The sequence below is a fragment of the Apodemus sylvaticus genome, chromosome 20 (assembly GCF_947179515.1).
Source record: "Apodemus sylvaticus chromosome 20, mApoSyl1.1, whole genome shotgun sequence".
Taxonomy (NCBI): Eukaryota; Metazoa; Chordata; class Mammalia; order Rodentia; family Muridae; genus Apodemus; species Apodemus sylvaticus.
In genome coordinates, this window is record NC_067491.1 from 4,198,807 (window position 1) to 4,263,811 (window position 65,005).

General features: G+C 50.8%; 5 protein-coding genes across 9 annotated transcripts; 3 read left to right on the forward strand and 2 right to left on the reverse strand.

Annotated features, from left to right (window-relative positions):
- The first annotated feature begins 5,590 nt into the window (after positions 1–5,590).
- Tmt1b (thiol methyltransferase 1B) lies at positions 5,591–8,709 on the forward strand. The gene is made up of 2 exons (XM_052165961.1): positions 5,591–6,286; positions 8,037–8,709. The coding sequence occupies exons 1-2, from the start codon at positions 5,789–5,791 to the stop codon at positions 8,271–8,273; spliced, it is 735 nt and encodes a 244-aa protein (XP_052021921.1). The 5' UTR covers positions 5,591–5,788; the 3' UTR covers positions 8,274–8,709.
- An 8-nt stretch (positions 8,710–8,717) lies between these two features.
- Positions 8,718–35,948, reverse strand: Itga7 (integrin subunit alpha 7). 3 transcript variants are annotated; one of them, XM_052165917.1, is made up of 26 exons: positions 35,570–35,948; positions 30,504–30,631; positions 30,325–30,404; positions 28,708–28,963; positions 28,093–28,224; positions 27,731–27,850; positions 26,662–26,869; positions 26,365–26,558; positions 26,004–26,092; positions 25,748–25,875; positions 25,531–25,626; positions 25,329–25,390; positions 25,046–25,215; positions 24,407–24,556; positions 21,651–21,766; positions 20,880–21,072; positions 18,787–18,867; positions 18,622–18,701; positions 18,449–18,523; positions 18,204–18,306; positions 17,537–17,713; positions 17,242–17,370; positions 13,552–13,665; positions 13,244–13,342; positions 13,036–13,161; positions 8,718–9,381 (listed from the first exon to the last, which is right to left on the reverse strand). In XM_052165917.1, exons 1-26 carry the CDS (start codon positions 35,773–35,775, stop codon positions 9,151–9,153), a joined length of 3,543 nt encoding a protein of 1,180 aa, XP_052021877.1. In that variant the 5' UTR covers positions 35,776–35,948; the 3' UTR covers positions 8,718–9,150. The 3 variants fall into 3 exon arrangements, with proteins under 3 accessions (XP_052021877.1, XP_052021875.1, XP_052021876.1); XM_052165915.1 differs by lacking the exon at positions 27,731–27,850 and having other exon boundaries at positions 35,570–35,947; XM_052165916.1 differs by lacking the exon at positions 28,093–28,224 and having other exon boundaries at positions 35,570–35,946.
- A 10,429-nt stretch (positions 35,949–46,377) lies between these two features.
- Bloc1s1 (biogenesis of lysosomal organelles complex 1 subunit 1) lies at positions 46,378–50,025 on the forward strand. The gene is made up of 4 exons (XM_052165965.1): positions 46,378–46,546; positions 47,213–47,285; positions 49,236–49,368; positions 49,832–50,025. The coding sequence occupies exons 1-4, from the start codon at positions 46,486–46,488 to the stop codon at positions 49,940–49,942; spliced, it is 378 nt and encodes a 125-aa protein (XP_052021925.1). The 5' UTR covers positions 46,378–46,485; the 3' UTR covers positions 49,943–50,025.
- Positions 50,026–50,160: 135 nt separating this feature from the next.
- Positions 50,161–56,709, forward strand: Rdh5 (retinol dehydrogenase 5). 3 transcript variants are annotated; one of them, XM_052165930.1, is made up of 5 exons: positions 50,161–50,785; positions 51,336–51,667; positions 51,795–52,053; positions 56,028–56,191; positions 56,379–56,709. In XM_052165930.1, the coding sequence occupies exons 2-5, from the start codon at positions 51,358–51,360 to the stop codon at positions 56,606–56,608; spliced, it is 963 nt and encodes a 320-aa protein (XP_052021890.1). In that variant the 5' UTR covers positions 50,161–50,785; positions 51,336–51,357; the 3' UTR covers positions 56,609–56,709. The 3 variants fall into 3 exon arrangements, with proteins under 3 accessions (XP_052021890.1, XP_052021893.1, XP_052021892.1); XM_052165933.1 differs by having other exon boundaries at positions 56,385–56,709; XM_052165932.1 differs by having other exon boundaries at positions 51,341–51,667.
- A 781-nt stretch (positions 56,710–57,490) lies between these two features.
- Cd63 (CD63 molecule) lies at positions 57,491–60,595 on the reverse strand. The gene is made up of 8 exons (XM_052165962.1): positions 60,492–60,595; positions 59,997–60,073; positions 58,810–58,998; positions 58,580–58,654; positions 58,392–58,487; positions 58,045–58,185; positions 57,786–57,869; positions 57,491–57,660 (listed from the first exon to the last, which is right to left on the reverse strand). The coding sequence occupies exons 2-8, from the start codon at positions 60,060–60,062 to the stop codon at positions 57,595–57,597; spliced, it is 717 nt and encodes a 238-aa protein (XP_052021922.1). The 5' UTR covers positions 60,063–60,073; positions 60,492–60,595; the 3' UTR covers positions 57,491–57,594.
- Between the last annotated feature and the right edge of the window lie 4,410 nt (positions 60,596–65,005).

Consider the following 65,005-nt stretch of genomic DNA (forward strand, 5'->3'; position numbering starts at 1 on the left):
GTCATTTTGTCTCCGGTTTTGTTACTTAGATAGAGTTTGTCTGTGTAGCCCTGGCTATCCTTGATCTCAAATTTGTAGACCACACTGGCCTTAAACTCAGAGATCCACCTGCCCCTGCCTCCTGAGTGCTGGGATTAAAGGTGTGTGCTACCACTGCCTGGCTCTAGAAATCCTGTATCATTCCTAATGTTAAGATATATACCCTGTTCCTAGCAGGATACCAATCCTAATGTCACTGAATTCAGGTTGAGCTGCTTGATTGAGTATTGTAAGTCTCTGAGGGGCTTGCAGGCCATAGGTGCCAGCTCCAAACTCTGATCCACACTGTATCCTTCTCTCTGACAAAAGGGAAAAGGGACCTACAGCATGTCCTAACACATGCAATACATCCTGTCGAAACTCTTATCTGGTTACTTCAATTATTTTTGCTGGAAATAATAAAATACCATCTTAGAACTCAAAAGAGCAAAAGGCAGGAGTCGCGCACTACACACAAATATATTTAACATGAGAAACACACAAGGTGCTGGGAAGCCACGAGCTCTTCAGTCACCCTTCCTCAGGCTCCTGTGAGTGACCTCACAACCGGAGGAAACACCCATCCCTTTGAAATGTGCAAGTATTGCCTTGGGTTATGAGAACACTATTTGCTCTGGGTGTTTACTATCCTGACCTTTATCCCAATCCTAAGCCTTGCCCCATTCTGGATGGTCACTGATCCCTGACCCTCAGAGTTGATGGCCCAACCCCAGCCCCAGCCCCAGTCCCAGCCCCAAGTCCACACCTTGTAAAATTCCTGGCCTGACCTATGCTCACTGACCAGGCCCTTCCTAGCATACCATCTAGAAATCTGCCGATCCTAGCCTGCCTACTCTTGGCTAGACTTTATGTGAACCCCAAAGCTAAAGGAATGAGAGTATGAAGAACTGAAGATGTTTCCATCTGAGCAGTGACAGGCGGTGTAGATGCCAACAAGCGAGTGCCTGGCTTTATGAGGAGCAGCAAGAAGCACAGGTTTTGTGTTAGGTTTTGTGTTGAAGACAGTGGGAATCCATTAGAGAGTAGATAGTGACCAGGCAATTACAGAGGGCCAGCCAAGGGTGGGTGACAGTGGTGATGAAAGAGAGCACTACCAAATCAAGAAACAGAACTGTCAGGGTGTCTTAATCAGGGTTTGCATTCCTGCACAAATATCAGGACCAGCAAGCAAGTCAGGGAGGAAAGGGTTTATTCTCCTTACACTTCCACGCTACTGTTCATTACCAAAGAAGTCAGGACTGGAACTCAAGCAGGTCAGGGAGCAGGAGCTGATGCAGAGGCCATGGAGGAATGTTTCTTACTGGCTTGCTTCCCCTGGCTTGCTCAGCTTGCTTTCTTTTTTTTTTTTTAAGATTTTATTTATTGCTATATCTAAATACACTGTAACTGTCTTCAGACACTCCAGAAGAGGGAGTCAGATCTCATTATGGATGGTTGTGAGCCACCATATGGTTGCTGAACTCAGGACCTTTGGAAGAGCAGTCAGTGCTCTTAACCGCTAAGCCGTCTCTCCAGTTCTCAGCTTGCTTTCTTATAGAACCCAGGACCACCAGCCCAGGGATGGCACCACCCACAAGGGGCCTTTCCCCATTGATGACTAATTGAGAAAATGCCCCACAGCTGGATCTCATGGAGCCATTTCCTCAACTGAAGCTCCTTTCTCTGTGATAATTCCAGCTTGTGTCAAGTTGACACACAAAACCAGCCAGTACACCGGGTTTAGGGAGAGCTCATACCTGTGGAAAGAGTCCTGGTGGAGCCTTACTGAGTATCGGGCTATAAGTGTGTACTGTACTTACTGTACACAGTTTACACAGGACTGAGAGTAAAACACAGAACATGTAACATGAAATAAATAAATCCTTTTTTGTTTTGTTTTTTAAGATTTATTTATTTATTTAATATATATTAGTACACTGTAGCTGTCTTCAGACACACCAGAAGAGGGTATCAGATTACATTGCAAATGGTTGTGAGCCACCATGTGCTTGCTGGGAATTGAACTCAGGACCTTTAGAAGAGCACTCAGTGCTCGTAACTGCTGAGCCATCTCTCCAGCCCTTCCCCCCCTCCTCCCCTCCCGAGACAGGGTTTCTCTGTGTAGCCCTGGCTGTCCTGGAACTCACTCTGTAGACCAGGCTGGCCTCGAACTCAGAAATCCGCCTGCCTCTGCCTCCCAGAGTGCTGGGTAAATAAATCTTTAAAAAAAAAAATTCAATTTTAAAAACGTAATAAAGAAAAGGTGCGCTAATCCTCAAGAGACTTGAGGACACAGGGAAGGGGGAAGACTGGGGGGAAGGAGCACCCTCTCAGAGGCAAGGGGGAGGAGGAATGGGATGAAGACCTGTGGAAGGGGATACCAAGGGAGGGGGACAATGACTGGAATGCAAATAAATTAAATAATAATAAAAGAACGAAACTAACTGGTAACCATTTTTAAAAAGGTAACAAAGAGTGAAGTTTGAGAGGAAAAAAGAGACATGTCTGTAAAACACATGATGTTCAGGATGCGGTTGTGAAGCTGCTGTTCAGGCCTGACGTGGCCACTGGATTTTTAGTGGAGGCACGGGTGGGGCAGACCTAAGCAGGAAGATTCTTTCTCTTGACTTTGCTATTATTCTAAGACTGTCTTTTAAAACAACCTGTGTAGCCCAGCACGGTGGTACACACCTTTAATTCCAGCACTTGTTGGCAGGGACAAGTGACTCTCTGAGGTCAAAGCCAGCCTGGTCTAGCAAGAGGGGGGTGCAGGACAGTCAGGGCTACATCGAGAAACCCTGAATTTGGAGAGCGAGAGAGAATTTAGTAAGGTGACCACATTAAAGAGAGCTATACAAAACCCAAAAGCGATGATAAAGGAAGGAACAAAACAACGGACTTTTATAATAAGTAATGATAAGCCTGGCATGGTGGCGCGCCCCTCTAAGCCAAGCACTCGGGAGGTGGAGGCAGGTCAATCTCTAAATTCAAGGCCAGCCTTGGCTATGGAGCAAGTTCCAGGACAGGCAGGGCTACACAGAGAAATGAGGCCTGCATAGGCCTATACCAGGTCCTCGGCATAAATGCTGGGGCAGTTAGCTTGGCAGTTAGGACTCCTAACTGTTCAGTGTGAGCACCTTCCCTTATCATATTTTTTTTGTCATGTTAGGTTGTTGTCTCTTGAAGGCCTGCTCTTTTCTAGTGGGAGACGGAGGGGGTGTCCAGGGAAGAGGGGAGATCAAGGGGCACTGGAAGGAGTGGAGGGGGGGAAGTGGTCAGGAGGGTGTGTATGAGAAAAGAATCTATTTTCAGTGAAAGAGATAGATAGATAGATAGATAGATAGATAGATAGATAGATAGATCAATGATAGATTTAAAATTGTTATCGGGATGGGGGACACATGTCACCTAGTTCCTTGGGCTCTAGAAGCAGGGCCTCCACTTGCCGAGTGAACGCTCTGACCACAGAGCTCCAGCCACATCCAATACTTATATGAAGATATCTTCAAACCACTTTCTTTGGAACTGAGGATATAACTCAGTGGCAGAGCAGTTGCCTAGCAAAAGATTTAACTGCACCCTAGCCCAGCACAACAACAAGAAAGAAAGAGGGGGAGAGAGAAGAAAAGAAGAAAAGAAAAGAAAAAAACAAAAGAGCCGCTGCTGTTGCTATGCAGCCCTCAAGACTATCCATGAGAGAAAAAAAAAGGGGACGGAGAAAAAAAAGATTTTCCATAAGGACTTGTTTAGTGTGACACTAAGGAAGGGCTTCAGGCATAAGGGGAAAAAAATTAATCAATACTTTCAACTCCTTGGTCCTTCCCCTAGCTCCTCCATTGGGGACCCTGTGCCCAGTCCATTGGTTGGCTATGAGCACCCACTCCTGTATTTGTCAGGCACTGGCAGAGCGGATGGCCTTGTTGGACATCAGTGAGAGGAGAGGCCCTTGGTCCTGTGAAGGCTCAGTGTTCGGAAATACCAGGACAGGGAAGCTGGCGTGGGTGGGTTGGTGAGCAGGGGGAGGGGAGATGGGACAGGGGGTTTTCAGAGGGGAACAAGGAAAGGAGATAACATTTGAGATGTAAATAAAGAAAACATCTAATTAAAAAGAGAAATCAGTACTGTAACAACCTAGGGCTCTGTACTAGGATGCTGTGAGACCCCTTGCCTCAGTGCCAGCCCTGACCTGGTCCTGAAACTTTACCATACTGAGTTGTCATCAGGTTCCCAAGGACTCTTGGGGCATCTTCTTGCTTCTTACCCCAACTCTCCATAGATCATACAAATGCAGGAGCAGGGCAGGGCATTGGAAGTCAGGTAAGGACCTCACACTTCTTCTTTCTCCTTGTTTGACACATGAGAACATTCTCAACAAGTCACAGAGCTCATAGCCAAGCCAAGACTAATATCAGGTCTCCAGACCCTTTCACTCTGCTCCCTGCCTGCCCTTTTTGCCTCTTTCCTTCCTTGTCTCCTCTTTTTCTTCTATTTGTGGAGCCTGGAGGCCTTGAATTTGAAATGAGTATTCAGCTCACAAAAGTGTCTTCTTAGAGCCAGTGAGGTGGTTGAGCTAGCTAAAGTGCTTTCTATGCAAGTCTACAGACCTGGGCTTGACTCCCAGAACCTACATAAGTACAAGGAAAGAACCAACTCCACAAAGTTGTCCTCTGACCTCCACATGATCACCTTGACACATATGCATACACACATGCATATGTACATGCACACACGCACACATGCACACACATTCATAACATTAAAATCAGAGTCTGTTGAGATGAATCAACAGGTAAAGGCGTTTGTTGACAAACCCAACAACCTAAGTTCAATTTTCAGTACTCACGTAGTGGATGGACAGAACCCACTCCCACAGTTGTCATTCAACCTCCACAACTGCACCATAGCACATATACACACAAGAGCATACATGCAACACACACATATAAACATGCACACATTTTTTTTTTTTTTGGTTTTGTCTGGATTTGTTTTTTTTCGAGACGGGGTTTCTCTGTGTAGCCCTGGCTGTCCTGGAGCTCACTCTGTAGATCAGGCTGGCCTCGAACTCAGAAATCCGCCTGCCTCTGCCTGCCAGAGTGCTGAGATTACCTGTGCCACCACCACCTGGCTGAAACATTGTAAATATAATATTTAACATTTTTTAAGTGCCTTCTTTCAGTTCAGGGCCTTGAGCACAGCAGACCAGCCCTCTGTTGCTAAGGCCTGTTTCCAGCCCCAGAGCCTTTCTTCTGACCAGTAACCTCCCTCCTTCTCATAACCATCAGGCCTAACGCTGTACATTCTATTTGGCCGTCATTTAGGACAAAGGCATTTTGCGGATTTATAACAGACCAGAGGGTGTTTCTAACTTGCACAACCTGAGCAGGTCTGAGAACAGCGAGTGAGTCAGCTTGGCTCCCAGCCTTTGGCCCTCACGGGGCTGTGATCTGAAACACGCCCCCGCACCTGGCCCCCTTCCTGCCCCCTCTGAGGCAAGCCAACATACCCAACCATCTTCTACAACACAGTAACATGGGCGCTGCCTTGATCCTTCACCGACATAAAACTTGTTGAGGAACCGGTACCACTGTGTGACCCATGCTTCTGGAGGAATCCCATACGGTACACATTCTCCGCCCACTAAAAGAATTACCAGGCTGGAAGCAAAGAGCAAAGTTCCGTCAGAGGAGGAGGGGAGACTTACATCTGCCAGCCTGGGCAGAGGCAAAACTCCAGTGTTCCATGAGACACACCATCAGAAGCCGGTATCATGGAGGTCCTGGTTCCATTTCTGCAGCTGCTGGTGCTGCTCCTGACTCTCCCTCTGCATCTACTGGCTCTGCTGGGCTGCTGGCAGCCTATATGCAAAACCTACTTCCCCTACCTGATGGCCATGCTGACAGCCAAGTCCTACAAAAAGATTGAAAGCAAGAAACGGGAACTGTTCAGCCAGATAAAAGATCTTAAGGGGACATCCAGCAGCGTATCCCTGCTGGAGCTGGGCTGCGGCACCGGTGCTAACTTCCAGTTCTACCCGCCCGGCTGCAAGGTCACCTGCGTGGACCCAAACCCCAACTTTGAGAAGTTCCTGACAAAGAGCATGGCTGAGAACAGGCACCTCCAATACGAGCGCTTCATTGTGGCTTACGGGGAGAACATGAAACAACTGGCCGACGGCTCCATGGATGTGGTGGTCTGCACCCTGGTGCTGTGCTCTGTGCAAAGCCCCAAAAAAGTCCTGCAGGAAGTCCAGAGAGTCCTGAGGCCGGTGAGTGGACTAGGGTGTAGGCCTGGAGCAGGTAAGCACAGCGTAGGCAACTCCAGAGGAAGCTGATGTAGCCACCATCTGACATCTGAATACACCGCAGAATGGCCTATTAGCACCTGCTGACAGATGGGAGATCTGACTATGAAGGGACACAATAGGTTGCTATGGAAACACAGGGGCCTGAGGAGAGCTAGGGAAGACACCAAAGGCAGTGAAGTTTAAATTGATGTCTTGAGAGTTATCATGGTGTGGAGGAAGTGGGGGGGAGGAGGATATAGGTGTTCTAGTGAAGGATGTGGTGTAGAAAATAAAACTCTTCAAATAGGAGTATTAGGGGGAGTCTCGTCTTTGAGAGTTTGAGCGGGGGTGTGGAAAGAGGAATTTAGGATAATTTCTGAAGTTTCTGGCTTGCACAACTGAACAGGGTGTGGACAAATCATCCACTTGCTGGAATGGAAAACCTGTTCTAGACGTGCTGGGTCTCAGGATCAGCTAAGATGGCCATGCAGAGGAACCACAGGGGTCATTAGAAGTTCAGGTCTGGAAGTCAGGGCAAGATGTGGTCTAGAGAATGAGCTCTTGACCCGGTGATTTTTCAATGGTAATTCAGTATGACAGTGGACAAATTCCCTAGGAAGAGGGCACTGGGGGAAGGGTTTGAAGAAGTCCTGTTGTAGTCAGAAGCCCTGGGATGTCTAGGTTATGCTGGACACCAGAACTTCAGGAGAGGCTGGGATCACATCTCTATCTAGCAGGCATATCTAACCCATGGCCCCAGGTAGACTATGAAAGGGACCCAACACAAATTTGTAAATTTATTTAAAATACAGTAAGACATTTTTTTGTGACTTTTTGTAACTTAACTACAAAATAGCTGGGTGAGCACCTTTAATCCCAGCACTTAGGAGGCAGAGGCAGACAGATCTCTAAGTTCAAGGCCAGCCTGGTCCTCAGAGTGAGTTCCAGGACAGCTAGAGCTACACAGAGAAACCCTGTCCAATAAATAAATAAAACAAGCTTAATCACAGATTTCTTGAACATGAACAGGTAGACAAGAAGTATCATGTCACAACAGAAGGTTGTGCACCCCTGGAACTCCTCTCAGTCGCTCCTGATCCCTACTGGATAGTCTTCCTAGTAACTCTATACAGACCTTTCACCTGTCATGGCCACCCAGTTACCAGAAGCTCCTTATATGCACTGTGAGGAGGACAGGAGCCAGTAATGTCTGGAACCGTTCGTTTCATAAACTCTTAGAGCAGAAGCTCCTCAGAGAGATCTGACAAGTTAGGTCTGAGAGAAGGAAGAGAATTGGAACAAAAAGAGCAAGATGGAGCAGATAAATGACCTTAACTCCTTCCTTCCTTTCTCCTCCCTCCCTCCCCCTCCCTCCCTTCTCCCTCCCTCCTCCCTCCCTCCTCCCTCCTCTCTCCTCCCTCCCTCCCTTCTCCCTCTCTCCTCCCTCCCTCCCTCCTCCCTCCTCTCTCCTCCCTCCCTCCCTTCTCCCTCTCTCCTCCCTCCCTCCCTCCTCCCCCCTCCCTACTCCCTCTCTTCTCCCTCCTTCCCTCCCTCCTCTCTCCTTCCTCCCTCCCTCCTCTCTCCTTCCTTCCTCCCCCCTCACTTCTCCCTCTCTTCTCCCTCCTTCCCTCCCTCCTCTCTCCTTCCTCCCTCCTTCCCTCCCTCCTCTCTCCTTCCTCCCTCCCTCCCTCCTCCCTCCCTCCCTCCCTCCTCCCTCCCTCCCCCCTCCCAGGGAGGCCTGCTGTTCTTCTGGGAGCATGTGGCTGAGCCTCAGGGAAGCCAGGCCTTGCTGTGGCAGCGAGTTCTTGAGCCTACCTGGAAACACATTGGAGATGGCTGCCGCCTCACCAGAGAGACCTGGAAAGACATCGAGGGGGCACAGTTCTCCGACGTCCAGCTGGAATGGCAGCCCCCTCCCTACAAGTGGTTACCTGTTGGGCCCCACATCATGGGAAAAGCTGTGAAATAACTTTCCCCAAGAAGGCCATCTGATCTCCCCATCTACAGCTGGAAGCCACCCCAGTACTTCTAGGGAGAGATCAGGTAAAACATGAGACCCTCAGCAGCGCTGCCACCGCCAGGTGATCATTAATCGGCTTCCTGGCTCTCCACAGCGGCTTCCTTCCTGCTTTCTCCAGAGGCAGAAACTACAGTGCAAAGCCCTGGACTTTACCCACTCCCCTCTAAGATCCCGTTCTCCCTCTCTCTTGCCCCTGTGGCGTTCTCCCTGGCGTCCTTCTGAGACTACACCATGTGCCCTTGGAACGTGTATCCCCTGCCAGGCTGCCGCAGCCTCCCTCCCCACTACCCACTCTGTCCCAGCTTCGGAGGCAGAACAGAGAGCACAGAAACCTCAGGATGAGAAAGCAGCACTCAATAAAGCAGCCAGAGTTTTTATTGTCAAACATTTTTTTAATAAATAGACAAAACCACTGGGCTGGTACAGCGCACCAAGGCCAGAGGGCAGGGAGGACTCAGGACGGAAGGGCCCTGAGACAGTGACACAATCTCTTCCCTGACCCTCGGGCTAAGGCACTTTGGGGAAGACAGGTTTTACAGGGCGGGTAAGAGGCAGCTCAGGACCCCTTCTCCCCATCCTGCATCAGGACATGCCTGCCCCTCCAGCCATGGCCTCTTATCTCACAGCATTGTACAGGGAAGATGGAGGGGTGGTTCTCACGGTGGGAGAGATCTGTGCCCCTGAGAAAGCAGAGCCTGCCGTGCTTCAGCGTGGTGCCAGCAGCCTGCTCCACTAGCTCCACCCAAGGAAGTTCTTGGGAAAATCCCATTCCCATTCATGGGAAAGGGTGGAAGGAACCCACAGGCTGGGCCTGGGACAGGAGAAGTCAGGCAGTGACCGGCACGGGATGTCCATCGGGACCCAGCTCAGGGTGCCAGTCGGCAGCTAGGATGGGGTGCGCGTCAGAGCCTTCCCACTGGGCGTTGCCCCAGTTACTCCTCTGGATGGTGCCCGTCTTCTCTTCCTTGAACTGCTGCCGGTCCTCCCGAAGGATCTTCACTGCATGGTACTGGGGGACAGTGGCCTCGGGGTGCTTCGCCCGCTTGAAGAATCCCAGCTATAAGGACACCAAGCCAGACCATGAGGAGACTGCAGAACTGAGGCCCCTGGGATCCCCTCACCATCCCTGGGCTAGAAAGAACCAGCCGAAGCAGACGTGAAGTAGGCTGGTCAGCTTCGGGCACGGTGGGCAGCCCCCAACTTGCTACCATCACTACCAGGGTCCAAGGTTCTCATTCACAGCAAGAGGAAAGCCAGAAGGAAACCCAAGGAGCAGAACCAAAGAAATCTCCCTTGGTCCCTGGAAGAAAGGCTTGGAGCTAAATATCAGGACCTCCCAGGCCTTCCTCTCCTACTTAATCTTTAAAAACCTCAGTAGTGTCTCCCAGAATACAAGATCCAAGGGATAAATAGCCTTCTAGACCTCCTGCCCCTCCAACCTCATATGTATATACCTGTGTGCTTATATGCATTCCTTTCAGGCCAGGACCCTGCATCCATGAATACAGTAGCTTAACCCCTCACCTACCAAGGTGGTGTTAGACCCCTTGCACACTAAAGCTCAGGATAGCCAAGACTCCTGCATGCTCAGAGTGCACAGGTCTCCTTGCACAATCATCTCCGCACACTCATTCCCACAGAAAAGACATGCACGGAGCCACCCCACATGCCCACATGCTCACACGCCTAGCCTACCCACTGACTGTGCATGCTGAGCTATGTATGCTCACACTTAAATCCTTACCTTTCTAATTACTCCTTACCTCAGACACTAGGACCCGCATCTCCCTTGTACACACTTTTCTCTCTATTCTGCACATTCCTGACACGCACAGCCCTGCACATTCATGACCCACACACCCCTGGGATCTGTACATAGACTCACACACATAAGCACACAGATATACACATACGTTTGCATACACACATGCACACAGAACAGTTACCCCACAGTCCCTGGACCCCCAGCCTCCATAGCCGAGGGCTGCACAGCCAGATGGGCCCGGTGATAGTTGGTTGGAAACGATGAACTTGGACTGTTCCGCCGGAAAAAGCCACACTGGGATGTTGAAGGATAAGGGGAAAGAGGCAGAGGATGGGAAGACTGAGGAGGAAGTAGACCTTTATATCTGTTCTGTGGGAGCAGTGCATGGGAGGCCAATCCTGAAGGCATTAATCATCCCTAAGACTGGGTAAGTTCTCAACAGCATGGGTGCCACTCCAGAACCTGGCTCACTGGTGGCGCACACTTGTCAAATAGCAGGTGGGCAAGGCAGTCCACAGAGCCCCGAGGGTGTGCTGGCTTATGCACCAGCCCCACATGTGGCATGTGGCTCAGGGATGAGCCCTGGTGGAGCATGAGGTCCCCTGCACCAACCGGTGCAGTGCGCGCTTTTATGTTGAGCCAACAGGATTCTCTCACAGCTCTGTTCAAACAAGAATGGTTCCGTGTGCAGCCTGGTGTGCAGCTACCACTCAGCTCCCAGCAGTTCCCTGAGCTGGTGCCTTGATCACAGCTTCCTCCCCGGCCTTTGCTGCCACAGTGTGGATAAATCAGACCCCGCTTCCCTACTCCAGTGGCTTTATCCACCGTGGTTCTTCTGGAAGTCTCACACCCCACTCCCATCTGCCCACATCCTGATCCTACCACTTCGCCCTCTTCTAAGGCCCAGCTCTAGGGGAATACCCTCTAAAGTGTTCCTACCTCCAAGTTCCCATTGTCTCAACTCAACACCTTCCGCCTTGCCCTCAACTACAAGGCTCCCCAACTCCCACTGGACTACACAATCCTTGAGGATGAGGTCTGTACCAGAGACATCTCCAAAACATCCAGGGCAGATGGAGTTCCTGGTGTATTCAGGGTAAGTGCTCAATAGAGTTGCTAGAGATTGCAGGGGATCTTGCAAGAGGAACAGCAAAACAGCTTTAGAACTCACAGAATGCAGCCCACTGGTTAGCACAATGGCCATGAGTGTGCCTCGGAGAGGAAGAGCCCCAAGAACTATGTGTGCTGAAGACTTTAGGCTGTTTTGGACTTTTGCCCTGCTTGTTGCCCTCCTGGTCATGATCTATGAGTTGTACAAAAACTCTATGAGGATCTACAGCTTCTTCCTGGGCAGTATCATTGGCATTTACAATAATAATAATTGATCTTTTCAAAGTATTGCTGCTGGAGCAGATTAATGACTCAACCACAACTCTTAGAAAGAATTTAGAAATGTAGATTAGTGAAGTTAGGCTAAGATGCTTTAAGATGTTTTTGTTAGTAGCTTTGATATAGAAAATCTTGGGGAACAATTTAAAGTTCAGAAAGTCATACTCTTAGTAATTGAGTGAGGAACTTTTTTTTTTTTTTTGAAGTCAAAGGGTCAGAACAGTGGCAGCCAGGCTAGTACTAGCTAATGTGCCTTTCTTGCTAAAGATGGACTGGTGGTCAAGGTGATAATTAATTTCTTTTTTTTCTTTTTAAGATTTATTTATTTTATGTATGTGAGTACACTAGCTATCTTCAGACACACCAAAAGAGGGCATCAGAACCCATTACAGATGGTTGTGAGCTACCATGTGGTTGCTGGGAATTGAACTCAGGACCTCTAGAAGAGCAGTCAGTGCTCTTAACCACTGAGCCATCTCTCCAGCCCGATAATTAATTTCTTATATTCATTTTTGTTTCCTGATATGATTTAATAAAAAATTGTTGGTGAGCAGGTGTGCACCCTGAGGATTTGAAGTAGTAATGGCTGATTGTTTTTTGTATAAAAAGTTTAGATTTGTAATTCTTTTTTTTTTTTTTTTTTTTTTTTTTTTTTTTTTTTTTTTGGTTTTTTTCGAGACAGGGTTTCTCTGTATAGCCCTGGCTGTCCTAGAACTCGATTTGTGATTCTTTTAAGATTTTTTTATAAGCTTACATTTGAAGATAAATAATAATATAATTGATCCTTTTTTGTGACCACAAATTGTAGCCTCCCTGTAAGAGAGCTGGCTAATAAAACATTTTACTTGCTTAGCCTCTGTTGCTCTAATACGAGTTACTTAAACATGAACATGCATAGGGTCCTTGGGCATAATTTGCTTTTTTACTTCTAATATGTAAAACATTTAATCATGGAAGAGTATTGGGAACATTTTTTTTTACATATAACTGATTATAATTATTCACTTAAAGAAAAAAATAGAATGTAACCCCAGGGTAATTTGTATATTGTTTGAAAGATTTTGCTGGGATATATAAGCTATAGGGGAAAAAATAGTTGTTGGAGCTTGTTGGAGCCTTGCTTCAGCCACCAAGTGTGTGTGTGTGGTATGTATGCATGCATGTATGTATGTATGTATGTATATGTGTATGCATGTATGCATGTATATATCTATCTTTGTGTGTGTGTCTGTGTGCGTGTATGTGTGTATATGTATATAATTATGTATATGTGTGTGCACGTGTGTTATGTATGTATGTATGTGTGTATATATGTGTATGTGTCTGTATGTGTGTGTGCGTGTGTTTTCTCATAGCCTCAGAGAATTGTTTTACTCCCTCAGAGGAAAGTGTACTGAGTGACTAATCACTGACTCCACACCCTCCTCAACAGTGAACCTGACCTGTCCAAGCTGGCCTTTGGCAAATGCCACCCACACAGGGCTGAGTGCACGTGTGGCTGAGAGGCTATCCACCGTACTCTACGTTCACACTGGTTCCTCCCTCTCCGAGCCTCACCTTCCACAGCAGCAGGACCAGCAGGGCCAGCACCAGCAGCCCAGCCAGCACTGCCAGGAGGACGACCCACCAGGGAACTCCTTCTGCAACCACGGCCATCGGGTCCAAGTACACCATCACTGGGATCTGAGAAACAAGACGCTCAGAAGCTGCAGTGAGTGGGAAGGAGTCCCCACCGGCCACCACGGCCACCAGCCTGGCAGCTGACCACCGTAGACGCATCTCTGAGCAACAAGTTTTTGACGGAGGATTTCACTGTGATGTTGGCACGGACGATCACTTCCAGGGATTTCACAGCCATGTACTCCTAAGGGGACAGGGAAAACTCCTTCTCAGTGACCGTGTGTGTTCCCTCAACCCTTCCCAGCCACTGAGATTACAAACAGGACGGGGCCAAGGCTGAGGGCAAACTCAGCTTTACAGAGTGCTGCGCTTGGACAGGAGAGGGGAAGGAGAAGCAGACTCCAGTGGGGCCTTGTCAGAAGACACCCAGCCGGGACCCCAGTGCTGCCTCACCTCCAGAAAGGTGCTGTTCCAGAGGCGGCCCCAGACATGAAGCACGGCTGCGCGGTCAAAGCTGTAGAGTGGGCAGCTGAATACCACACACTTGGCTGTGCCCTGGGCGCAGTCCTAGGAACAAGGATAGGCAGGACCCTGAGCCAACAGGCCCGTGAGTCTGCATCTCTCCCATGCTCTCTCATCTGACCTCAGTCTCCAGGAAGTCTTTCCTAGTCAACCATCTGGCCCAAAATAATGCCTACTTCAACTCTAGACTATTTGGCTTTGAAACACATTGGAGCAGGGGGAGGGTCTTTCACTTCCTAGCAACAGGCATAGCAGCTCCCTGAGGTCATACCTACTCAACCTATTGTCTTAGTTATTAAGCACCCAGTAACTTCCAAGCACTTACCTCAGTTAAACTCCAAATTTCAAGACAGGGTCTCACTAGCCCAAGCTAGCCCCAGACTTATTCTTCTACCTTGCCCTCTACGTGCTGAGACTGCTCTGATGTAGACCACTGTGCAAAGCACCAGTGTTTCTCGGAAAAAAAAAGAAACTGAAGCTTAAGAAGGGCCACCACCAGTCTACTTCAGAGCTGGTAAAGCTATTCAGTGGTGCCAGGCATGGTGGTGTACACCTTTAATCCCAGCACCGAAGAAGCAGAGGCAGATGGATGTCTGTGAGTTTGAAGCCAGCCTGGTCTCTAAAGGACATTCCAGAACAACTAAGACTACATAATGAGACTCTGTCTCAAAAAACAAAAACAAAAACAAAAAATGGGAGAGGGGAAGAAAAACAGGAGGGGAGGGCAAGGGAGGAGAGGAGAGGGCAAGGGAGGGAAGGGGAGGGCAAAGGAGAGGAAGGGAGGGCAAAGGAGAGGAGGGGAGGGCAAAGGAGAGGAGGGGAGGGCAAAGGAGAGGAGGGGAGGGCAAAGGAGAGGAGGGGAAGGCAAAGGAGAGGAGGGGAGGGCAAAGGAGAGGAGGGGAGGGAGAGGAAGGGAGAAGAAGAGGAGGGAGGGGAGGGGAGGGGAGGAGAGAAGGCGCCAATCTAGTAGTGGAACAGATGTGAAGTCAGACTCATATTTGGCAAAGCCCACTCTAAACTTAAACTTATTGAGGGAGAGCTTGCGATGAGTTACTGGGGCCAGGGCACTCTTCTTCTTCCTTCCAAGCCTGACTTCAACCTACTTGCCTAAAAGTTACCTTTAGTTGCCATTCACAATACACACATACACACACACATATACACACATATACACATAAATACACATACATACATACATACACATATACACATACATGAACATGCACATACACACCCATACAAATACACACATGCATACATACACACACATACACATATACATGCACACACATACATGCACATACACATATGCATACACATGCATACATACATACGCACATACATACACATACACACATACACACACACACACACACACACATGCACACACAAGAGAATGGCTTGAGAGTGTTTGGAGTCTTCTTTTACGAACATGTTCTACGTGGGGAGAGTGCATGCTGCTGCACACATATGACAGTCAGAGGACAACTTTCAGGGGCTGGGTCGCTCCTTCCACCCTGTGGGTTCCAGGAATGGAACCCAAATCTTTCATCTAGGCAGCAAGCACCCTGACTCACTGAGCCATCCCCCAGCCCCTTTTTGAAATTTCTTGGTCTTCCCTTATTTTCCTACTTTGAGTAATTCAAAGCTCTTTAGTCAGCTTGTTGAAGGGCAAGGCCACCTCCTGCCTTTATTTTATATAAAAAGAATCCAAGGGATGGAGATGGCGAGGCGGCTCAGCAGTTAGAGCACTGGCTACACTTGCAGAGGGCCTGTGTTCAGTTCCCAGACGCCACATAGCAGATCACAACCGTCCATGACTCCAGTTCTAGGGGATCTGAAGCCTCCTTCCAACCTCCCATAGGCATGAGGTACACACATGATGCGTGTACATGTATGCAGGCAAAACACTCATGAACATAAGATTAATCTTCTAAAAATATTTTTAAAGAATCTGAGGGGCTGGAGAGATGGCTCAGTGGTTAAGAGCACTGACTGCTCTTCCAAAGGTCCTGAGTTCAAATCCCAGCAACCACATGGTGGCTTACAACCATCTGTAATGAGATCTGACGCCCTCTTCTGGAGTGTCTGAAGACAGCTATAGTGTATTTACATATAATAATAAATAAATCTTTTTTTAAAAAAGAATCTGAGATAATACATGAGGTAAAATGAGCCAGGAACAGGTAGAAAAATGTCACACACTTGCCCATGTGGCTTCTGAAAGAAGGCACTGTGTGCGTGTGGGTCACATACATATATATGCAGGCAAAACACTGATACACATAAAAACAGAATTACTTTTAAAAAACAGAAAAGTAAATAGTAAATAAAGCCAGGCACAGAGGCACAGGGACACATGCCTAACATTCTAGCGTCTGAGAGGAAATCAAAGGGTACAGATTGGAGGGGTGCCTGGGCTACATAACAAGACGTCCCTTCCCCTCTCAAGAGAATGAGGAACTGGGCTGTAGTTCGGCAGTTGAGTGCTTGTCTGGCATATACAAGGCCCTAGTTTGATTTCCAGTCCTTCTCAGTAAAGAGGGAACACATTGTATTTTATGGTATAATGTGCTACTTGGTTCTGAAATACAAATAAATACAAGTAATAGATAACTAGGTCTGGTGGCATGAGTTCATAATCCTAGTGCTGGGAAGGCTAAGGTAGGCTTACCATGAGTTTGAGATTCTGTTTCTAAGCTAGGCCGAGTGACACATGCTTTTAATCCCAGTGTCAGGAGGCAGAGACAAAGAAAGAGAGAGAGAACTCTTGTTTTTAAATAAAGAAATAAAAGCTTCAAAGTGCTTCTTAAGCGGGAGTCTTTCAGAGCTGCCGGCCCTGTGGAAAGGTGGACCTAGACCTCTACGAGGTCCACTTCCATATCTCATTCCACCTCCAGCTCTGGGGCCTCAACAGAGATTCCAGACGCACAGCCTCGGGTATCAAAGAGGCCTGGGTAGGCTTCTGCCCAGAGGAGGGCAGGATATGAGAGAGTACACCAACTGCTTACAGAGAACATCCAAGTATCCCCAGGGCTGTACTGCCCACCTGGTCATGCCTGGGTCACCTCCACCCACAGTGTCTCCAACTGGCATCTGTATCACAATCTTGCTGTCAACACCACCCTCGGAGGAACAAGCACAGAGCCTTCAACAAACCCAGCTAAATACCAAAACTGTGTGGGAAAACCGGAAGTGAAACTGTACAAAAAGGACAGCTTAATGAACCTCACGTGTGTGCCATAACCTTATTTATAACAGAATGCTGAGTCTGGTGACACACGCCTGTAATCCCAGCACTCAGAAAGTGCAGGCAAAAGAGTCTATCCCAACCCTTATAACATGTGATGCTTTCTACAAATGGGCAGGATCACTTGCTTGGCTACCCAGCTGGCCCTGGAGTGGGCACTGGGAGCTGCAGAGTCTGAGGTGTCAGGAACGGCCTCACGGGCACTCTCTCCCCTCCAGCTGGGATGCAGACTGTCTGGTTGACTTGTTCCTGGTGTTTGAGCACCTGGTCAGACTGACCTCCATGGAAACTCCCGGACACCCTGTGCACCTGTGACGGTCCCTCTACCGCACATGCACCCCACGGTGGCTGCTCTGCTCGCCCTGACTCACCAGAGTCACATTTCTCTTCTCGGCAGAGGACACTGGCCACCAGGATGTACTAGGCTCCACCTTCTCTGGAGGCTCCTGTGGCTCTGGCTGCCCCAGCTCTCGCCGCCTCCTGTCCCTGCTGTCCACATCCTGGACAGGGAAGAGGAAGGAGAAGAAAGGGTCCCTCCAAATGCTGCATCCGTGAGATGGCATCTCCGCACCACCACCCACACAGACACCGCTGCTGCATGCCTTTCCTCCCAATCCTGCCCCACCCCCACCCCAGGCTCCCACCCACCCTGCCTCCAAGCCTCACCAGGTAGAGGATGTTGGGTCTTGGGGAGCAGATCCCTCTCTTCTCAGGCCCCTGTCCGCCCTCCAGCTCCACCCGCATGGGGTACAGCAGCCACTTTCCATTGGCGATCTCGTGGGGCCACATGATGTTGAGGAAGGCAGAGCCCAGAGTGTTGAGCGACTGGCCTTGGTTGGAGACCTAGAGGCCAAAAGCCGCGTGAGGAAATGAAGCTCAGACACAGCACAGAGAGGGGAGCAAGGCTGAGGGGAGGAGCCCAGGAAACACAGCATCACCGAAGCCGCGCAATCTAGCTCAGGCGCCATTCCCTCCTCATACCAAACCTAGGCAGAGCTGAGCATGTGCGAGAGGGTCTAGGTCAAGCTAGGGTGAGGTATTAAGGAAAGGTATAAACTCTGCCCAAGCCCCCATTCCAGCTGGGCCCTGAGCAGAGGGACTTCCCTGTGTTCCCAGGGCCTCTCGGAACTGCAGGGGAGCTGGCCTGTCCAGAGAACTCCCTGAGACCCCTGCACCAGCACGTTCTGAGTGCTGTCTACCCTGTGCGGAAGCGCTGGAGCCCCAGGACCACCATGTGGGAAAGAGCCCATACCTCAAGACACATTTCAACAGCCTATTCTCTGTACCAAGAAGAAAGGAGGCTGAGGAGGGGGCCCCCCAAGCGGACGCTTACCGTGACCTCATACTTGACCTTGCTGCCCACATCCCTCTCAGACCGCATAGCACTTTCGCCCTTCACCGTGCCAGAGAAGAAGAGTTGCTGGGGAGTGGCCACCCTGGTGGTCGAGGAACAAGAAGAAGGGATAAAGAGGCCCGGAGTCCAGCCAAACGGAGTCAGGAAGGTCAGGACAGGTGAGGCAGAGCTCAAACCAGGGATCCGGAGGACTCGGCCGAGCGGCCCACACAAGCAACGCTTACCCCGAAATGGACAGCGGCAATTCGATGAAGACATGAGCGCGAACGAAGACCGGATGCAGCTCCTGCTCACTGATCCTGGCGTGTGGGCATAGACATGTGTGGGCAGTTGGCACAGTAACCACCATGAGGCACTCGAAGCCTTTCTAAGTGACCCGACCTGCCCCCAGGCTTACGTGGCTAACAGCAATTCCACCTCCAGCTCTGTGGTCTCGATAGTGATTCCAGAGGTGCTGAGGATGAGGTAAAAGGTGACCTGCCCGGTGCAGAACGACAGGGGAGTCAGGGGAGGGCTGGGTCATAAGCACGGGACACTCAAGGCACACACCAGACATGCCAACCTGAGCGCCTCTCTTCATAGGGTTCCCCAGCTCACACTCGACATGAGAGGCATTCTCATTGGACAGGCAGAGCGGCTTCTCCTGGATGGCGGAGGGAAGGATAGGTCAGTTTACGGAAGCTCGCAAGATCTCACCGCACGTGTATACACAGTAGGGTTTTACTCAGCCACGAAGAGGAGCAAAACTGTCATCTTCAGGAAAACAGGTGGAACTGGAGATCAGCAGGTTAAGAAGAACAAGTCAGACTCAGAAAGACAAACATCACATTTCCTCTCCTATAAGAAACTTAGCTTCAATACATACATGGTGTAAAAGTGGAAGGGGAACTGTATGCGGGTGGGGGAACCTGTATAGGGAGAAACAGGGTTCTAAACTGGGGGTGAGGGAGCACAGGAAAAAATAAATAATGCATATTTTTCTTTCATATGTGGAATCCAAATATATATAAACCTATATGTGAACTCTGAGTGTGTGTGTGTGTGTGTGTGTGTGTGTGTGTGTGTGTGTGTGTGTGTAGCCCTTGGGAGGCTGAGGCAGGAGGACTGCCATAAGTTCAAGGTCAGCTTGGGCTACATAGAAAGACCTTGTCTCAAATACACATAAGGACCAAGCGTGGTGCTTGGTGGTGCACGCCTTTAACTCTACCACTCTGAAGGCAGAAGCAGGTGGATCTCTGTCAGCTGAGGCCAGCCTGCTCTATATAGCAAGTTCCAGGCCAGCCAAGGCTACATAATATATGACCCTGTCTCAAACACACACACACACACCAGAGACTATATTGGAAGGAGGAAGCAGTCTAAAGAGGAAAGTGGAAACAAGATAACAAGATAGGTTAATACTGGATGCAGAAAGACAAATATGTTTTTTCTAAGAATATACCTAAGCATGGGGGGGGGAAATATGTAGGGGGAGGAGAAAAGAGTGTGGTGGTTTGAATAAGAATGTTTCCCACAGGCTGATAGATTTGAATGTTTTGTCATTAGGAGGTGTTGCTTTGTTGGAGTGGCTGTGACCTTGTTGAAGTAGGCATGGCCTTGTTGGAGTAGGCATGGCCTTGTTGGAGTGGGTGTGGCCTTGTTGGAGTGGGCATGGTCTTGTTGGAGTGGGTGTAACCTTGTTGGAGTAGGCATGGCCTTGTTGGAGTAGGCATGGCCTTGTTGGAGTGGGCATGGCCTTGTTGGAGTGGGCATGGCCTTGTTGAAGTAGGCATGGCCTTGTTGGAGTAGGCATGGCCTTGTTGGAGTGGGTGTGGCCTTGTTGGAGTGGGCATGGCCTTGTTGGAGTGGGTGTAACCTTGTTGGAGTAGGCATGGCCTTGTTGGAGTAGGCATGGCCTTGTTGGAGTAGGCATGGCCTTGTTGGAGTAGGCATGGCCTTGTTGAAGTAGGCATGGCCTTGTTGGAGTGGGCATGGTCTTGTTGGAGTGGGCGTGGCCTTGTTGGAGTGGGTGTGGCCTTGTTGGAGGGGTTGTGGCCTTGTTGGGATGGATGTGGCCTTGTTGGAGTAAGTGCACCACTGGGCTTTGGGGTTTCAAATGCTCAATCTAGGCCCAGTCTCTCTCCCTTCCTGCTGCCTGCCAAAATGTAGACTCTCCTCTACCTCTGCAGCACATCTGCCTGCGTGCTATCATGCTTCCCACTGTGACAATAATGGTCTAAACCACCAAGCCTGGAAGCCAGTCCCAATTAAGTGCTTTCCTATATAAGAGTTACCCATGGCGAGGGCCGGGTGTGTTAGCGCATGCCTTTAAACCCAGCGACTTGGAGGCAGAGGCAGATGGATCTCTGTGAGTTCAAGGCCCGTCTCATCTACAAATTGAGTTCTATTACAGCCAGGGCTGTTACACAGAGAAACCCTGTCTCTGGGGGCAGTGGGAGGAAGAGTTGCCATGGTGACAGTGTCTCTTCACGGCAATGGAACGATGGCTAAGAGAGAGTATTGGGAGTGATTAGGACCAGATAAGCACACTGAAATACAGGTTTGAAAACATCATAATAGGACTCATAACTAACAAAAAAATTCTCTGAAAAGAAATAACAAAAGCAAAAAAAAATTAAAGGACCCCACCCACCGTGCCCTGGCCCAGGCTCTTACCACAGAGTCCAGAGCGCGGACCCCTGAGTAGCGCAGAGAGGCTGGGAGGGTGACCAGGAGCTGGGCTTCGTGGGCGTCATCCCCATCCGCCTGAGGCCGCTCCAGGTCAGAGGGCAGGTTGGTGACCGTCAGCTCCAGGCCTATGAACGGCTGCCCGCTCAGTGCAAACAGGGCAGTCCTTCCATCCAGATCCCTGCAGGACGGGACACAACTCACTGTAGAGTCTGGGCCCCTCACCGCCTCTCCTCCCACTCCAGGGTCCCCCGAGCCACAAGCCAACTCTGTCCGTGCAGCTCCATCCTTCGTTCCTTATGCTAAGTCCACCACTTGCTGACCTTGTTTAAACAGCAAGATCTCCGGGCCTCTGCTCCCCATTCACAACATGGAGACAGCCATCCCTACCTCACAGAGGAGTGTGCAACAAAGTGTCCACTAAACATGCCGCATTGCCGGGCGGTGGTGGCACACGCCTGTAACCCCAGCACTCTGGGAGGCAGAGGCAGGCGGATTTCTGAGTTCGAGGCCAGCCTGGTCTACAGAGTGAGTTCCAGGACAGCCAGGGCTACACAGAGAAACTCTGTCTCAAAACAACAACAACAACAACAACAACAACAAAAAGAAGTGGCATTATACAGACTAGGACACTATCTCTAGAATAGGTCCAGACTAGGACACTATGGCCACACCCTGACCCTTAGTCTTCCCTGTCAGGGCCTCTGCCTGGCCACTCTCAGCCCTCCTCCTCAACAAAAGCCCCTCCACCCTTCTCACATGGGCAGAGCCTGGAACTCCGTGTCGCTGATCCGGGAACAGAACTGGGCCTGCTCCAGCTGGAGGTTGCTCTGACAGATCTTATCTTCCCCGCAGCCTTGCTTCAGGAAGTGGATCTAGGGGAGTGTTCGGGAGAAGATCATCGCTAAGGTTGAGGCAGGGGTCAACTATGTCACCAAGGCATATATATGGTGGCTTGGGGAAACATGGGATTAAACAACTCCAGAACTGCCACTTAGTAGCTGTGCGACACTGAGCTGGCCTCTTAACCTCTCTGATTGTAAAGAGAGTACTGCCATGCTGCTGTACCAATCAGCCGGCCCATAGGCAGACTGTACAAACTAAACGGCAGACACTGAAAACAGGGAAGGGCACCATCACTGGGCTGCCGAGAGAACCACGCAAGGAGCTGCACGCTGCCGCTTCCGGTGAAGAATTTAATGCAAGGTAGTTTAAGAGCTCTGATGTCCATCTCAGAAGACAGCAGCCCTCATTATCCTAAGACCTGAGTGACTACAGGGGGTAGAGGAGCAGGAGCACTGTGCCCTCACACTGGAGCACTGTGCCCTCACACTGGAGCACTGTCCTCTCACACTAGGAGCACTGTGCCCTCACACTGGAGCACTGTGCCCTCACACTGGAGCACTGTCCTCTCACACTAGGAGCACTGTGCCCTCACACTGGAGCACTGTGCCCTCACACTGGAGCACTGTCCTCTCACACTAGGAGCACTGTGCCCTCACACTGGAGCACTGTGCTCTCATACTAGGAGCACTGTCCTCTCACACTAGGAGCGCTGTCCTCTCACACTAGGAGCACTGTCTTCTCACACTAGGAGCACTGTCCTCTCACACTAGGAGCACTGTGCTCTCATACTAGGAGCACTGTCCTCTCACACTAGGAGCGCTGTCCTCTCACACTAGGAGCACTGTCTTCTCACACTAGGAGCACTGTGCTCTCATACTAGGAGCGCTGTCCTCTCACACTAGGAGCGCTGTCCTCTCACACTGGAGCACTGTACTCTCACACTGGAGCACTGTGCTCTCATACTAGGAGCACTGTCCTCTCACACTAGGAGCACTGTGCTCTCATACTAGGAGCACTGTCCTCTCACACTAGGAGCACTGTCCTCTCACACTAGGAGCACTGTCTTCTCACACTAGGAGCACTGTCCTCTCACACTAGGAGCACTGTGCTCTCATACTAGGAGCACTGTCCTCTCACACTAGGAGCGCTGTCCTCTCACACTGGAGCACTGTACTCTCACACTGGAGCACTGTGCTCTCATACTAGGAGCACTGTCCTCTCACACTAGGAGCACTGTGCTCTCATACTAGGAGCACTGTCCTCTCACACTAGGAGCACTGTCCTCTCACACTAGGAGCACTGTCTTCTCACACTAGGAGCACTGTCCTCTCACACTAGGAGCACTGTGCTCTCATACTAGGAGCACTGTCCTCTCACACTAGGAGCGCTGTCCTCTCACACTGGAGCACTGTACTCTCACACTGGAGCACTGTGCTCTCATACTAGGAGCGCTGTCCTCTCACACTAGGAGCGCTGTCCTCTCACACTGGAGCACTGTACTCTCACACTGGAGCACTGTGCTCTCATACTAGGAGCACTGTCATCTCACACTGGGGGCACTGTCCTCTCACACTGGAGCACTGTGTTCTCATACTAGGAGCACTGTCCTCTCACACTAGGAGCACTGTGCTCTCATACTAGGAGCACTGTCCTCTCACACTAGGAGCACTGTCCTCTCACACTAGGAGCACTGTCTTCTCACACTAGGAGCACTGTCCTCTCACACTAGGAGCACTGTGCTCTCATACTAGGAGCACTGTCCTCTCACACTAGGAGCGCTGTCCTCTCACACTGGAGCACTGTACTCTCACACTGGAGCACTGTGCTCTCATACTAGGAGCACTGTCATCTCACACTGGGGGCACTGTCCTCTCACACTGGAGCACTGTCCTCTCACACTAGGAGCACTGTCCTCTCACACTAGGAGCGCTGTCTTCTCACACTAGGAGCACTGTCCTCTCACACTAGGAGCACTGTCCTCTCACACTAGGAGCGCTGTCCTCTCACACTGGAGCACTGTCCTCTCACACTAGGAGCACTGTCTTCTCACACTAGGAGCACTGTCCTCTCACACTAGGAGCACTGTCCTCTCACACTAGGAGCGCTGTCCTCTCACACTGGAGCACTGTACTCTCACACTGGAGCACTGTGCTCTCATACTAGGAGCACTGTCCTCTCACACTAGGAGCACTGTGCTCTCACACTAGGAGCGCTGTCCTCTCACACTAGGAGCGCTGTCCTCTCACACTGGAGCACTGTACTCTCACACTGGAGCACTGTGCTCTCATACTAGGAGCACTGTCCTCTCACACTGGAGCACTGTGCTCTCATACTAGGAGCACTGTCATCTCACACTGGGGGCACTGTCCTCTCACACTGGAGCACTGTCCTCTCACACTAGGAGCACTGTCCTCTCACACTAGGAGTGCTATCCTCTCACACTGGAGCACTGTCCTCTCATACTGGAGCACTGTCCTCTCACACTAGGAGCACTGTCTTCTCACACTAGGAGCACGTGGTCATTTTGAGCCATTTTGTCTTTAAGGAATCATATCACCTATATATATTAGACTGTACTGCATGTAAAAGAGCTTTGCGAGCTGTGAGCGGGTGTCACAGTAGAGACATCAGGACCACTGTCCCTCCAGCCCCATGTCCTTCATGCTCACCTCAGTCCTCTGGGTGCTGGGCTGGTGAGCATTGAGGATGGGAGCCACAGGGGGTAGCCCCTGGCCAGGCGCTTGCCTCCGTAACCGAGGGGTTTGCAGACCATATGACAGGGTCACCACAATGGCCCGTAGCTTGTCTTTGACGTTTTCCTGGAAGGGAAAGATCGTTTCTCACTGGAACAACCCCCAAGTCCCAGCCCCGACGAAGGTCCCACACCAGTACACTAAGACTGAGCTTAAAGAAATCGAGGGATTTCTTTAAGCAGTGGTGGCGCACGCCTTTAATCCCAGCACTCTGGGAGGCAGAGACAGGCAGATTTCTGAGTTCAAGGCCAGCCTGGTCTACAGAGTGAGTTCCAGGACAGCCAGGGCTATACAGAGAAACCCTGTCTCAAAAAAACCAAATCCAAAAAAACCAAAAAACGAAAAAAATAAATAAATAAAATAAAAAGTTCCAGGATGCGCCATTAAATTAAAAAAAAAAAAAAAAAAAAAAAAAAAAAAAAAAAAAAGGTATTGAGGCCAAAAGTGGGTAGAAAGGAGCTCAAAAGGAAAGCTCTGGGTTCCCAGGGGCTGAAGAGATGCTTTCAGCGAGGCGTGGGTTCTGCAGAAGAGCAAAGACCGGAAGTCAGCGGCTACCTGCAGCTGGAACACAGTGTCTCCACAGACTCGGTCATGTTGGTGCTTCAACCACACGGTGCCTGAGGACTGATGCTTGAGGTCCTCCGGGCCTCGGCTCAGGAAAGTCACACGTGGAACCTGGCCCCGGAGCCTCCGGTCCGTGTCCCCATCTAACATATAATCCAGGACTGTGGCATGGAGGGAGAAGAGGGAAGGGAGTGGGCTGAAGACTGTGTTCCCACGGTGCCCGCCTCTCCACCCTGGAGGCCACGGGGGTGAGCAGTGGGTGGAGTCTACTCACCCACACTAGGGCTGTAGCTGCTGGGCACAGCAACATAGCTGAAACAGATCTTTACGGACACACTGTGGGGCAAAGGGAGGTTCCTGAGCAAACAAGACCCCAAACCCCACTTCTGCCACTGCCCAGATGCAAACTAGCAAAGAGAGGCAGGGAAAGCCACCATGGGCAGCCTCCTCGGCCCTCCCTTCCAATCTCTCCTCACCAGACCAGGCGTCCATCGGCACAGGTGGGCTGTTCCAGATCGATGGCTCTTGGATCGATGAAGATCTCTTGGGAGACATGTAGAACAGGTCTGGCCCTGGGCATAGAGAGTTCGTTGGGTGGGAAAGGAGAGACTGTGAGGCTAGGGACACTGCAGGGTCTGGTGTGAGACTGGAATGAGGTCACACCTGCGGGGTGGGGTTGACCTGGAGGCTCACCTGAACAGAGCAGCAGTGTCAGCCAGGGAGCCCACAAGCAGGTCTGGGTAGTGATTTCCATCCACATCCAGGCCACCCGACAGGGAGTAACCAAAGCTCTTGATGCCCACCGCCTCGCCCTCCAGCACCTGGAGACAGGCACTGACTGAGACCTGCCTCAGTCAGCTGAGTCCCATCTCTCCCAATCCTCTCTCCCCTGCCTCTGCACCTCTTACCGCACCCAGGACCATCTCCTCACAGCAATGGCGCCCCTCACCTGTGAAGGTTTGATGACCACCCCCAGGCCGCTCCCATGGTAGATAAAGACTTTCCCGTCTCCATCAAAGGGGGCTCCCACAGCAATGTCTGGGGACACAGAAAAGGGTTTATGGGCTGTATGATAGATAGACAGGGACAGGGTCCATCCCCAATTTCCCTTGTTCAGTCCTGTAGAATATGTTTCCAGTTTCATTGAGAAGATACACACATCATTTTAAAATCCTCTTAGCCACTCTCTCCAGATAATACTAGCTCAACTTGCCTGAGTTTAAAAAAAAAAATCTATCTCCTGATCTCTGAGGGATACTATTACATTCTCAGCCCCTCCCCACAGTGAGCTTTCCTAATCCCAGTCAAACCTGGGAAGCCATCTTGGTTGAGGTCCCCCAGTACAGCCAAACTGATCCCAAACATGGAGTCAGGGGAGCCACAGAGTCGGAGAGGAGAGATGTCTGCCCAGCGGCCATCCCGGTTCACGTACACATACACAGCACCTCCCAGCTCTTCTTGGCGTTCAAAGAAGTATGGGGCACCCACAATCAGGTCTGCCCAGCTGTGGAGGAAGGAGACAGTATGGAGCCCTCCAAACCAAGGGACCCAGGTCAGAGTGCAGAAGCCGCTCCCCGACCCAGGGTCGCACCCCTGTCCCCTCTCACCCATCATTGTTGAGATCAGTCACAGCCAGTGAATAGCCGAAGCCAGAGGTCAGGCGCTCCCCAGACAGCACAAACTCAGGTATCAGGCGGCTGGCGCTATCCTTGCGCAGAATGACCACAGCCCCTTTGTGGTTGGCACGGGGGGCCCCTGCCACAAAACTCAGCTCTTCTGGGCGCATGAGACCCTTCCCAGAATCGATGGAGAAACCTAGGTGAGGGAATCGCTTACTGTGAGTGATTCTCCAACACTCAAAAGCCGGGTGAGCCCCTGGAGCCACAAGGAAGAGCTGCCTCTCCCCAGTCTCCACCACTATGGCTAGACTATTCCTCCTCCCCAGCCAAGGACCTGGAAATCCTTGTAGCTGTCCTGGTCAGAGACACAGGAAATGACACAGGTGTCATGGAGCAGAAAGAAAGGCACTGACGGAAAAGTCTTGGTGACTTGGTGAGAGGGGCTGGGCATAGCAACCAGAGCCAACCATTCATGCCCAACCTGGGGAACTGAAGAAGAGGGAGACTCCTCCCATCTCACACACCCAGAAGGTCCACTGACATCCAATGCATCCCCTCCCCCATCTTTCCCACCCTGCCAAGGCAATCTTTACATATATAGGAGGAAGACCAGGGGTCAAAGAAGAGCTTGCTCCACCCAAATGTCTCCTGGACCTTGTCTCCTCCTTTTTGATAATGCAGAATAGGATATAAATGGCTATGAGGTGCTTACTCTAAAGGCTACAGCTTTCTCCAACCTAAGTCACCATCCACCCCTCAGAGGAACTTCCCGAGAGGTCAATACTGTCTTTCCAAGCAGGGTTGACCCTGGTCCTCTCACTCCACCTGGGTCTTCCTCCTTGGAAACCCTTTACTTACAGCCCCCAAGACTACCACCTTTGAGACCTATTCTTCTCAGGTTTGTTGATGGACCTAATTCTCTTCTGCAGTTTGTGCCCAATACATGTTTCCCTGGGCATGTGTTGGGGGAGGGCAGGGGAGGAAAGGATACTCCCTAAAGGGGAAGTGGGAAGGCCAGGGCCAAACCCCAGGGCCCAGGGCGCAGGAGCTTACAAACCTAAATAGCTATTCAAGGTCAAGTCTCCGGCTGGTCCTGTGAGCCGGTCAGCAGGGTCCAAAGTTTTATACACCAGCTGGTCAGGGTCTGAGCTATCAATGTTGGTCACAAAAAGCAACCCTGTGGGGGGCAGGTCGGGGAGAGACACCAGGGAAAGGGAGAGCAAGAGAAGACAACACAGGTACAGACAGACCCAGGTAGAAAGGGGACAAAGGAAAAGAAGAAAGCGAGAGAAACCAAGAAGCCAGTGACACAATGACAGAGACAGAGAGAGACAGAGACAGAAGGATAGGTGCATGGAGAGAGGGCAAGAGAAAGGAACAGAGGGTTAGCGTGATCCTGGACCAGGGAGAAGTCCCTACCAAGGTAGCTGTTGGCAGGGACCGGAATGAGGTGGGGGTTTTGATCCTTCTCGCCCCCCGCCTCGTAGGGCCCGTCATCCAGATGTGCCAGGTCCGACGAGCCCTGCGCACAGAGCTCCACCCTGGCCGTGCCTGCAAGGACAGTCCAGTTAGTATTCAAGGTGGGAGCAAGGTGCACCCCCCTTGGGCCAGACACTCTGCTAGACAGGCACATGGGCACCCCCCTGCAGCCCCACCTCCACCATCTCCCTAGCCCAAGCTTCTAGGGGTCCCCCAAACATCACACTCACCGAGTGTCAGCTCAGCCAGTGGCAGCGTGCAGAGACGGGGATGGCAGTGTTGAGGCGTGGGCTGCTATGTTGGAGCATGCAGGCCCCGGGCCAGCCGTGCGTGTGGGAGCTCATGCCAACATGTAGATAAACACATGGCCATGCGATGGAGAACAAGTACCCCCGTTCATTTACGTGCTAGCGTAATGGACGTGGAAGGCGTGACAGGCAATGCCCCAGGTCAACTTGTGGTCATGCTTGGTCCGAGGCTCCCAGCAATGGATCCCATCTCTGAGGTAAGAGGAGGTTTTGGTCTCCTCTCCACCCTCCCCAGTGAGTGACTCACCCTTCCAGTTGTAGGTTCCTGGAGCCCCAAAAATGAGGTAGTGGCTGTCGGGGGAGAAGGTGGCAGCTGTGCCCTGCTGGCAGAATCCAAACTGTTCATGGCCCTGGGGGCGTCCCTCACAGAACTTCCACTCCCCACCATCCAGCTCATCACGGATGGCCAGGTCCTGGCTTAGCACAAAGCAGCGACCAATCACATCCCGGGTCTCCAAAACCTGGTCCACTCTCTGTCGAGACTCATATCGGTGTGCACACGTCTGTGAGAGTAGAAGAACAGGTCATTTCCTGTTTACCAGGGACCTAGATGTTGCTAATATGCAGTCTTATGGCAGACACAACCATGCAAGTGTGTACGTATGCACATGTGCACGCACACAAACACACAAACACACAAACACACAAACACACACACACACACACACACACACACCCCCTGCCAATATCACTGACGCACCATCCCCACCCAGTGTGAAGTCTTTATCTTGTATCCTATCTGTAGCTCCTTAAAGGAAGATGGCTTTGTCCTACATTTCTCCTGGATACTCTCAAACACATAATTAACAGCACATAAAACGTGTGCTTCCCTGATCATGTAACAATTTTGCAACATGCTAAGTTTGGTGTATAAGTTTGGGGTGTGTGTGTGTGTGTGTTGATTCAGATATGTGCAGGTGTACATGTATGCCAGTGTATGTCAGTGTACAGATACATATGCCAGATGCTTGTGGAAATTAGGAGACAACCTTAGGTGTCATTCTTCAAAAGCTGTTCAGTCTCTCACTGGCACCAGGGCCCTGGCAAATGGGCTAGACTGGCCGGCCAGTAAGCCCCAGGGATCCTCCAGGCTCAGCCTCCCTAATATAGAGTTTACAAACACAACCTCCACATGTTGCTTTTTTATGTGGATTCTAGGAATCCAACTCAGATGCCCATGCTTGCAAAGCAAACACTTTGCTGAGTCCCCATTCTTTGTCCCCAGCCTTTGTAAGGCATCCCCTGTGAAAAGGACATACCCTAATACCTCTCCTCTGAGGACTACCAATTTTCAGAAGCACGGCTCAGACTACCATGCCTGCAGAAGTCCCTTTTCCTACCCTTCCTTTGGACTTGTGAACTGGAAACTAGACCATTTAGTTAACGTTAGTTATATTCAGCCTCATGGTGATAATTGTGTTTCTATGGATGTTAGAGACACAAAGAAAAAAGAAAGAGAGAAAGAGAGAGAAATCATGATTAAAAGGCATGAGGCCACACAACTTAAATCACAGCCCTCAGGAAGCAGAGGCAGGAAGATATCCAAGGCCAGAGGGAATTTCCATAGCTGTTTGGCAAGGCCCAGACCTCCACTGTATTCACCAGTCCTCTCTCAGAAACTAGCATAATGCCTGAAAATAAGAAAATGGTTGCAGTGCTATGATAAATGTATAGGTGATTAGATTAAGTCATAGATGAATATTTTTAAATAGATAAGGAACGGGACCATCTCTTTTGTGTATCACCCAGTGGTTCGGGAACCCTACCATGTGCCCAGTTAGTATTCTGAAGGTGCTCCTATGCAAATGAACACAAGGTGCACACGTCAACATCACTGTGCACTGCCGCAGGGAGGATTACTCACAACGATCTTGCCCCCGGGTCCCTGGCTCCGGACACTGACTCCCAGCCACTGGTTCTCCTTGCTCTCCTTCTGCACATTGGCTGAGGCAAGACACTGAGACTCAGGGAAGGACACAGGAGACAACATCCCGCCCTCCCCTCTTCACACACAGCCCCCACTCCACGCTCCCAAGGCCACACCTCCCCTGTCGATGTCTACTCTGTAGCAGTCTGTCTCCTCTAGGCTCAGGGGACAAGCAAAGAGGCCTCCGGTGCGATTTGCCTGCTGTCCAGGAAGAGCCAGCGCCTGGGGAGCGCCCACCAGCAGCCTGTAGGATGGAACAAGGGCTAGAGTCAGTCAGAGTGTTCCAGCTACCCTGGAGCCTTCCTGGCCCCAACTCCTCAGCACCAAGCAGAGTGTTCAATACTAAAGAAAAAATAAATAAATAAAAGTCATTTTCCTCAAGTTCTGGCAAGGACAGGTTAACAGACCTGAGCCTACAATCTAGTCACATGCCTACTTACACTTCATAAAGAGCCAACAGGAGCTGGAGAGATGGCTCAGCGGTTAAGAACACTCACTCCCCTTCCAGAGGTGCTGAGTTCAATTCCCAGCAACCACATGGTGGCTCACGACCATCTATCTGTAATGGGGTCCGATGCCCCCTTCTGGAGTGTCTGAAGACAGCTACAGTGTGCTCACATACATTAAATAAATAAATCTCTTTAAAAGGAGCCAACAGAATGGGTGGATACACACATAGGAACACGCATGCCAGCCAGAGGCGCCTGCCAGCATTGCCGGCCTGAGAACTGCCGTCCGTCCGCAGCACCTGTTCCCGACCGACTCCCCCACCCCCTACTTGGCCCCAGCCTCAGACTCTGCCCTCCTCCCTAACCCTGGTGCAGTTGAAACTCTGCCAGAATGGCAAGAATGCCTGGAACAAGAGCCACAGGCACACAGACTGTCACCACAGTGGCTGGGGGACAGGCGAGAGGCTAGACGTGCTGCCCCTTCGCCACGTGACCCAAACGCAAGCGCACTGGCGCAGAAGGGTTTCTCATAGCCTCTAACCTCCCCTGAGTTCCTCCCCACATCCAGAATCCCCTTTCCGTCCGACCTTCCCCTTCATCCACAGCTTTTTCTTCCCGTCTCCCTCCACCCCTACCCAGTCCTCTCCCTCTGCCTTTTTCTCAGCTACAACTTTCTTGGCAGAACAATTTTCCACGATTACAGCCAAAGCGTCTTCCCCAGAGGGGGACTGTGCTGGGAATGGAGGCTGCCTGGGTCCCCCAGGACTGGACCCCAAAGCCAGGAGTGACCGGGAAGTAAAATGAAGTAACTGATACCCAGATGGCTAACAGAGATCCTTCTCTTCAGGAAAAGGCTCAAGAATGGCAGGCAGCAGGACGAGCCTCAAGGCCTGTCTCCCACACTCTCCCATGTCCCGTCCTGGGGGTGAGGCCCACAACTGTCGGACAGTATTACCGACAGGCATCTGTGGGGCACTGCGCCAGACCGTGTAGGGCGAGGAGAAAGGTTCCCACAACTCCTGCTGTCTCCTAGCAGCTGTCATCCCGTATCAGAGGCACTGTCAAGAGGGGGTCAGGGGAGCACGCAGCGGGAAGCACGGTTCAGCAGTCGAGACCGCTGCTTCTGCAGAGGACCTGGATTCCATTCCCAGCGCCCACCCCAGGTAATGTAATGTCAGTTGCAAAAGAGTCAACACCTTCTTATGACCTCTGTGCACATCAGTTTATATGGGCACAAGGAACACACACAAACACATACATAAAAAATTAAAAATAGGTCTTTTAATAGGAGGGAAGAGGGACCGTAGATATAACCTAATAGCCAAGAGCAGTTGTAGGCCATATGTGGTGGTGCGCATGTTAATCCCAGCACTCTGTAGGCTGATGCAGGGGGATCTCCATGAGCTCAAGGCCAGCCTGTTCTACAAAGAATGGCCAGGGCTACACAGAAAAAACCTGTCTCAAAAAATAAATGATAGAGCTGGAGGGATGGTTTAGCAGTTAAGAGCACCTACTGCTCTTCCAGAGGTCCTGAGTTCAATTCCCAGCAACCACGTGGCTCACAACCATCTGTAATGGGTTCCGATGCCCTCTTCTAGTGTGTCTGAAGACAGCAATGGTGTACTCATATACGTAAAATAAATAAATCTCTAAAACAAATATTTTTTAAAAAAATAAATGAATGAATGATAGATGATAGATCAATAAAAATAAATAAATAAACAAAACACGTGTTGCTCCTGCAGAGGACTGGGTTTTGTTCCCAGCACCCGCACATTGGCTCACAGTACTTAAGTCCAGTTCCAGGGGATCTGACACCCTCTTCTGGTCTTCAGAGACACCATGCACACGCATGCAGTACACAAACATGCACCAGCAAAATATGCATAGGTATAAAGCAAAATAAAATCTTTGTAGAATGGAGGGAAGCGGAAGATAGATGGTGTACATTCATCATTCATTTCACAACCGTTACCAATGCCCCATTATGCATCAAGGTCTAGGTCAGGCACTGGTAAGATGAGGAAGGGGTGTTTATTCAGCACCTAGGTCAGGCCCTGGGCTAGGCGTGGAAGTGGAGGAATTACCCTTTAGCACTCGCCACTTGGATTCCTAGGGGAGGAGCCATGAGCATTCTCCCACAATCCTATAAGATAAGAACTCTTCTCTCCCAGAGGAGCGACCTCATTCACAGACTTTAAGCAGCCTGCCTCGTTTACAACCACATCTGCCTAATTACTTGGTCAGTCATTGCCTGGCCTGTTGCCAGAAGAGGAAGCAGAAAAGGAGAAAATGACACCCTAGGAAATATAGGTGATGTGCCCGGAGCAAACAAACCCAGCCCTCAAGGTCCGCAGTGTGCCAACCTGCAAATGCAGAGAACATCTTCTGTTACGGGGGTCTGGGGAGAGGGGAGGGTCTGCCTAATCGGTCTTTGTATACTTGTCCCCCCATAGGAAGTGCCAGTTTGCTGAGCCTTTTGTGGAGTCACAGAGACACCCAGGGCCTCCACTGCTTAGTGCCTGGATGCACAGTCAGAGAAGCAGAAGTGTATGTGTTCAAAGTTCACAACTCCTCTAAAGATCAAGTGAGAGAAGGAACAGAGATGCTCGCATGGGCAGAAGCTAAGGGACCGATCTTACTCCTGGAAGAAAGAGCCCAACCAGGTCCTCCTGGGATAAGAGCACCCCTTCACCTCTGCCCCAGCCACACTCCGCCTCATGGCTTCAGCCCAGGAGCCCAACAACCTCAGGCCTTCAGACAGAACAGTCACCAAAGCTTCAGTGACTGCAAGGGGCAGGGGTGGGCTGTGGGTGATGTTGGCTGCCGAGTACAGCGAGTAGTAGCACACTAATACTGCACTAATACTGCACTAATACTGTACTGATACTGTACTGATACTGTATGCTACCAGAGCTTCAGCCCCAGACCAGCCCCTCCCTGACCTAGTGCAGTCTGAGTGGCCCTCTGGGAAAACTTCACGTCCAGAAAGGCTGGCTCAGCCTGGGGTCCCTCCAGCCAAGCCTCTGGATCCAAGATGCTGTAAAGCTGTTCTCAGGCTCTGTGGATCCCAACACAAGGACTTCCAGAACAGCAAGCACTTTCACTCACTGAAGGCCTTGTGCTATCGAACAATACGATGGGATCGTGATATTGTTTGCTTCCGTTTTACAGTTGATAGGAACAGATGAGGCGGCAAACGCGGAGCAAAGAAGTTAGAACTGAAAACAAACGAGTCTTCCCATCAGTGCTCAAGAGGGCTACAGCTAGAGAGAGGGACCAAACAAGGTGGCAGCTTCTCAGTCAGCACAATGCCCCCTGCTGGAGCGAATGGGGCCAGACAGTCAGGTCCCTCTGAGAATACCCCTAGCTTGGCTCTGGGAGACAGAATCAGGGGCCACCTTTAGAGAAGGGGAAAATGACAAGAGACCATGCTATTAAAAATAACCTAGAATTTGCCTGGAAATAACTCAGAGAGTTCGGCATGTCCTAAAAAGGCCTCCAGGCCTGGAACTCTAACAGATGGGGGAAGGAGGGGGAGGGAGGGAGAGCTGAAGCCTGCTACTGGCCAGAGACATCGGTTTTCTATCTTTCCCAAAGGTTTAGACAGCAGACCCTCGTCCCAGATGACAGGAATAATGGAAGGAGAAAGATTAAAGCTACCCCCACCTCCTGTGAGTGAAGAGAAATAAGCTCTTGTCTCTGTCTCCTGCCCCCAGACCAAGGAAAAGACAGTCCCCAAGGACAGCATCGATCCCAGTAATGGACACTTAAATGTGACTTATGCATTGGCCATGGGTGGAAAAGCCCTTTGGCGGGAGGGGGTGGGAAGCGTTCTTCCTATTCTCACCTCCTGCCACATGTAGTAAGAACCAAGGGTATGAAAACACAACCAGCTGCAAAGGGTCCTGAAAAAGATGACAGTTATCCCCCAGTCTCTCTGCTTCCTGGTCTTTCCCTACTGCTGAGATTTCTGGGGTTGTAAAATTCCTGAGGAGGAAAGGAAGCAGCCTGGCATCTTTGCTGGATCTTGCCGCTGCCTCTGCCTCTGCTGCTGCTGCTGCTGTTGCTGCTGCTGCTGCTGCCGCTGCCGCCGCCGCCGCTGCCGCTGCTGCTTCTGGTGATGGTAGTGACAGCTGCCACCATGTCTTGCTACTGCTCAGACAGTCTTTATTTTTCTGCCACTGTCTGTGACCAAACCATCCCTGCAGACCGTCAGGCCTTCTCAGCTCCTCCCTAGTCTCCCTGCTGTGTTAAGCCTCATCACTCCTGGCCTCCCATGCCCTGCAGTCCTCACGCTATCACGGTGATGCTTTGACAGCAGCTATTTCTGTTTTCTCTCCTCCTTGCCTCCTGTGGCACGTTCATCCACTCTGCCCTTGACCACCCCCTCCACCTACGCAGAGGCAGAATGCTCACCCTCCCTTCCTGGAGCAGTTGACCCCTCTGAGGTGAGAGGAGAGCCAGAGTTGCAAGGCTGAAGCAAGAATGCAAACTGAGGGGAAAGGCAGAAGGAAGAAGCTTTTGGCAAGAATGTTGCTCTCTAACTCATCCCCCAAGGCAAGACCCTGGGTCTGGGGACCAGAACACGACCATGCAATGCTTCAAGTCAGAGTGTGGAATGCCTGTGGGCAGAGTACGGTTGAAAGCCTGAGAGATGGGTAGGTGAGGAACTGGGAGAAAGGTGGCCCGAGGCTTGAGCCTGGGGACTCTGGGCGGGTACGGTGACTCACCAGCTCTGGGGTCGGGGCTGTAATTGTCGGTGCAGGGCCACCGAAAAGCCGAACAGGCTGCCAGGTTCTCCCTCCTTGCGTATGGCACCAATCACATCCAGATTGAAGGCGATGGCCTGTGGTAAGAGCAGTCCGGCGAGCAAGGAACTAAGAAGGTAGCAAATTCCGGGGGGCCGGAGGAAATCGCACCTCGGAATTACGGCCATGGGACCCACGCTCCGTATTCTCCTTGCTAGTGCGAAGAAATCGTCGCGCGCGCGGAGGCCCAGGTCTCCCCCGGGGTATTCAGGTTTCCGAAATCTAGCCGATCTTTCCGGGTCTGCCAGTCTTTCACCTCAGCACCCCTCTTCAGTCCTCCCCTCCGCTGCCCCAGGACCAGCTAAGTACAAGTACTGCACGCTGTGGGAACACCGGCTTGCACTCGGGCGCCGCCTCCGGCTCCGCCTCCTCTCTGGGACCCCGCCCCAGGTCCCGCCCCCAGCCCGCCCCCTGTCCCCAGCAGCAGCTAGAGACTCAGGCGCAAGACCCTGGGTCGGGGAAAGCCCAGACCCGCGACTCCGGCCTAGAACCCGCCCCACCCATTGTCTTGCGCCCTTCCACCCCATCCTTGCACTGCGTACTCCTTCCTTCCCCCACCCTCACCCCCAAAAGTGGAGGTTGAGCCCAGAAATGCGGAGAGAGAGGACATTAGAAAAGAAGAATCACAGAGAATGGGGATGAGGCTGAGAAGGCAGATTTGCTGAAAAAACAGAGGACGGGACAGTTCCTGGGCCTCGGTCTGGAGTGGTCCTTTACTGACTTCGTCTCCCCTGGAGTCGCACAGCGCATCTCCTACGCTGCGAGAACCAAACCGTTCCCCATGTCCTACAGCCCACAGATAACGAAGGCAATGTTAGCAAGTCACAAACAACTTCAGCATTCAGAGGACGAGAAAAAAGTAAAGGCACAGAAAACACTCAGCAGGTGCAGAGACTGGAGCAGTGGAGAGAAGAACTTCAGCAGGGGACTGAAGAACAGGGGGAAGGTCAAGAGTTAGCTCAGAGTCTGCAGTGAAGGAGAAAAGAGAGTAAAATAAGAAATGCAAATTAAACTGTGGAGAGGGAAGCGAAGTTTAAAAGGGGGCAAAAATGAAAGACACTGGACCTAAGAGACAAAGACTTAGAAAGGGTGTATCCTGTTATCAGGTCCTTCCCGGGACTGGGCTTTTCCAACACAACAAAAAAAGGATGGCAAACTGGGTGTGGTAGGACACGCCTATATTCCCAGCACTCACTATGCAGAGCCAGGAAGATCTCATCTCGAGGCTAACTTGGTCTACAGGAAGAGTTCCAGGCCAGTCAGAGCTACAGGGTGTGACCCTGTCTCAAAACCTAAGAGGGGGAGGGGAGCCAGGCTTGGTGACCCACACCTGCAACCTCAGCAGGGAACGAAAAGGAAGTCAGCCCCGCCTACAACGCTACGTAGTGAATTTGTCTCTGGATAGATCAACAGAAGGGGCATGCAGAGTTTGGGGCTACTTCAGGCAGGAGTTGGGTGATCTCCAATAGCCAGACCCTATCCCCCCACCCCAAAAAAAGAGATTTCCACAGAGACCCAAAGGCCTACCCAACTTCTCTTCCCTTCTCCCACGCTGGTGTAGAAGCAAAGGGAGGGGACATTTTTTTCCATCTCTTTGCTATTTATAACTCTAATCAAGCAATGAGGCCAAGAGAGGAGCTGGGGAATAATTCGGCAAAGTAGTGGCCTTCCAGCCTCCCACTTTGCCTTCTGGCCTCTCTTTCTTACTAGGCATTGGTCTTGCATGCACCCCTCTCTGACAGTTTTGCCTGAAGTTCTGTTTTTACACACCCCTACCTTGAGCATGCCACTCTAGAGATTTTTCCCAGACTATTTCTCAGTGTCTCTTCTGTCAGTACCCTCCAAATCTCCCATATTCTTGTGAACCCTCTTCTTCTCTGTCTTAAAAGCTACCTCTCCCGTGTCTCCTTATCTCTTTTCTGTTAAGGATTATTCTCTGGCTCTTACCCTGATCATAGGACATCTTTGCTCCCAGGACAGATAAAATGCATATGAGAGTTTGGCCATTTTTGTAGTGCTCTGCAGGGCTGTAGCACGCCTCTAAACAGGTGCTATGAAAGAGATGCATATGTACGACAGGCAATAGGGTTCTGCCTTCAGTGTCCCCCAGTGTTCCCTCTCCAGTGTGTTTGTGTCTCAGAGCCCCAGAAAGGAGATCATGTGAAAACGCAGAAGGGCGCAACTGGGATGGAACCCAGGACTTAGGACTCCTCCCCAGGCCTCTGACTCAGGTCAAATGCCTTTAGAGCTCCAGCTGCCTTCCTTTCTGCACCTGCAGCTTGGCTAGCCTCTGTCTGCACCCTACCAGCTTCCCATAAATCCGAGGCTGAAATCAGATGCCAAGAATCTGCTTCTGACCTCCTCTGCCCAAATATTTGAGAAGTCACCTCACCCGCCACAGGAGGAAGAAGCAGAAAATAAGAGAGATTGGTCACCCAAAATTAGCCCTACTATAAATAGCGGGGCAAGGGAGAGAAGAACACACAAGACTACTAAACCAGCTTAGTAATGAAGACAAATATATTTCCGTACAGGATGATCCTGAGCAAAATGTTGCAGTGCTGAGCTACAATGTAGGTAAACAGACGTGAAGAAACTAGAGAAACCCGGAGGGTCGGGGAAGGCCCTCATTAAACACCAGGTCAGGAAACGTCTTCCACTCGAGTAGTCAAGTTTATAAATTAGTAAAATTAATAAGCCACGTTCAAAGCTGCACTCCTTCACTCCAAACCCTCATAGTGTGACTGGACTACGCAACCAAATCCAAGAAGAGCTCAGGACTAGGGCTGAGCTCAGGACTAGGGCGGAGCTCAGGACTAGGGTGGAGCTCAGGACTAGGGTGGAGCTCAGGATTAGGGCGGAGCTCAGGATTAGGGCGGAGATCAGTGGAAGAATGCCTTCCTGGCATACAAGAAGTCACGGATTACGATTCCCAACACACACAAGCAAAAATACTGTATTATAACATTGACAAAACACTCTCAAAATGATGAAACTATATAGTGTTTGCAGGGAGACAAAGACAGAGGGGTGAATCTAAGTATTAAGAAAAGGCTCGCTGGACAGTGGTGGCGCATGCCTGTAATCCCAGCACTCTGGGAGGCAGAGGCAGGCGGATTTCTGAGTTCGAGGCCAGCCTGGTCTACAGAGTGAGTTCCAGAACAGCCAGGGCTATACAGAGAAACCCTGTCTTGAAAAAAAAAAACAAATCCAAAAGGAAAGAAAGAAAGAAAAGAAAAGAAAAGAAAAGAAAAAAGAAAAGAAAAGAAAAGGCTCAAGACAGCCATTGAACTGAGCACTGGGTTCACCAATGCAGAAACTAGAGAAAGGACCCAAGGAGCTGAAGGGGTTTGCAGCACCATAAGAGGAACAACAATATGAGTCACCAAGTATTCCCAGAGCTCCCAGGGACAAAACCATCAACCAAAGAGACACATGAAGTTACCCATGGCTCCAGACACATCAGCAGCAGAGGATGGTCTTGTTAGACACCAAAGAGAGAGAGAGAGGCCCTTGGTCCTGGAAAGACTTGATGCCATAGTGTAGAGGATACCAGGACAGGGAAGCAGAAGAGGGTTGATGGAGGATGGGGAGATGGCTATGGGATTTTGGGGGAGGGGGGAGTCAGGAAAGGGGACATTTGAAATGTAAATAAAGAATATATCTAATAAAAAAAGAAGAAAAGAAAAAGCTCAAGGAAGCTTCTTCAGAACGGCAGGCTCTGTTGTGGTGGTTAAATATGTGCATGGGGCAAAACCACACTCTACTACAATCATGAACGAAGACACAGGGAAATGACGTTTTTCAAATGGACAGGGCTTGCGGATTGTTAGTGGTATTGTACCAGTGTTGCTTCCTGCTCCTGATATCACACTGCCATTACATACAACGCCACCATTCTAGGAAACAGAACAAAAGATCCCCGGGCCTTTGCACACTACTTTTGAAATTTTTTCTCTCAGTCTAAAACAATTTCAAAATATATTTTAATTGAGAAATGTCCATGCCCAGGAAAGAGAGTAGCCGTTCTCTCCTGTCCCTTTATTCCCTGAACACGGTCTTCACCTGCGTCTGGGACACTTTTTCCCTAGCACCCCAGAACACACCTTTTCCTGTTATCTCTAACCTCTAAGCAAGACCTTCCAGAAGACCCACTCCACAGGTCACTTCTCCCTCCAACCACTCTGGCAACAAAGACTTGGAGTGTGTGTCAAGGGTCACCCTTTCTCTCCCCAGCACACATCTTGAGGACTTTCTCACTCACTCCACCCTCCTCTCCAGCACTGGAGGCCTTTGCCAGCCTCTGAGTTCTGGCTGTGGCCAAAGCTCATGCTGTGGGAGTGGCTGGGAAAGAAAGAACATAAATGTGATTGAGTGAAGTCCACAGGGAAATGGCTTGACCATTCTAGTTTTTGAGGACCCAAGAGAAACTCTTGCATCTTGGAGAGAGGGCCCAGGGGTCATTTCCCACAGGGAGCCATTTAGACCCATCTTAAGGGGCCCTTTTCTTTGAGCCCTGGCTTTAGGCCAACATTTGGAATTTGGCCACGCTGCCAGCGGCCCCCTCTCTTGAAGCCCAGCCAGACTGCCCAGTATGTGAAGCGTGCAAGCATTCTCCACTCCCTCCTCTCGCCCTCCCTCGGTCCTCATCCAACCTCTAAACAGTGAGCAGTTCCCAGCACTAAGGTTTGGCCTACATACTCCGTTTGTTGACTAAAGCTCTGTGAGAGAAACCTCAAAGAAACAGGGAAGAGAAGTGTGGAACCGCATTCGCTCGTTCTAAGGGGAACAAGCCAGGTGTAAAATCATGGACAGAAAGGAGCTGAATGAGATGTCAGATTCATTTTGTTTTGTTTTGTTTACTTAGGGTGATGGGGGCAGTGATTGGTTTGTTGTTGTTGTTTCTGTTTGTTAGTTTGCTTGATTTGTTTTGCTTTGTTTTGGTTTTGGTTTTGGAGCCAGGACCACACATTGTAACCCAAGATGGCCTGGAACTCATTCTGTAGGCCATGCTGGCCTTGAACTTGTGGCAAGCATCCTGCCTTAGTCTCCAAAGAACTGGGATTACCAGTGTGAAACACACTACCAAATTCCAAACTTCAGGGTATTGATCCAGAGAGGTGGCCCAGGGTAATGTGTGCATGAAGAATCCTGTCACCCCAGCACTCAAGGAGAGACTGGGGGCCTCTGGGGCAAGCTGGCTAGCGAAACTAACCAAAATTGGCGAGCTTGGGGCTCAGCAAAAGACCCTTCCTCAGCACACAAAGTAGAGAACTACTGAGGAAAGCACTCACTGTCAACGTCCAGCCGCCATACATACATGCTCGTGAACTCTCACAAACACTCAGAGCCGAGCATGTACATGCACGTGCGAAGAGAGAGGGAAGAGGAGGGAAAGAGGGATGGAGTCGGGAGAGGGAAAGGGACAGGGGAGGGAAATTTTAAACAGAGGAGTCATCCCCTGCAGATGCATCTTGTGTCCACTGTTACCAAAGTCGGGTGAGGCTAATGAGCTTCAGTTACAGCAGAAACTGGAGTCACACAGTAAATAAGGACCTGGCCAAAACCAGTTAAAAGATAATCCTGTAGAGATGAGTTGGGGCTCTCAGGTGTAGGTACCCCATGTCTGCTGCCCAGCTCTAGGGCAGAGGATCAGCCAGTATGTGGGAAAGAAGGACAGAGACTGATGTCTGCAGAATCCCGGCAGTGTCTATTGTGAAAATGTCAGGAAGTTGTGCCAAGGCGGGTGAGGGGAATACAAGATGATCCTGACACTTTGTCTGAGTTACTCCTGAAATTCCCAGTATCGACCCCTCTCATTAACCCCCACCTTCCATATCACGCAATCCATGCCTCTGTTCCAGCAACCCCGCCAACCCAAACCCCTCTCTCTCAAGTTCCTAAGCTCTGGGAGTAAAGCAGCAGGCATCTTTCATTCTGCCTCTGTTTTGCTTGCTCACTGCAGTTAAAAGGAGAGCCAGCGTGAGAGGGGGCGGGGAGGCCTGGGCCACTCTGCCCTGTGCTGTTCTCACCCTTCCCGCTTCTGCTTCTATTGATCGCCCTTCTTTACAGCACCCTTTCCCAAAAGCGCCTTCTTTGCCAGAATTCCCGTTGGTGGCGCTGCTGCTGTTTCCATTAATTAATTAATTAATTAATTAATTAATTAATAACTTATTTATTTACATCCCGATCACAGCTTCCCTTCACTCTCCTCCCTTTCTCCTCAGAGAAGGCCTCCCATGGATATCAACCCACCTTAATATGTTAAGTTGCAGTAGGACCAGGTGCATCTTTTCAGATTGAGGCTAAACAATTAGGGGGAAAGAATCCAAAGGCACGCAAGGTAGTCAAAAACAGTCCCTATTCCTGCTGTTAGGGGACCCACATGAAGACCAAGCTACACATCTGTTACATATGTGTAGGGGGCCTAGGTGCGTCCCATGCATGTTCTCTGGTTGGTGATTCAGTCTCTATGAGCCCTTGTGGAGCCAGGTCAGTTGATCCTGTAGGTTTCTTGTGGTGTCCTCGACCTCTCGGCTCCTTCAGTCCTTCACCCCTCTTCCACAAGATTCCCTGAGCTCTGCCGACTGTCTGGCTGTGCGTCTCTGCATCTGCTTCCATCAGTTGCTGGGTAAAGCCTCTCTGATGACAGTTATGATAGGCTCTGTCTGTAAGTATATCAGGATATCATTAATAGTGTCAGGGGTGAGAATGGCTAAGATTGAAAACTCAAGTGACAGCTCATGCTGGAGAGAATGGGAAGCAAGAGGAACACTCAATCTTCCATTGCTGGTGGGAGTGCAAACTTGTACAACTATTCTGAAAATCAATTTGTCAGTTTCTCAGAAAGTTGGGAATAGTTGTACTGAAGACTCAGCTATATGACTCCTGGGCATAGACCCAAAAGATGCTCCACCATCCCACAAGGACGCCTGCTCAGCTATGCTCATAGCACCTCTATTCATAATAGCCAGAAACTGAAGACAGCCTAGATGTCCATCAACCAAAGAAAAAATAAAGAAAATGTAGTACATTTACACAATGGAATATTACTGAGCTATTAAAAACAATGACATCATGAAATTTGCTGGCAAATGGATGGAACTGGAAAAGATCATCCTGAGTGAAGAAACCCAGACCCAGAAATACAAACGTGTACTCACGTATAAGTAGATATTAGCCATAGCAGCATGACCATGCTATAATCCACAGACCCAAAGAAGCTAATAATATGGAGGGCCTACTGGTGGATGCTTGAATCTCACTCAGAAGGGGAAACAGAACAGACGTCAGGGGTGGGAGGAGGGAGGGACTAGGGTGGAAGGGAAGGTGGAGAAGGATCACGTGTGGGGAGGACCAAGTGTCGGAAGGACAGACGGACAGAGAACTGGAATCAGTTGGGTAATATCTCATGGAAGAGCTAGAAACCCAGGGCAATAGAAACTCCCAGAGATCTATGAGAGTGACTGTAGCTAAGACTCCTAGTAATAGGGGACATGAAACCTGAAATGGCCACCTCCTGTGACCTTCCAATGGAGGGATGGGGACACCAATCCAGCCACAAAACCTTCGACCCAGAATTTATTCTGCCAACCAATGACTGGTCCAACCCAGGACCCATCCCATGAGAGAGAGTACCAGGATTCCCTTTAGCTCACATCCAACTACGTCCCATGAAGAATGTTTAGGGCTCCCCTCCTAGAGTCTCTCTTTGATTTATGTGATGCAGATTTAGAAACAGCCTGAGTCAGGCATGGTGGCTCACACCTTTAATCCCAGTACTCCAGAGGCAGAGGCAGGTGGATCTCTGTGAGTTCAAAGCCAGCATGGTCGACAAAGCTAGTCCAGGACAAGAGCTATGCAAAGAAACCCTGTCTCATAAAACCCAAACCAAAAAAAAAAAAAAAAAAAAACCTACATAAAAACAAAAAACAAAGCAAAAATAAAATAGAATCACCCTGAATCTGTGTCCTAACTCTGCCTATTAGCTCCATCATTTAACTGCTCTCCTCAGACTCTTCATCTGCATATTAGAGATGTCAGCAGTATTTCACAGGGTTGTTCTAGGGATTAAATGAACACACAAAGTGGCCTATTATGAGTGCTCAGAAAACGCTTATACATATACACACTTTTATACATGAATATTATCCAACGTCTTTATTTAGCTTTTGCATGTATCTAGTGCTGGGGATTAAACCCAGACCTCGGAACACGCAAGGCAAGCACTGAGCTGTACCACAGTCTTAATTTTTTTTCAATTTTTCTCCTTTTTTAAATTATTCACCCTACTTAAAAATTGTATTGTAGGGACTTGGAGTGATGGCTCAGCAGTTAAAAGCTTTTAATACTATTCCAGGAGACCTAAGTTCAGTTCCCAGCACCCCATCAGGTTGACTTACAACTGCCTTAAATTCTAGCTCCAGGGAATCAGGTGCTGTCTTCTGGCCCCCACTGGCATGGTGTGTGTGTGTGTGTGTGTGTGTGTGTGTGTGTGTGTGTACGCTCACACACATAATAAAAAATGAGAATAAAAGTTTCTAACTGTTACTTTGACAGTTAATGAAATTCTGCTCGATGCTGTCATTTAACTAGTTTTAACTAGTTCATATACTTCTTCTTGTTCATCCTTCAATGGTCACACATCTCCCAGGGTACAAGATACCATTCTTCAAACAGCTGAAGAAGGGCCAGCAAGACCTGAACTTCATCCCTCAGGGCCCATATGGTAGAAAGAGAACTGGCTCCTAATGTTACCTTCCGATCTAAACATGCATACGACGGCGTGTAGCACCACCGCCCACACACAAAAGGAGTAAACTCGCTGAATATACCGGTCATCAGTAACTCTCACTCTTACTAAGAAACTTCAAGAAGAGCCAGGCGGTGGTGGCGCACGCCTGTAATCCCAGCACTTGGGAGGCAGAGGCAGGTGGATTTCTGAGTTCGAGACCAGCCTGGTCTACAGAGTGAGTTCCAGGACAGCCAGGGCTATACAGAGAAACCCTGTCTCAAAAAAACCAAATCCAAAAAAAAAAAGAAAGAAAGAAAGAAACTTCAAGAATATTCTACCAGCCTGATCTACAGAGTGAGTTCCAGGACAGCCAGGGCTACACGGAGAAATCCTGCTGAAAAAAGACCAAAAAAAAAAAAAAAAAAAAAAATCTAATTTGTTCTGAATCCATTTGGCCTGCTAGTAGGGCAAGCTATCAACTTCATCTGCACCATAACTCAGAAAATAGCTGAGTTATGACAAATGACAAAGCTGTGAACAATCTTAGACATGGGTTAGCCCCACGCTCCTCAACTTTGGACGCAATTTGGAATCACCTGATACAGAGATGATAGGTAGTTAGGTAGATAGATAGATCAATCTATAGATAAACTGATCCTTCAGAGAATCCATTTAATAAATTTGGCATCAAAATGAAAGTAGGGGACAGGATCTTGCTATGTAGCCCAAGCTAATCTAGCCCATTCTTCCACTTCAGCCCCTGACAGGTTTGCATCAGTATTCCACAGATGACAGCATTTTAACAGACTCTTCAATGGGATTCCAATCTTTAGCCAGAGCTAAATATTAGTCTAATATTAACAACTAAAGTTCAGATAGGTAAGAAGATTGACCAAAATTTGGCCAGCATGTCTCCACATTTGTTTTTTTTGGTTTTGTTTTTTTGTTTTTTGTTTTGTGTGTGTGTGTGTGTGTGTGTGTGTGTGTGTGTGTGTGTGTGTGTGTGTATGTGTGGTTTGTGTGTTTCTGCTTTGAGACAAGGTCTCTCTACATAATCCTAGCTGCCCTGAAGTTCGATCTGTAGACCAGGATGGCCTCAAATCCATAGACATCCTCCTGCCTCTGCCACAGGCCTGCTAGGATCAAAGGTGTGGGCCACCATGCTGGGGTATGTCTGCACATTTGTAATGCGCGCTGAAGCCCCAGTTACTTGTGGGACTGTTGGATTCCAGGCCACCATGAAAAACACAAGGAGCCGAGAGAGAGAGAGAGAGAGAGAGAGAGAGAGAGAGAGAGAGAGAGAGAGAGAGAGAGAGAGAGAGATTGTAACAACAGCAATAAATTGATGGTGTTTATAATTTTTCTCGTTGGAATTAGTCCTGGAAGCATTCCTCCTTGGTCGGAGAGGCACTGTATAATTGACCTTTCGCTTTGGCAGTAGCACTTACGCTTCTGCCACGACTAAAATGGGTTCACATTCCGTGACCACAAAAGGACAGGGATGGATTTGCGCGTTCACCACTCGCTGCCCGCAACAGCAGCAAGGCTTCCCTAGAAGGCTGCTTGAGGTGCCTCACACGCTGCTTGCTCTACGGTGATCAGCCAGAGCTGAGGGAACCTCGGTAGAGAAGTGTGGGGACCAGAGGGCGGGAAAGCACTCTCTTCTAGGGAGAGGAAGCTGGGACTCCACTGAGAACCGGCCGGCACTGCCAGGAGGTAAGGTGAAGGAAAGAAAAGAATCTCAATGAGTTCAGGGAGCTTCTGCCGCCCTAGTAACAGAAGTGTAGCGGACAGCATGAGGCCACCAATACTCTCAAAGCCTGACAGCCAGGGCGTGTGAGAACTGACTCTTCAGCACGACTAAATACGAAAAGCGTTCCCAGCTCCGAAAGCTGAGCCACTAGAGAACAGCTCACCAACCCACCAACCCTCCACTTCCCTCCTTTAGCTCAATAGCAACCACCCTGCGCCAAAAGGAGAGGGAGGCTCCCGTGTCACGTGATCGCGTGGTCACGTGACTCCGTTCCGGGTGAGCCGAGGCACAGTGCGGCTCCCGCGGCCTTAGGGAGGGGCCCGTCGTGCCCACACCCAGCCACAACCGACCATGCTGTCCCGCCTGCTCAAAGAACACCAGGCCAAGCAGAACGAACGCAAGGAGCTGCAGGGTGAGCTCGCTCAGTGTCCGGTCGGCCGCTCCCGGTCGCGGCCTAGCTTCTTCCGGAAGCCTGGACCTCGGGTAACCTCCCAGGTCAAGGGGAGGGCGCCGGCTAGCGGGCGGCCCGGGTGCGGGGCAGGGAATTGGGGGCGGCACTTCTGGAAACTCCGTCCCCTTGCCAACCCGCGCTGGTCCCCTTGGCACCGCTCGAGTCCCTTCGCCGCATCTCTCCATCCCGCCCAGGCGGCGCTGAGCCCCGCCCCTGGCCGTGACTCGCGTTGCCGATTGGCCCAGCCAGCTTCTCAGCCCGGAAGTGGGAGGGATTGAGGACCGCCCAGGGAGAGGCTGGGTTGCAGTGACTCTGCCACACCACTAAGGCAACGAAGCGAGTCATTCCCCGGCCTAGACTGGGAATCCTGGAGTTGCCCAAAGTAGTGGAGAAAGGGTGTCTGGGAAGAGCCCTAGGCGCGCCTGATGGAGTGTCCATTCCCTTCTCAGCGCCCCAGTTTCCTTGCCTCCAAAATAAAGGGGGTTTGTTTTGTTTATGTGTGGGAGGTTCTCTTTAAGAGGTCTGACATTAGTTGGCAGTTTCTAAAACAGTAGTGAGTGCATGAGGACCCATTAGCAACATCTTTCAAATACAAAGTCTACTCCAATCCCTTTCTCTCTTCCCCAGAGAAGAGGAGGAGAGAAGCTATCACTGCAGCGACCTGCCTGACTGAAGCGTTGGTGGATCACCTCAACGTAGGGTATGAGCCTCTTCCTTCAACTCCGGTTTCCCCCATCCACCCTGGTTGGGCAGGGTCTGGGCCATCCTTCAGAAAGGTCCAGGTGTCCCAGTAACTCCCCTGATCTGTCCCCTCCCCCAATGTAACTTTATGGAGGCTTGAGTCAGCTTTGACTAACGCTGATGGAGTTGACAGCTGCAGAGGTTGGGGAAACAGAATCCCTCCCCCCCACAAACTTCCCTGGCACAACTTGATGCCATCTGGCCAACTTGACTGACCCTTTTACGTCCAGCTGTCACTTGGGTGGGAGGGAAGGACAGCCTCTTCCACCACATACCCTCTTTCCTTCCTTACCTCCTACTCCCTGGCAAGCCTACGAAACAAATGGCAGGGACAAGATGGCACAGCTGGTAGAAGTAAGGACAAGCCTAAGCCAAGAGCTATGACAAGCCCAGGCTGTCTCTTCTGGGTCTCCAGGGACCCTACCCCCAACCTCAACCCTCCACAAAAAGACCTGTGGTAGTCACAGACTTGGAAAGATTTCCTGGCCCTGCATGACTCATAATAGTGCAGAGATGGCCATCTGATAGTCTATGGGAAGAAAGGGGGCATATCCTATGCCTTCCGCTCGGGGCGAGTGACAGGCTTGGTCGCAGATCCAGAGACTGAGTCACCCAAGAGAGTCATGCAGGGGCTGGGGTCATCTCCATGACTCATCTTGAGGGGAGATTAGGGGAAAGAATGGCTGTGGCTGGAGCCTCTGGTGTCCTTTGTCTCCAGACAGCTCTCTTCTCTGGTGTCCCCACACTGGCATGTCCCTTGCCACATTTGTGAGGCTGGCCAGACTTCTCCCTTTCTGTTTACTTGCTAGATGTGCCACCCCACATTCGAAGCTCACAGGGCAGCTAAAGCCAAATCCTGATTAGAAAGGGTTTTGTGTTGCTCCCCACAGCTCCTATTCTCCAGCAAAATAAAACAAAGGCTTAGTTTGTCTTCAACCCTTGTCAGGTGCCCTGCCCACTTTCTTGAACCCCCCCCCCCAGCCCTTTGCCTCCTCTGCCCCCACACATTCCAGTGGGTGAGGGCACCGGATGTGGAGTCTCCGTACTGACCTAGAGCTTTGGAATGGGGAATGAAAAGGTCATCTGCTAGAAAGAGAGAGCGCACTGGTTACATGGGGGGGGGGGGGAACACTGGTGGAGGACGAGAACCTTTGTGGTGATGGCTACCAAAGCCAGCACCTTGACTGAGCTGAAAAGAAGTGTAAGCGCTGGGCTGTGTGGGCGGCATGGTGCCCAGTCATCGGGTGGTGGAAGGGACAGGAGGGTGTGACGGTGATTGCCTGTGTGCCTGTAATCCCAGCACTTGGACTGTGGAGGCAGGAGGATTAGATCAAGGCCAGCTTCATCCACATAGCAAGTCTGGGGTCATCTTGGGCTACATAAGACCCTGTCTCAAAAATGGGCCTGGGAAGAGCCAAGAAAATCTCTTGGGTAGGCTCATTTGACTCCGGGTTCCTGAGGAGGGGCGTGTGGTCTCCCATCCCACCCCAGATTCAGGGAGCGGCCTGATTTCCGCTGCAACTTCTTGCAGCATTCGTTCACTGGGCTTCAAATGGCTGCCAGATGTGTCCCTGCTGCTGAATTTTCCCACGCTCCCTTTTCCCTCCCAACTCCTTCCTCAGGGATGTCCCCCAGGTTAACCTTCCCTGCCCCATCTCAGCTGCAGACACTTCTTGAGAGGGTCGGAAATGGTATGTTTCTAGTGAGCTCCCAACTTGGCTTTCCTGGGAACTCTGGGATTGGAAGAAGGAGCCTGCTTCCTTTGGGTCACACCCAGCAAAGGCAGAGTCCCAAGACTTCCCCAGTCCTCCCTCCTGGCTGATCTCCTACCTCTGTAATGGGCTGTTACCCCTGAAGACCACCCCATACAAGTTGCATGAACTGACATAACCCCTCCTCCAATCCTTAGTGTGGCCCAGGCCTACATGAACCAGAGAAAGCTGGACCATGAGGTGAAGACCCTACAGGTCCAGGCTGCCCAGTTTGCCAAGCAGACAGGCCAGTGGATTGGAATGGTGGAGAACTTCAACCAGGCACTTAAGGTAACACTCAGCACATCACTGCCTTTAACTGAACCCCCACTGGTTGTCTCCAGTCTCATAAATATCCCAGACCTAGGGTTAATGAGGCAGTAGGGATGGTTCCAGATATTCCTTCTATGGCTGTGGTTATCAGAAAAGCTAGAAAGAAGAAAGGCAGAATCTCCGGATATAGCTCGGTGACATGTTTAGGGCCCTAGTACATGTCTGGGTTCAATCCCTAGCTCTACAAAATAAACCCTGAGTGTGCTGCATGGACGAATACTACCAGCTAGTCTGGAGGAAGATGCAGGAGACAGCTTAAGTGCAGGAACTGACACCAAGCTAATAACACTGCAGTGGTTCATCTCAAAGCCAGGCAGACAGACAGACAGACAGGTTGGTGGGTCTGAGTAAGCCACCTCAGCTGGGAGGTAAAATCTGCCCACCCTGATCCCTGGCCTCAATCTCTCTTCCCCTTTCCCAGGAAATTGGGGATGTGGAGAACTGGGCTCGGAGCATCGAGCTGGACATGCGCACCATTGCCACTGCGCTGGAATACGTCTACAAAGGGCAGCTGCAGTCTGCACCATCCTAGGCTAAATCCCACCCCTCCTACCTCTCCCTCCTCCCCAGGCAGGAGGGAGCCTGGTGAGCTATGAATAAAAACGCTCGCTTCCATCCTGTGTGGTGTTTGAAGGAGTAACTAGTGCCCCCCCTCCCCCCGAGTGAGAATTCTGAGGTGGTTTCCCCGTGGGGCAAGTGCCTTTTGGCGGAGGATCCCCCTACTCTTCTTTGGGACTAGTGCGGGTGCCTTTGAGTGAGGAGAAGTAAGTCTCCCCATGCCTGCCCAGAGGTGAGTGGCCTCTGCTCGAAACTTTCTACTTCCAGATTTCAGTTTCTGTAGAGCAGAATTAAAGCAGGGAGCAGAAGCAGGCCCAGGGCGTCCTCGCTCTGGCGCTGTGCCTCAGCACACGCTCATGTGCTCGTCCAGGCTGCTGCTAAGCAGTGTCACGAGGCTGGGCCAGGTTGGAGATTAATTCCTGGGGTCACTTTAGGGCTGAGAAGGAAGAAAAGACAGAACCAGGGACACCCACAGAGAACAGCAGCTGCCATCCTTGGTAGCTCCCACCTCCTTGGAGGCAACGGCACAGACAGTCAGGAGCTCAGGCTGAGAAGGACAGCCTGGCGGCTGGGGCGTGGGGCCTGGGCACAACTACCCTCTGCCAAAACCTAACTTCAGCAGGGCAGGCCTCAGCCTCTTAGCTCCTCCTCCTCATCACTGCCCTCATCCCTCAAACACAGAGCCGCTTAACAGTCCTGGTCCACAGCAAGAGTCCACCCACTCCAGACTTTGGCCTCAGCTGTAGCGAGTGTGGGAGCCTGGGAAGTCTAGGGGCAAAGTCTCTGAGGCAGAGGAAACCCGCCAGCTTCCCCAGAGGTGAGTGGTGGTGGGAATGGGAGTGCTGTAAAAAAAAGACCAGCTAAGGATGGCGTATAGTGGCTGTTTAGGCTTTAGGCTTCAAACATTGTCTTCACACTCCATCCCCCTTGGTCTCCACAACACGGAGATGGGCCTGGTGGGCATGGTAGCCCAGTTTACCAAATGAAAAAACAGGTTCCAAGAGAGACTGAAGATGTTCAGCCTCACACAGTAATCTTGACGCTACCAGGACTGACATGGAGGGCTCTAGGTTCCAAAAGCAAGGCAAGGATGCATTTAGAGGGATTTGATGTCCTTGGTTTAGCAGGAGAATGGTAACTCAGGTCCCTCTGCTCTCACACAGGAATAGGTCTGCCCACAGGACCAGCTCAGGGTTATTTCAAGTGCTTGCCCATATCTGTTTTACACAGTCAACCATAGCCTGGCAATCCTCAGCCAAGCACATAGTTTCTCAATTTGTCTGCGCAGACCAGACACTCCCAGCTAAGTGAACGTTAGGGATCCAGGCTAAAGTAGAGTAGAGGAAACACCAAGTCTTCCTGCCCAGCCTAGGCTGCCCTCGTCCCATCATGTGGCTGCCTCTGCTCCTGGGCGCCGTGCTGTGGGCAGTGCTGTGGTTGCTCAGAGACAGGCAGAGCCTGCCGGCTAGCGACGCTTTCATCTTCATCACTGGCTGTGACTCCGGCTTCGGGCGCCTTCTGGCACTACAACTTGACCAGAAGGGCTTCCAAGTCCTGGCTGGCTGCCTGACCCCCTCTGGGGCAGAAGACCTGCAGCAGATGGCCTCCTCCCGCCTCCACACAACTCTGCTGGACATCACTGATCCCGAGAATGTCCAGCAAGTTGCCGAGTGGGTGAAGACACATGTTGGGGGAACTGGTAAGTGTAGCGGAGCCCCCAGGAACCTGGTCTGTACAGCAATCCCCGGACTCACTGAGGCTGTGGGAGAGGAGCAGGGTTCAAATCCTCCCCAAAGCCCTTCCCCATGTCTGTCATCTTCCCACAGGGCTTTTTGGTCTGGTGAATAACGCTGGTGTAGCTGGTATCATCGGGCCCACGCCGTGGCTCACACGGGAAGATTTCCAGAGAGTGCTGGATGTGAACACACTGGGCCCCATCGGGGTCACCCTTGCCCTGCTGCCCCTGCTACAGCAGGCCAGGGGTCGGGTGGTCAACATCACCAGTGTCTTGGGCCGCATAGCAGCCAATGGCGGGGGCTACTGTGTCTCCAAGTTTGGCCTGGAGGCCTTCTCTGACAGCCTGAGGTGAGGGTGCGGAGCTCCAGGCCTACCTAGCCTGGAGAGGGGCAGGGATCCTACTCTGTGTGTGTGTGTGTGTGTGTGTGTGTGTGTGTGTGTGTGTGTGTGCCTGGATCTCACAGAAACCAGCCTGGGCTGCACTCCATAGACCAGGCTGTCCTGGAATACTGGGCAATCCTCCCTCCTCAGCCGACTGAGTCACCACACACTCAACTAGGTTACTTCTCTGGCGTTTTCGTTTTGTTGTTTGTCTTCCTTCCAAATCTGTTAAATCAGAGCGAGACTTGCCTTGTGGGGATTCAGTGTGCAAGCGCCCAGCAGTGCTTAGACGTTAGGGAAAGCCTCGGCAGGTATTTACTTACACATCCACACATCCATGTTTGTTGTGTGTACACATATGCATGAATACACCATGCCATGTAAGCCTAGAGGAGTCTGTTCCCTCCTGAGGTTATGGGTTGATGACAAGAGGTCTTATTCTATGAACCACCTCATCAGAACTGCATATCCCCATTTATAGTAGAAGAACTAATTATTTCTCATCCTCTCAACCATTCTATATAAATAATATTACTATAGGGCTACTTAAGAGGAGCCCCGAGACATGGCCCCAGGTCAGGTCTGCCCCTCGCTTTTCTGTTTTATGAGACACGGTGTCACTACATAGCCCAGACTGGCCTCAAACTCACTGTGAGTGTGGGGAACACACACATCCACTGAGGGCTTGCACAGCATTTTAAACAGTGAAGCTCTCAAAGCTGGCGAGAACAGAAAGGAGCTGAAGAGGCTGGTGGAGCAGTGGGGTCTGAACCGGGGCAGCCGCCCAGGCAGGCCCAGCGGGGGCAGCCAGTGAGGAAGACTGCCGTACTGGACGGGTAACCTCAGTGTCTCCCTTGGCCCTTCCTCTCTATCTCCCAGTCAGCATCATGGACACAGCTTTACACGCGGATCTCAACACAGGCCAGGCCAGTGGAATGTCTGCCCACTTCACCCACCCAGTCGCCCACCAGCTGATACCGACCTAGATTCCCCCATCAAGACTCAGTCTTTTGTTTCGGGGGACATAGAATGGGGCTCTAGAACAAGAAATGGCAAACTACAGTTACCAACCAGATGGGCTCAGCTGCCTTCGGGCTAACAATGGTTCTTATCATATTTAAATAGTTACATTGTAAATGGTTATATTAGTACATTCCCAGACCTTTAATCACAGCACTCGGGAAGCAGAGGCAGGTAGAGCTCTATGAGTTCAAGGCCAGCCTGGTGTACATATCGAGTTCCAGGACAGCCAAGGCTGTTACACAGAGAAACCCTATCTCAAAAACACAAAGTAACAACAACCAAAAAAAAAGCACATTAATTTTGCCAGGCATTGTGGCACACACCTTTAATCCCAGCACTTGGGGCAGAGGCAGGAATAGTTCTGTGAGTTCCAGGCCAGCCTGGTGTACATAGCAAGTTCTGGTCCAGCCAGGGTTCCATGTTGAAACCCCATCTCAAAACAAAAACATTTGTTTTATCTGGCCTGTAGTACCTCAAAATTTACTATTAAAAAAAAAAAAAAAGAGCCAGGCAGTGGTGGCACACGCCTTTAATCCTGGTATTTGGGAGGCAGAGGCAGGTGGATTTCTGAGGTCCAGCCAGCCTGGTCTACAGAGTGAGTTCCAGGACAGCCAGGGCTACACAGAGAAACCCTGTCTCAAAAAAAAAAAAAAAAAAACCAGGAAAAAAAAGCTGGAGAGATGGCACAGAGGTTAAGAGCACCGACTGCTCTTTCAGAGGTCCTGAGTTCAATTCCCAGCAACCACATGGTGGCTCACAACCATCTGTCCATCTGTAATGGGTCTGATGCCCTCTGCTGGTGTGTCTGAAGAGAGCAAGAGTGTACTCACATACATAAAATAAAACCTTTTCATTTTAAAAATGAAAAGACAAGGGGCTGGAGAGATGGCTCAGCAGGTAAAAGCACTGGCTGCTTTCCCAGAGGTCCTGAGTTCAAGTCCCAGCACCCACGTAGTCTTCACAATCATCTATAACAGGATCTGATGCCCTCTCCTGTCATGCAGATATACAGTCAAATAGAGCACTCACAAACATAAATAAATATTTTTAGAAAAAGAAAAAGTAGGGGAGAGGGCAGGTAGGGAGACTGCTCACTCCGTAATAATGCGGACGCACACCCAAGCAACGCGATGCCCTCTTCTGGCCTTCTCGCACATGTGTGCACACTCACACTTACATGAATCTTTCTGAAGAAGTAAGGGAACAGGATGCTGAGGCAGAAGGACCCGGAATTGAGTTCATCAGGGCTACTTTAGCAGCACGAGGTGTCAGGCTTGATTCTGAGCACCACGGCCCCAGAAAGCTCACTAGCCATTGGTCAGATCACAGAGTAGAATACTGCATAGCGATACCCACCGGTAATCCCAGAACGACAGAGGGTGAAGCCAGCCTAGGCTACATATAACAAGATCCTGTCTCACACACAAACACACGCACATTCACACACTCCAAGCAACAAGATCCTGTCTCACACACACAAATACGCACATTCACACACTCCAAGCATGGTGGTCACACAACTGTGGTTACCACTTTCTTTTTTTAAAGATGATTTATTTATTATATATGAGTACACTGTAGCTGTCTTCAGACACACCAGAAGAGGGCGTCAGATCTCATTAAGGATGGTTGTGAACCACCATGTGGTTGCTTGGATTTGAACTCACGACCTTAGGAAGAGCAGTCAGTGCTCTTAAACACTGAGCCATCTCTCCAGCCCTGTAGTTACCACTTTCAAGGCCAGCTTCTACTACACAGCTACACGAGAACCTGCAAAATGGCTAAGCGCTTAAGAGCATTTGCTTCCAAGCCCTGACATCCTGAATTGGGTGGACATACTTAGTAGGAGAGAACCAAGCTCTCCTCCGAAATCCACACATGGCCAGTGGCACACACATACATAAATACAATTTTTTTAAGTAAAAGAAAATTTCAAGATTAGCCTAGACCTAGATAGTGAATTAAACTAAATTCACTATTAAACTAAAATTTTAAAAGAGAGAAGCCAGGCATGGTGGCGCACGCCTTTAATCCCAGCACCTGAGAGGCAGAGGCAGGCAGATCTCTTGGGTTTGAGGCCAGCCTGGTCTACAAAGTGAATTTCTAGGACAGCCAGGACTATGCAAAGAAACCCTGTCTCAGGGAAGAGAGAGAAACAGGCAAACTAACATAATGATGCACACATTATCTCAACACATGGGAGGTAAAGACAGACGTTACCGCCAGGCAGTGGTGGCACATGCCTGTAATCCCAGCACTTGGGAGGCAGAGGCAGGCGGATTTCTAAGTTCGAGCACAGCCTGGTCTACAGAGTGAGTTCCAGGACAGCCAGGGCTACACAGAGAAACCCTGTCTCGGGAAAAAAAAAAAAAATTACCAAGAGTTCAAGGTTATCCCTGGCTACATAGAGAGTTCAGAGCTAGCCTGAGCTACATGAGACCTTATCTCAAAAAACAAAAACAAGGGGCCAAAGACATGACTCAGGATAAATGATTACTGCTCTTGCAGAGGACCCAGGTTTGGTTTCCAGCACCTACAAGGTGGCTCACAATAGTCTACAACTCCAGTAATGACTTCTACACACACGATACGCAGGAACCCATGCAGCCACACACATATAAATAACCAACACATCTCCTTTAACAAGAAAATACAAGAAAAACATTCTCAATGATACCTCGCCCTGGGCTGGTATTGATGTGGTTCAGTTGCTTGCCTACCATATACAGGCCCAGGGTTTTATCCTCGGCGCGAGGAAGTAAAAACAAAAACCTCCTGTGTTCCCAACCCACCCAGGCCTACCGGCAATAGCCTTTCCTGTCAGGAGATACGTCCCTACACTGTGACACCTCCATCTTAGATTCCACACTCCTGGAAACCTAGATCAAAACACAGGAACCTCTCTGCCCACCCTCCAGGCGGGACATGGCTCCGTTCGGAGTACAAGTCTCCATTGTGGAGCCTGGCTTCTTCCGAACCCCTGTGACCAACCTGGAGAGTCTGGAGAACACCCTGAAGGCCTGTTGGGCCCGGCTGCCTCCAGCTACACAGGCCCACTACGGGGAAGCCTTCCTCGCTACTTGTGAGTAGCTGGGCCCATACTGGGTGCATGATGGGAAAAAGAGAGGGCTAGAAAGGTCCTCATAGGGAAGAGAAGGACAGGCGGAGGGGTATTGTAACTTCCTGAACCTGGCAACCGGCCCAAGGATCTAGCATGGGACAGAGGAGAGGCAGTGTGAGCGTGCACACTAACTACAGCATCTTCCAAGCTACAGATCTCCGAGTGCAGCGCCGCATCATGAACCTGATCTGCGACCCGGACCTAACGAAGGTGACCAGTTGCCTGGAGCATGCCCTGACTGCCCGCCACCCCCGAACGCGCTACAGCCCAGGCTGGGATGCCAAGTTGCTCTGGCTGCCTGCCTCCTACCTTCCAGTCAGGGTAGTGGATGCTGTGCTCACCTGGGTCCTTCCCCAGCCTGCCCAGTCAATCTACTGATTCCAGCTTTATAGCAAGAGGCTGATTTTGAAAGGCAAGGCATCTATGGCTGTCTCTACCTGGTATTGCCTGGTTTCCGACACAAATTAGGCTCTCAATAAATATGCATTTCTTTAAATCAAAAAGCGGGTGTACAGAAATGAAGGTATCCGTGGGAGCCTGACAAGATTTAAGTATCTAAAATCCCTAAGCTGCGTAGAGCGCAAACTCTCTTGCCTCTTTAGTGCCTGTGAAACTTCTGTTGTACACTGGGTGGTGTAAGGAGCTACCTTGTACTTAAAGATACTTCTTGGTGCTGCACTTGGAAAGATGGCCACCAGAGGGCGTTTTCTCAGCAGAGTAATGAGAATTCGGTGTTGGCACCGGGAACAGCATTGTCTAATTTCCCCGAGGGGGGGGGGGGATGTTTGAAGAGAAAGTGATGAAAAATGATCATAGCCAGATTGGACGGCTTCCATGACAGAAGGAAATACTTAAACTCCTCTATTATCTGAGGCAAAATTCAGGGACACTGCCACACAGGCGACAAGCACATTCTCCTTGAGGGTTGAGGGAGGAGTTTTCTGGCCCTCAAAGCATCAGAAAGCCAAAAAGTTGTCCAAAATAGACATATCCAGGCTCTACCATGTAGGACCTTTGTATATCCCTTTGACGTACACAGGAGATGGCCCCACGGGCGCTGCAGAAACACTGAAGGCTAAGCAGGCAGCACAAAACCAGGGGCAGAGGAGAGCATTCAGCCACAACCTCCTCTGGATTCCTCACCTCCTCCACTGCCAGCCCAACCACCACCCCTAAACATGCCTGCCTATCCTCAGGGCAGGGACAGGGAGAGGGAGAAGGAAGGGGCCACCCACCACTCTAAGATAAACCGAGACCACCTTCTCTTTTTTTTAGGTCTGAAAAAAAAATAATCCGTTTAATTGAAAAACCTGGAGAATCCACTCCACGAAAAAGACAGAAGGGACCAGACCCCTCCGCCACCCCTACATTACTTCGTAGCCACTTCGGATACTCTTCACCAGACAGCAGGAGAAGATAATTCCCAAGACCTGAAAGGAAAGATGGACGTGAGGGTGGAGAGGACGCAGGACAGGCTTCCCCAGACCCATCCCTCCACAACCACTGTTCCCAGGCCAGTGCCTCCTGCTCCCCAGAGGCCCCCAGCATTCCTCACCTCCACAAAAGCAATGCCCAGGGCTGCTGCAGCCACCAGCAGTATATTCTGCCTCAGCCACGTTGCTATAGTCTCCACGCAGCCCTGAAGGAAAGACAGAGGCATGAAGACAGACCAACAGAAACTTCTCCCTCCCTCGCTCCCTCCCACTGTCCCTTTCTCCCAACTGCCATCCCCAGATCTCATCCCCAACTCTGATCCCATTAGCATCTCCTGAAACATTTCCCCAAATTTCCCTCGGGTGATGTCTTCCCCCTACCTGGGTATGGATGGCGGATATACTGAAATCCTGTCCACAGCCCACAGTGATGTTGATGCAGCAAGAATCGGGGACTCTGTTCTTGGCCATACTGGGGATGCTCTCCCAGTCTGTGTAGTTGGAGGCTCCACAGCACTTATTCTAGGAAGGGAGGAGAGATGGGATGGGAGGGGGGATGGGAGGAGGGATGGGATGGGAGGAGGGATGGGAGGAGGGATGGGAGGAGGGATGGGATGGGAGGAGGGATGGGAGGAGGGATGGGAGGAGGGATGGGAGGAGGGATGAGAGGGACGTCGTCGAACCTCCACTTCTATCCCACCTAACCCTTTCCCAACCATCCCACTCACTTCTTTCTGCAATTTGTCCAAAATAGCGGCTGTTTCGTTGTCTTTAACGTAATTCTGCATCTGCTGCCGGAAGCTCTTATTAAACTCTGACTTCACCTAAGAGTAGAGACGTGTGTTGCTGAGAACAAGACTTCAGGCCCCAGGTTCCCAGAGCAACCTGAGACAGGTTCCCCTTTTTCCCTGCTTACCTGGTCTCTAAACACATAGCCAGCGATGGCCACAGCCACCTCCACGAGCATGATAAGACTCAGGAAGATGGCGAACTGCAGGAGGACAGGGCAGGAGTTGAGTTGGAAGGATTTAAAAGGCTCGCTCTGACCCAGTCGATTCCTGAGACACACTCCTGGTGTCCTCCATCCACCCGCCTCACCACAGAAAGGCCTTCTGGTAGTCCCGAGAGCTCCCACACCCCACTCACTGTAATCATGAGACAGTAGTTCTCCTTGCAGGCCCCACAGCAGCCCACAAAGGCCACCAGGAAGAGGAAGGCGCCCACTGCAATGATGACCACAGGCAACAGCGAGCCGGCAGTAGTCTCATGGGTGATGGCCTGCTTCAAGACAACCTGAACTGCCACACCGATGGCGATCAATCCCACTGCACAGGCCTGAGGGAAACGGTGAGGGTTAGGTCAGACCCTCAGTCCAGCGACCGACCCTCACACCCAGACCCCCACCCACCTAGAAAACAGATTCTTTTTGTTTTGTTTTTGGTTTTTTTTTTTTGAGACAGGGTTTCTCTGTGTAGCCCTGGCTGTCCTGGAACTCACTCTGTACACCAGGCTGGCCTCGAACTCAGAAATCCCCCTGCCTCTGCCTCCCAGAGTGCTGGGATTAAAGGCGTGTGCCACCACCTCCGGGCCAGAAAACAGATTCTTACACCTCCGGGATATACTGGCTGTAGAGAAGATCTGCCCATCCTTGCCCCACAATGGAGGCTGGGAAGTTGTTAAAGACACACGGGGAGAAGGGACTCGGGAGGTGTCACGCCTGCCTTTAAACAGCTCTTCAGCCCAGGACGTGCATTACTTTCTACTCCCAGTAGAGAGTCTGTCCCAGAGCTACCCTCACTCCAGTGACTCAGGTCCTAAGGCCAGCTAGGCCAGGGAGGAGGGGGTAAGAGTGGCCCCCTTCTGAACAAACAGCAGCTTCTCCTCGAGGGAGGAGCAAATGAAGGAGGGTAGAGCCTTTCCTTCCCCCCCCCCCAAGTAAATGAGAGGGCTAAGAGAATGGAGATGAAATCAACAGGGTGAGGAGCCCCTCGGCGATACCATCGGACGGTTGGCAGGTTGCCCCACCACCCCATATCATGAATGGTTGGGTCACCAGACAGGAAGGGCCAGGAGGGGGTTGGTTGGGGGTGCTTCCCATCTAGGATGGCAATTCTCTGTCCAAACTTTCCTCGGAAGTCCCGGAAAGGCGCTCGGGGTGGAGGGGGTGACGGGGAAGTGGGGTAGCACCGACACGTTCTGCCTTTGGCCCTTTCCCCGGGCTTTTCCTTCCACATCTGGCCTCCAGCTGCCTTCATCTCTGGGTCCCTCGCCCTTCACGGCTCCAAGCACCCCACCCCCGCCTGCGCCCCCCGTCGCTCTCCCGCACTACTCACGCAGAAGGCCAGCAGAAGAACGTAGAGCAAAAACTTGACACACTTCATTCCTCCTTCCACCGCCATGCCTGCTGGGCCTGGGACCGCGGAGAGCGCAAGCATTAGAGCAGGCCGAAGGGCCGCGGGATCCGCAGCTCCCCGCCGGCCTTCGCAGCCTTCCCTGCGCGGCCCCCATCGCGGCCCTCCCACCCAGAACCCGCGGTCAGATCCACGTCTCCCAGCCCGCCCCGCGCGGCGGCCGGACTGGGATGGGGGCGCGCGCCAGGGAGCGGAGCCGCGGAGCCGCCGCGGGATCCCGGGACGCACGGAGGGCGCGGCCGGACTCGGGGTGGATCCCCGCCGGCCACCGACAGGCCGCGACCCGGGACCCTCGCCAGCTCCCCGGGCGCGAGCCTCCCCTCGGGTGCAGCGCAGATGACGCCCCGCGAACTTCGAGGCAAAGTTGTCCCCACGGGCGCCCCCGCGTCCCCGGGCCCGCGTCAGCCCCGGGCTCACCTGCGCTCCCCGACGCGTCTTAATGCTCTCCTGCCGCGAGGCTCAGCCCGAGTCTCCCGTGCCCCCTGCTCGCGCCCCGCCTGCGCACGGCCCCGCCCCGGCCGCCCCCTCCCCCGCGGGGTAGCCGCCTCCCTCCCTCCCTCCCTCTCTCATGTGACGCGGGAACAGCTGCGGCCTGAGTCACCCGGGCTAACAGGGGGAGGTGAGCCCCCCGCCTGGGCAAGGCCACGTGGCCGCTGCCCGGAAGGCTCGAGCCAGGAGCCGGACCTCAGGGTTCCTGGAGCCCTCCGCAACCCGGCGGGCGCCGTCTGGCTCTCTCTGGTTCAGGAGTAGGCGAGTCCGAGCCCAGCGGACCGACCCAGGGCGGCCCAGAGTTGCCCAAAGACAGAACTGAGCCAAAGTAACCAAATGGTCATCTGCAGACCTCAACCCACCGAGAACCCACCACGCACCTCCCTCTCCGTCCTTGTTCAAGCCCTGCCCCGCCCCCATTCCCGAGCCCGCAGGTGTGGGTTGGGTGGCATTTGGAGGAAGTCAGAATAAACAGTTCCAGAAAGCCCCTAGCTTCACATCCTAGAGGTCTCCCTACATTCTGGACTGGTTTTATGACCCCAACTTCTCCATTTTCTAGAACTCCTGAGCTGAGACAACGGGAGGAAGCCCGAGTCTTGAACCGTTTCATGCGTCAATTATGACACGTCAGAGCCTGGGCCCTCCTTCTGGGAAAAGATTAACAAAGCCTTAGCTCCCTTGCTCCTGGGTTAGCCAGCGGTTAATGGAGATGTGACAAAGGACACTAAGGCTGACAGGCAATAGCACGGACTTCCGCATCTTATTCCTCTTTTCATCAGAGATGGCAGAACCAGGTAAAGGCAGCACTAGAAACACCTCCTCCCTGGTGCCGCTGGTGGTTCGCAGAGGAACTGTTGTGAAAAGCTCGGAGATAGGACCAGCCTTCCACTCCTAGCCTGAACCTTGTCCTCTCCTCCGCTGCACCTCCGCCTCGGGTTGCTTACTGACTCTGAAGGGAAGGCAGTGTACACAAAGAAGAAATTAGAACAGAAGCCAGCTGGTGGCACACGTATAATCCCAGCACTTTCATATCTCTCCTGTTTTTGTTTTTGCTTTTTTGATAAAGGGCTTTCTGTGTAGCCCTGGCTATCCTGGAACTCTATCTGTAGACCAGGCTGGCCTCAAACTTAGAGATCCCCCTGCCTCAGCCTCCAGAGACTACACTCCACTCCACACTCGGCACAAGTGAATCAAAAATCCAAAGCCACCCTGGACAGTGTAGTGAGACACCACACACACACACACACACACACACACATACACACACATACACACACACACACACCTTTCTCTTTGGAATCAGGGTCTCATAGAGTCCAGGCTGGCCTGGAACTCCCTGTATAGCTGAGGATGACCTTGAACTGATGATTATCCTGCCCCCACAAGTGCTGGTATCACCAGTGTGCACAAGCGCATCTGGTTTACGCAGTTCTGGCATCAGACCCGGGATTTTGTGCCTACTAGGCCAGCACTCTACCAACTGAGCTGTTTACCCAGTGCTAGTGAGACTATAGTTCAAAATGACAAACAGAAATGCATGCAGCTCTGTGGTAGAGCGTCCGACATGAACAAGGACCCAGGCTCAGTTCCCAGACTACAAAGAAGTCTAGGCATGGTGGTGAGGCCTGTTGTTCCCAGTGCTATGGAGGTGAAGGCGGGATGGCTGAAGGTTACAGGCCATCCTGGGCTACGCAACAACGCCTGGCCTCAACCAAACCAAAACAACAAAATCAGTGGTATTACACCTGTAATTCTAGCACTTGGGAGACTGAAGCAGAAGATCACCTAGTCATTTCAAGTTGAAGGCCAGCCTGGGCTACAAAGTGAGACCCCCATCTCAAAAAAGCAAGAATAAATCTGAACTGGGTCTGTAGCTCCGTTGGTAAAGTGCTCGCTTAGCATGCAGACAGCCCTGGCTTGTGTTCTCAGCACCTCACAAACCAGGCATGGTTGTGGTGTATGCTGTAAGTCCAAAAACTCATGAGGTAGAGGCATATGTCTCAAGAATTCAAGATCGTCCTTGGCTACCTAAGAAGTTCGAGGCCAGTATAAGGAACCGGTCCTTGTCTCAAACTGCGAGTAAATAATCAATAATAAGTCGGTGTCAAATAAATAATAATAATAAATAATAATCAAATAATAAGTCGGTGTCTTATATAAACAAGGTTCTTCTAAATAAAGAACCTTGGCATGATAGCACATGTTTATTGTTTCCATACTCACGCTGAAGCAGAATAATCGTGACTTACACATCAGCCTGGGCTACATGCTGGGACCCTGCCTCAAAAGGAGGAAGAGGAAGGAGGAGGAAGGGGGGAAGAGGAAGAGGAAGGTATGGAGGGGTAGATGGCTCAGTTGTTTAGAGCACTTGCCTTTGCAGAGGACCTGACTTCAATTCCATACATACGGTGCCCTATAACCTCTGTAACTCCAGTTCCAGTGGATATGATGCCATGTTCTTGCATTCTCGGGCATCAGACATACATATAGTACACATATATACATGCAGGCAAAATACACACATACACACATATACATATCTTTGGTTGGTTTTGGTTATTGGTTTTTGGTTTTTTTCAAGACAGAGTTTCTCTGTGTAGCCCTAGCTGTCCTGGAACTCACTCTGTAGACCAGGCTGGCCTCGAACTCAGAAATCTGCCTGCCTCTGCCTCCCAAGTGCTGGGATTAAAGGCGTGCGCCACCACCGCCCAGCATATATATATATATATTCTTAACATATGTATACTAGGGGCTGGAAAGAACACTCAGTAGGTAAGAGCACTTACAAACATAAGGACCTGAGTTCTGATCCAAACACCCTCATAAGAAGAAAAAAAAAATCATGCTGGGCGCAGCCTGGTCTACAGAGTGAGTTCTAGACCACACAGAGAAACCCTGTCTCGAAAAAACAAAAAAACAAAAAAACAAAAAAAGAAAGAAAGAAAGAAAAGAAAAAAGAAAGAAAGAAAGAAAGAAAGAAAGAAAGAAAGAAAGAAAAGAAAGAAAGAAAGAAAGAAAGAAAAAGAAAAGAAAAGAAAAGAAAAGAAAAGAAAAGAAAAGAAAAGAAAAGAAAAGAAAAATCAGGTGTGTGGGTGGCAGGATATCCAGGGGGGCCTCCACCTGCTCAGAGGAAAAGGGGAGGGGGCAAGGACTGTGGGTGGGGGTGGGGGTGACCGGGAGGAGGCCAGTGAGCAGGATATAAAGTGAATAAGCAAGAAAATAAAATTATGGTGGTGGGGGGCATCCTTTCAGAGAAAGTGGGGAGTAGGAATGGGGCCAGGGAGGGAGGGAGGGCAATGGCTGGATTGTAAAAAGAAAATAGAATTCAAATAAATAAAAAAATAATAAATAAATATTCCAGAAGACAAAAACAAAATAAATAAGATAAAATTTTAAAAATAATCAGGTGTAGCTCCACAGGCATCCCAGAACTGTTAAGAGGCAGGAGGATCACCAGGACTCGATGGCCATCAGCTCTGCTCCAAGTTCAGTCTCAAGGCTGATAAAGCAGGCCACCTGACATCTTCCCTAACCTCACACACATAGACAAACGCCACACATCCAGAGAGCTGGAGCGTGCATGAGAACAGACAGAACCTGAGGTCGCCGTCGTGGTCACAAAGACAGACATCACATGTTTTCTCACATGTGGACTCTGGAACGGCTTTTTAAAAGGACATGAAAGTAAATGGAGAGTTGTTATTAGTGATGTGGGAGGGAAAAGAGAGCAGGGAATGCATGAGAAAAGGAAGAACAGCATAAATATTCACGTATGGAAATGTCATGTGATACCTTATCCTCTGCCGATGAAATGAGCCGACTCAAGCCAAACCAAAATATAAAGGCCGGTTTATGGGGGCAGCTCTCCGCGACCACGCAGAAGAGGAGGACGGAGGGGGAAAGGGAAGAAAAAGAGAATGCGAGCACAGAGAGGGGGGAGGGAGGGGGAGAGAATGGGGGAGGGAGGGAGGAAGAGAGAGAGAGAGAGAGAGAGAGAGAGAGAGAGAGAGAGAGAGAGAGAGAGAGAGAGAGAGAATGGAGAACGACTGGATTATACTGGGGAGAGCACCACGGATATGTGTCCCTGGGTTGGAAAGTTCCACGTAGAGGGAGGGGCATCCCAGCCATGGCTGTAACAATAGGGACTGAGGGATGCTGGGAGAATGTGGAAGCCAGGTCTGTTTGTTAAACATGCACCTCAGCCACTTGTCAGGTCTGCGACTCCACGACTCCACGTTAGGAGATAGTTGTGCACACCTTTAATTCCAGAGCTCAGGAGGCAGAGGCAGGTGGAACTCTGAGTTCCAGGCTAGCCTGGTCTACAGAGTGAGCTCCAAGTCAACGGGAGCTACACAGAGAGACCCTGTTTTGAGCAAAAAACAAACAAACAAACAACAACAACAACAACAACAACCATGTGTGCTTATGTCAATAATATGCAT

Bases quoted from the DNA above. Each gene is read 5' to 3' on its own strand.
- Bloc1s1 (XM_052165965.1), top strand. From the start codon at position 46,486: ATGCTGTCCCGCCTGCTCAAAGAACACCAGGCCAAGCAGAACGAACGC. The intron at 46,547-47,212 runs GTGAGCTCGCTC...TCTCTTCCCCAG, and splicing joins CGAACGCAAGGAGCTGCAGG to AGAAGAGGAGGAGAGAAGCT. The intron at 47,286-49,235 runs GTATGAGCCTCT...TCCAATCCTTAG, and splicing joins GTGGATCACCTCAACGTAGG to TGTGGCCCAGGCCTACATGA.
- Rdh5 (XM_052165930.1), top strand. From the start codon at position 51,358: ATGTGGCTGCCTCTGCTCCTGGGCGCCGTGCTGTGGGCAGTGCTGTGG. The intron at 52,054-56,027 runs GTGAGGGTGCGG...CCCACCCTCCAG, and splicing joins GCCTTCTCTGACAGCCTGAG to GCGGGACATGGCTCCGTTCG. The intron at 56,192-56,378 runs GTGAGTAGCTGG...GCATCTTCCAAG, and splicing joins GGAAGCCTTCCTCGCTACTT to CTACAGATCTCCGAGTGCAG.
- Tmt1b (XM_052165961.1), top strand. From the start codon at position 5,789: ATGGAGGTCCTGGTTCCATTTCTGCAGCTGCTGGTGCTGCTCCTGACT. The intron at 6,287-8,036 runs GTGAGTGGACTA...CCCCCCTCCCAG, and splicing joins TCCAGAGAGTCCTGAGGCCG to GGAGGCCTGCTGTTCTTCTG.
- Itga7 (XM_052165917.1), bottom strand. From the start codon at position 35,775: ATGGCCGTAATTCCGAGGTGCGATTTCCTCCGGCCCCCCGGAATTTGC. The intron at 26,870-27,730 runs GTTTGTAAGCTC...TCCCTCACCTAG, and splicing joins GACCTTGAATAGCTATTTAG to GTTTCTCCATCGATTCTGGG. The intron at 24,557-25,045 runs GTAGCCGCTGAC...TTTCCCTTCCAG, and splicing joins ACACTGTGTTCCAGCTGCAG to GAAAACGTCAAAGACAAGCT.
- Cd63 (XM_052165962.1), bottom strand. From the start codon at position 60,062: ATGGCGGTGGAAGGAGGAATGAAGTGTGTCAAGTTTTTGCTCTACGTT. The intron at 58,655-58,809 runs GTGAGTGGGGTG...GTCCTCCTGCAG, and splicing joins ACTACTGTCTCATGATTACA to TTCGCCATCTTCCTGAGTCT. The intron at 58,488-58,579 runs GTAAGCAGGGAA...CTCTACTCTTAG, and splicing joins GCTATGTGTTTAGAGACCAG to GTGAAGTCAGAGTTTAATAA.